Here is a 72089-nt window from a genome sequence, read left to right as displayed (position 1 = left end):
TCAGGGGGATGAAAGCAGCATAGCAATGCCAGGGGACCAGGGCTAGCTTGGGCCAAGTCAGGAGAAGCCTCACAGAAAAATCTCAGCCTCAGCTCAGGATTTGGGCACTGTGACCAGCATCCCATTGTCATAGCCCCTCTGCTCAATAGCAGTAGAATTCAGACATCAACTGCTGCCCTTTCTATTAGTGTATCATACTCCATCTTATTTTCTGCATTTTAAATGCACTGAGGAGAAAGACTTAGGATCCCTAACTCATATGTCTTCTATAGCAGAGCAGATTAGAGATTGGTGTGTCAGGATTTCACTTCTCCTCACAGAAAAGCAAGCTCTTCATGTTTGTGCCTTGTGTTCGCGTGGGAGTCTTTGGTAACATTAACTACAGGCTTTTTTTTCAGTTTTATCCAGTGGTTTTAGGTCTCAGGAGTACTGCTCAATTTCCCCATCAAGGGAATCCCTCCTCCACACATGAACTGGTCAGCTATTCATAAAAATACTGTTTATTCATCTGTTTTTGAATTATGCCTATTAAAGAATTTGCTTTGCTGCAAGAGTGGCGTTCCTGGGATTTGGAACTGGCTACATGCCACCATTTCCACATGCAAACCCTTGGAGCTGCTCTCAGCCTTTCCATCATGACTTTATGCTTCTACAACCTTCATGGGTATCATTACTTATTTCTTCTTTTTTTTTGATGTGCATCTGAAACTAGGCTTCTGACTGTGCCTTTCAGACTTTAAAACTAGTTTTAAAAACGAGTCATGCATTCAAAGAAGTCTGTTTTCACTCCATCCACAAGAAGCCTCCCATCTTTCACAGATAACCTCAGTATCCTCTCTCATGTAGCTGTTTATTTGGCTGGCGAACCATAGGTTGAGGCAATGCATTCAGTGTTTGTCAGTTTGGTGTGCCAACAGCCCATTAACAGCCAGCTTTCAGAAACGGTAAGGGGACACTGCTGTTTCCAGGTCTTTTGTCCCCATGTACCATTTTATGCCACCACAAACTGGGATAAATTTCAATATTTAAGAACTGTAGGCTGCTGTCATCTTTCAGAAGTTATTCAAGGCCACGGGCCAACTTGAAAAAATATATGATTGTGCAAATCTCTCTCCTGCTTTTTTTAACCATGTTTTGGTTTTTTGTTTTCTTTTTAGAAAGCCACAATAAAAGTTAAATCAGCAGTTCTTAAGCCTTTTTTCTGTGGTTGCCTTGGGCAAACAGTGGTGCCCAACCACATCGTAGCTGCCGCTTGATTTATATCTTCCCATGAAAATCCAGTCAGAATCACAGCTGAAAATAGAGATGGGGAGGAGATATCCCACGAGTAACATGCTAACAGTAAAGCCCATCGAAAGGATGTTGCTGCTGTTGCTGTTTATTATTATTGAACTACAAAGAATATCAGCCTGATATGACTGCTTTTTTTCTTGAAATACTACTTGGGTAACTGAAGGTAGACATCATATGTCACAGCCTTCCATGCCATGACTTGCAGAAGTCTTTCCTAGTTTTCCTCAAAGGAATACAAAGAATGTCATCAAGAAAAAAAAACAAGCAATTACAGTACACTTGCCCATGAAACACAGGCCTTGAACCAAAATAAGATTCAAAAAATTTCAACTGGGAAATTAGGGATATTTCTGTAATTTTGATGTTTAGAACTAGTAGTTGTCATTTTTTAAAAACAATAAGTGTTTGATCAGGAATCCTAATTTTATTTTATTAGACTTTCATACTTCTATATTTTCAATCATTTCATACTTTTTCTTCTTTTTTATTTTTCACAAATTTGAAAACAGTGGAGATGCATAAACAGGAGGCAAGGAAAAGTTCAGTGTTGAGAAAATTGCTCAAACAGCTGGTTTTGTTGATTGTTCTGTTAAAATAGCATTTGTGGGACATCACAAATTGCACAGCATCAAACTGTACTTCCTACTTGGTGTATACCTTTGGTTTTCTAGTTTGGTTTTTTACACTGCAAATAACTACCTTACATCTGGATTAATTTGTTTATTCACTTGCATCGCAAGAAAAAAAAACCCAGTTTTGCAATAGTTAAATAGAGCAATTGTGCCATCCAGTGGCTAGCTTGGCTAACACGTCTTCTTCCACATGATCACTTGGTAGTTCTTGTTTCTTATTAAAAAAATATGTAATTATTGTAATGCACGTTGTTCATTCCATTGCTGAATCTCATTAATCTATGTAATAAAAATTTTAATTCTATTCACACTTTTTTTACTAATATCCTACTCAAATTGAAAGCCCAGCAGGGAAGAAAGATGTGCCATACATCTTTCTGGATTCATTAAACTACAGATAGTAACTTACAGTTAACTTTTTTTTTTTAAAGAAAGAGTCAGAAATGGCAGACACTATGAGAAAATAATCCTACAGTATTGTTACATTCTAACATAATCAGTCTCACTTCACCACCATAATATCTAAACCAATTCTCCAGAGCACAAGGTGAGATCTCATCTGTGTTGCCTGAGTTTGTACTGAATAGAATGGCAAACATGGCCATGAGTCACGACTTGGAAACGTCTCCTCACTTGCAAACCAAAGTCTACTAAGATTGCTCTAAGGAAGAGGAACCTTCCTGATTGCAATTTTCTGTCGGTAAACCCCAAACCTCTTTGGGGGCAAAGCCCTATTGCACCAACTAACCTTCTGGCATCTATGTGAGACTTCCAATTTGGACAAAAACAATGTATGAGAAAGAAAAAAAAAAAAACCAAACAAAAAACCCAAGCAGCAGGTGCTTAGCGGCAGAGAAATTGAAGGGAAGAAGCTCAGACATGTATAACACTACACAGTTGCCACAGTGTTGAAGGGAAATTTATTCTGATGGACTATTCTGGTTCCTTTTCCTACTTTTGTATTTTGAGACCTTCCATGGCACTGAAACAATAACCTTGTGAAGACAAAGTTACACATCCCAGGGACTCTTACTTGGAGAGATAAATGGATCATTGAAATAGAGTGGGGGTCTCATACTCTGGGTACAGGTTAAGGAGAGAAATCTCACAGTTACTGCTTGGTTCTTGTACAAGAGCCTTACACTCTCATGACCCTGGCAGTGAAGGGGAGGGAACAAACAGACTGTCCACTTATTTTCACCTGGGTTTAATTGCAGCTCTTCAACTTTTTGTGTCCTACACTCAGTCCAGCTGTGGAATCCTTCCAGAAGTGGCATAAATGTGCATTCAGTCCCACACAAAGCACCCTGCTCGAAATACAATGTCCCAACATAGGTGTGACTCACTATATCTAAATGTGGTTCCTCAAGGATTAAGTATTTCCGGGCATATTTTCTTGAACACAGGTAGCAATTTCCTCTATGTCAAGAAGGACTTCCAGGGAAATCTCTTTGTAATGTTGTCCTGCCTTCTGGGGACATGAATTAGTGCCCATCGCTGCCTTACATACTCCAGCATACTGTGATATGAGGCTACTTAACACCTCAACAACCCTTGTGCTACATACACAAGAAAGCTCTCCCACAAGGACACTCTTTCATCTTAAGAAAAATGTATCATGGCCTGAAGTTTAGAAGGTGGCTACAGATTTAGAGAGTGTCTTGTTTTCTAGAGGACCAACCTGAGAGGGATTTAAAACAACTTTTCTCTTGGCAAGAATCTAGCATTTTCAAGGCTTCTTAACAATGAGGCAGCAAAATCACTCATCACTTTTGGAAACATTTGAGATACTTGTCCTCGATGTACACAGCTGACATTTGCAAAACAGCATTTGTTCACATCATACTTCCACATCTGGAAAGAACATTCATGCTACTGCTTTTGTCTTCATAAATGAGAAGGTATATTTAGATAGATAGATGGATGGATCGATTATTTTTATTATCTTATGCTGTTACATTGTACATAGTATTATATTATGTATCATGTATATAAATCTCTTCTCAGAGAAGAGTCTAGTAACAGCTAAATGAAGAAGTTCTCTACTAGTCTTTTTTTCTTTTCTAAATAGTATAAAAAACTAATACATCTTCAAAAAACCCCTTTAAAACAAAAAACAAAATCTATCATTGAGAGGTCAGGAGGGATGGAGAAGCACGAGCTTCCCAAGCCAAATTTTTCTCACCTCCTCTGCTGCAAAACCCTAAGGAGACCAAATGACAATTTTGAATATTTGGGAGTAAATAAATAAACAAACAACTCCTCCCTGAGACGAAGACTCAGCCTCCCAAGGCAGATGAAAAATTCCCTGCTCTGGTGTCCTTTGAAGAAGGAAAATGTTGACAGTCTTCACTATTTCACTCCCACTGAGTGTGTGTCTGCCAGGCAGACCTCTGCTGCCCTTCCTGCATAGATCCTATTGATCAAATCCAGTTGATGATGGGGCCAGGTGTGAATTTGTGGACGAGGTCAGTGTTGCTGCAAAAACCATGATTCAGATCAAAGGAGAAAAAAAGTCAATTCGTGCCCTCTCGGAGAAAAGGTATTAAATTTTTACTGGAGAATTTTTACTGGACGGATGACCTAATGTGGCCTGGGAAAGCTTAACTCTTTATTATAGCCTAAATCAGTATTTGACAGGTTTATAGTAAACTGCAGTCCTCATATTTAGCATTGAGAGAAGAAAGCAGTATTAGTGCATTAATCCGGCCATGTGGTTAATGAGCCAAATAAAGAGAAGCGCTGGTAGGGATATTTTTCCACTCTCACCATATTGCTAGAAGCATTGGCACAGCTTTTTGAGTCAAATCTCAGTAGGAAGGAGATACAACCATGATTGTTAACTAGAGTAAGTATCTCTCACAGAGGCTGTTACAGTAGCTTTCCAATTTGCATGAACTCCAGAGCATTAGGCTTGGTAGGGTAATTTTCTCAACGGCATCTAAAGTGTCCTGGTGTTTTTGAAATTTCTACATCGTATCTGTTAACCAGATGAAACTCAATGCTGGTTTCTCAGTCATACTTGGCCATTCTAAAAACCTTACTGCTCCATTCTGGAGTAGCTCATTCATCTAACTTCCCTTACTGTGGTGAAGCTTCAGTGGTTCCAAAGTAGTTATGGTAAGACTTCTGCTATGTTGCACAGCAACATGCCACCCAGACCTCGGTTGCTTTTCACTGCAAGACCCCAATATGTCCTGTCATGTTGCAGCCTCTGAGGAGGTTTGAGTTGACTACATCCATAGTAGGTGTCAGTTCAGATGGAAAGCATACATCTCCTCTGCTCCCAGCAGGCCCTCAACTTCCTATCCAAGAGCTCCTCCACTGCAGGTTGGCACCAGTGTATGTGTTAAGGAGTAACTGGCATTGATGAAGTGGGCTCTGAGCTGCACCTGGGTACCTGAGCTGGTATGGTCACTCATGGCTGTGCGTTATTAGCATACGGACCATGTGCCCAATGACAAGGAGTGGAAGGGGAAGAAGATATGCTAAACGTACTCCACCTGGTAAATCCACCCTGTTGGTGAAAAACTAGAGCCAGGCTGGACCTGCAAACAAGTCAGCAGTCACTGATCTGAGCTTTCCGCCCACTGGACTTCAGTTATCCCATTGCATTCAGATTCCCCTGTGCTGAGTTTTCGAAGTTCCATAATTAACTCCCTCTACTCCTTTCCTGTTCATTTTTTTCTTTCTAAGCCTGGCTGCCTACATCTCTTCTTCTCATGAAGTTCTCGGTGCTACAGGCAAGAACTCTGTTAAAGCTGATCTCCAATAGTTTTTATATACTTGGGCCACTTTCCAAGGTCAGCTCCATAAAAGCAGAAACACAATGATGGCTCAGACTGCATATTTACACCATCTAGGGCTTACCTATAGCAGAAGGTAACAGCAAAGTTCTTCTTAGGACACATTTATTAGCACAGTGTTAAACAGTCATTTTCATTTATCATAAAAAGCAATTGCCATGATACTAAATTTGTAAGGAAAACTGTTAAAAACGTTCATCAGAGAGGAGTGTCTGTCTTCTTCCAGCTATGAATTCTTCTACAGCAGTAGTATGTGTAAGCTACCTTGACACAAATTGCTCTCAATAATTAATTTCTCTCGCAGTCTGAGTGGTCATCACGAAAGAGAAGATGTCATACCTCTTTTTGTGCTGTCTCATTAGTCACAAGTAAGGAGTATGCACACAAATTGAAACTCCTAAAATTTCAGACAGGGAGGCAGCGTCAGGAATAAACTACTAGAACTCAGCAACAAGCTTACTTTTGGCCGTTTCATGTTCACATACAGATCTACATCTACTTGGTAACTTCTGTTCATTCATCCATTCTCATCATCTAATGTTACAGAAAACAGACTTTTTGCTCATTTGTAGTACTGTTATCCCGTATATCCTTTTCCTGCTCTATTTTCCCATGGACTTTTGTCATGGTTTGACATGACAGCCTTTTCTGGTAAGGGGGAAGGGGCTGTAAAGATGGCTCCTGTAAGAAGTTGCTCACAAATCTCCCCAGCTCTGAGCCAGATCCACTTCTGGGGCTGAGACAATTAGACGCCTCCACAATCACTTTTTAAGAAGAAGCCGGAAGAGGAGGTTTTCTTCCTCCATCTTCCTCCATCTTCTTCCTTCTTTCTGCCCTTCCTTTTCTTCTGGCTGATGGTGGTGCAAAGAGAAGGAACAGTGAGAGAAACAACCATGCGGACTCCAAGGTCGGTGATGAAAGAGAGGAGGTGTGCTGTAGCAGAGGCTCCCCTGCATTCTATGGAGAGAACTGGTGAAGCTGAGATTTATTTTCATTTCTTTAAAGACCCCACATCAGCGGTAGAGACTCATTTTGCTAAAGCTGGCCCCAGACCAGGGGCAGCGATTCACTTCATTAAAGGCCCTGAGCCAGGGGCAGTGATTTTGGCTGGAGGAGGCCATGTCCCGAGGGAGGGATCCAATATCCACAGCTGTAACTGTGGGGAGGAACCCACGAGAAAGCAGCTCATTAAACTTATGCCCAGAAGAGGCCTTGTCCCGAGAGAGGGACCCTGCAACTGCAGAAACTGCAACCGCGGTGAAGAATCCATGTCAGAGATATTCACCAAGGACTGTGTCCCGTGTGCGGGACCCTGTATTGGCAGAAGCCGCAGCTGTTGGGAACAACCCACACCAGAGAAGTTTGTTAAGGACTGTGTCCCGGGCGAGGAACCCCGTGTTGGAGCAGAGGAAGAATGACAGGAGTTGTCCTCATCTCAGAAGACAGAAGCAGCAGAGCCCATCTGTGAGAGACTGACCACATCCCCCACTCCCTGCCCCCTTGAGCCGTTGAGGGGGGAGGAGGTAGAGATATCAGGAGTAGTGAGCTGGGCCTGGGAAGAAAGGAAGGATGGGGGAGGGAGATCTTACAGTGCTGGTTGTATTTTTCTCATCATCCTACTCTCTTTTTGCTTTTATTCCGTTCTGTTTCTTGTAGAATAAACTTTCCTACTTTCCTCTCTAAGTCGAGTACTGGAGTCTGTTTTGCCCAGAACTGTAATTGGCAGTGAGCCCTCCCTGCCCTTGTCTCAATCCACAACAACCTTGCTTATCTTTTTACTCCCATTTCACTGGGGCCTCTGCCATCCTAACAAGGGTGGGGGTGAATGGGGGTACGGAGTAAGAGACTGTCATGGTGCTGCTGTGCTAGCTGGGCCGACAACTTTTCATGTCTAAAATTCTTTTGTCTGATGAATTCATATTTACTTTTAGAGAAATTATGGATTTACTTCAAAAATCTTCAGTAATATGTTGCATTGAAAGCTCAGGATCCAGGCAGCAGTTACTGTCCACTTTCAGTACTAGGATGGGTTCTTGTAGATTTTCCAAACTCTTTCTAATGTTCATTTTCTCCTGGAAGTATTTCTATAATTGCTGATTTATATAACATAACTGTGAAAAGAAACAGACTACTTGCAGGATAGTCCTGATAGTTCTGGTACTGGCCTTCTTGTGACAAGGGAAGGAGATTTTAAAGTGTGTTTCCTCAGAATTATTCCTCTGCCCCTGAGCCACTAGTGTGTAAAGTGTTCGTTCCAGGTCTGGTTTTTATATATGCCTAACCATGAAGAGTCATAAAAGCACCTTGTTTGGTTACAGGTGGAGTTACTAAATAGGTGAGTGGTTATAAACGGTTACAAGAGGCATAAACTCTAATTGAAAGAGATGATCCTCAGTCAATGCTACACTGCACATGATGTAGCTTATACAACAAAGTAGCTCCAGCACTGCTGTAGCTTTCATGACTTCTAAAAAATTTCTGCAGTTGAAAGCTTCCAAGCTTTATTTCTGCCTGAATTCAGTTGATTTTATAAACAGCCATTGATTTTGATGGCTTTAACTCTTCTTCTGTTCTTATGGATTTTGATATAGCTTTTATAGGAGAGCTTTATGGAAATATCTTTGTCCCATTTGGGGACGACGTGCTCAGATAAGCAAAGTTCAAGCAGGGCTTCTGTGGTCGTCACAGAAGAGCCCAGCTATGGGGCAGATGTGCACTAACACATGCCACCAAGTGTGCAGCCCAGTGGCAACTGTGCAAGCTTGACTGCAAGCAGGGAAAAGAGGCCCTGTACCCCATGGAGGCTGTCACACAGTGTACAGAGACATCACAGGGCTAAGGCTGTGTCAGAGTAGGGGCAGGGAGATGGGGAAACCAGGCCTTTTCCTGTAGGTACACTTTGAGTCACCAAAGTGCTTTAATTTGAGTTAGTCAAAAACACTGAGAGTACCAGCACCAAGAATATTCATCACTGTGAACAATATAATGTGAAGATCAAGGGCAAAAAGATGAAGATTTTCTGAGACCAGATTAAAAAGCAAGACCAAGCACAAAGAAACAAGATTTATACAAATTTTAGCTCACTTTACTGTAAGAATTCCTAGGTGAATTAATTTTTACCATGATTCAAAAGTTAATTAAGAAAAAAGTAATTAAGTAATGAATGAGGGTCAGACATCTGTTTACACAAACATGCAGATCTCTCTCTTGCAATTTCCTTCCAAATCACTGGGAGCTCCTCTGCCCAGACAGATGTTTTACCTCGATCCTGTACACACAGGTCACAGTTCATTTGCTAGAACTGACCATCAGGCCAGCATTGGCAGGAGAGAGCAAAGCTTAAGGGCAGAGTAGCATTATGGTCACAGTTTGCCTGTGATCACTTGTGGCTGCTATTGTGTCACTAGCACAAAATGCATGTGCAGAAACAGGTTGAAAGAAATTATGCTGAGAGTTCACTCCCTGCAAAAACTGACTGTGCAAGGTCTTTGACTGTGCAGAAGTTTTTAATTCCAAATTCCTTTTGTAAAATACAATGGGCACAGAACCAGTGCTAGCTTTTTCTGAGATGAAATCGCAGACTTAGGAACTTGTGGTGACTTAATCAGTTATTGGCTTACTTTTTTATTATTTTTAACAGGCTGCCTCAATTTCTTTTGAAAAACTAGAACAAAGGCTTTTGCTGAGGGTTTGCTCCAGGATACGGGAACTGGTGGCACCACATCGAATGCTGCTACTTAGCAATCTACTTGCCCTTTGCTGAGGACAATGGAATTACATTACTGTATTTGCTTTATTTCTATTGATGTGATTCAAAGATGCCATAATCAACATCCAGCCTTTTCACATCAGATATAGTACACAGAGCTGTGTGTCTTCAATAAATCTGTTAACACGGGACAGGAAAAAGAAGTGCTTAATTTTAGGGAGAAAAATAAGGAAATTGGGATAATAGAGCAATGAAGTTGTGACAGGAGATATCCAAGAACAAACACTTGTCTAAGGTCAGCTGCAGGGATGTGGCTTTGCTGGCCATGAGTAGATACGTTATTGTCTACATTGGGATGGATTAAATGCTGAGTGCAAGCAGATGTGGACTTTATTCCCTTATCATTGCTGCTTCTTATCGCAGACATTTCCAGAGCTGAAGGTAGTTTGTTTTATAGGACTGGAAGACCTGCAGTGCAAGAAGCCCTCCTCTCTTCCCCCACCGACATTGAATCTATGAGCTCTGAAGAAAAATACAGCCACTCATACTAGACAATAGAGTCTGTAGTGCCTGTACAAAAGGTACCACTTGAAGTTAACAGTGACAATGCTGACAAATAAGTCTGCTTCCAAGTACATGATGACTTTTTCACATGTTCACCACCCAGAAGCTGTTCGTCAAAGAGCGCTTGAAAAAACTCTAGACTTCAAATAGCATGGATACTTGTTCAATACAAAAGTGCAAATCACCAGAATGGGTGAAAAAAATAACTGTATTTTCTATTGGTCCTTTTCAAATGTAGTCATGGTTTCTAGTTATTGCAGTGGACTTAGTCATACAACACTAGATATTTTGACTGAAGATGTGTTTGTTTCTGAAACTTTCACCAATATGTGGGCTGCGCAATTTTCCCTTCTTAGAGCTTCCATTTCTTTTTTCCATTTTACTCATCCAACAAAATTATATTCCTGCATATACTTCATATGCTTTTTCAGTTAAGTCCTTGATAATTTTTTAAAGACCAAAATCCAATCAATGTGAAAAACTAGTTAATTCTCTTTTTTACATAATACTTAATCTTCATATCTGCAGTTCTTAACTGCACATGCAAAGATAAGCCTTCTATTATAGCAAAATTTCTTGTTCCATCTTTAGTTCTGGGCTTCTGTCAGAGGCCTTCCAGTTGGTACCTGACAAACTGATTTGATCAAATGATAGCTTCTTTCTTTAAATTTGTCAGTACTTTAATAAGTAGCCTGTACTTTTCACTTCTCATCAAGTGCTCTACCAGATCAGATAGTATGGAGTAAATATTATCTCAAGTTGAGCAAAGTATGAAAGACATCACATTGTAGTATTTTCTACTTTTTAGGTCAATGTAATGAGCTTTCAAAAATGTAATGAAAATCTACAAAGTGTGCATTTCGAGTGGTGCAAGTAATGCAAGCTAAGGTAAAGCATCCCAAGCAGTCTCTGCCTGCAATGGGAAATACATAATCTGACAAGATTACTTGTATTAAAAGGCAATCCCAACACAGCTGCCACATTCATCAACTGCTGCTGTTCTTGAAGCTACACAGCTCTCCTCTCTGCACACCAGCAATGTGTCTCCTTTTCGCTTCAGCTATAATGCCCACCTCTTCCTGTAGCTCCCTACATGCCTGTTTGATTACATGGTTTTCCTTTAAAAAGAGAAGCCAAAAAAAATCATTTACAGAAAGCATTGGTCCAAATATGACAAAGTACTTAAAATTTTTTCATATAAGTTCATTACTTAACAGAATGTTTTCCACAATATTAATAACCTCATCCTCTTTCATTAATCACATAGAGCACAGAACCCTTTAATAGCCTACTGCTGTCAGATGGACCACTCTGCAGGTGCAAGTATATCCAACAAATTTTTCTCTGGTAATGTAGGAGACATGGTATTTGGCTGAAATGTATTATGCAAAAGGAATTTGTTACTTTGATGCAACTTAAAAATTGTTTGTGTTTTGATCTGGAGCAACTTTAGAGGCAAGATTCCTAGACTGAGCTACCCAGGTGCTTTTAGTGAGGTGATTCCCAGACTGGCCTTTGCAGGGTTGGATTTCTCTCTCTTTCAGAAATACATTAATAGAAGGCCAACTGTGACTATATAGGTTTGGATCAATTATGAAGGAAAACCTTTTTTTTTTTTTAATCTAAGAATATTTTATATTATTGTTTCACTTTACCTAATATCAGCATAAAGAAAAATCCTTCTTGAATTAGTTAGGGAATTGTATCATGAACTGCAGTGCAAGATGCAAGGCGCTTCTAACTGGATATCCTGAGGTTGCAAATAAAGGCTACACTTTTCCAAAGAAATCTTCCTTTAGAGATTTAGCTGTGGTATCCAACTTAGAAATACTATAAATTTTTCTGACAGTATTTTGGCTTCTCTACTTGCAGTCCCAGATGTATCCTTCAATTTTGACATAAGTAGATATGAAAAATAAACTTTGCTCAGAAGAGAGGCAACTTGGGTAAACCTCCTAAAATGCTGGATATTAAGTTTGGATTAAAAACAAATGCATTCTTTTGTATTATCCAATCATATTATCTAATTTTTGAGTGGTACATCAGAAAGAGTTGAAGGTAGAAGCAGTAAGTAGTTAACTTACAGGTAAAGCACTATCTGTTTTAACATTTCTGGGCCATTGATTTTTATTTGTTTGAGGTTGGTTGGTTTTTTCCTCCCTTGACTATGACAGATTTTTTTTTAGTTTCCTGAAAGAGTGTGGTTTGTCTGCAAGTTCTCTGAATTGGCCATCTCCCCTTCATGCGACTTACATGATGGAGTGTTTTGCAAGGTTTTTATCTTCTTTCGGGTATTGACCATATAATAAACACAAGGTTAGAAAGTCCTATGATTTTTACAGTGCCAGTGACGTCTCATGTGATTAACCTGCCGAGTAGGCCGTGAAATGCTAAGTAACAAATGTTCCATGAAACAGGAACTGCATAGAGTAAATGGAGCAAACCATGTTTTAATGCTTTGTTTTTCCAAGGGTAAAGAATATTTTACTATTTTTGGTTGATATACTGAAACTGGTAAGTACATGAATGCCAATTACTCATAAAACTATTGACAAAAATTAAGAAAAGCATGTGTTGGAGACAAAAAGACATACAGTCCTGCTCTACTTGAAGTTAAATACATGAGTTTCAAGCTTAGCTATAAAGCCAAGCTGCTCTGTTTCATTTATTTATCAAGGCCACGCCCAGTAATATGGTAAACTGGATCAGAAGGTGATTGAACTTCTAAGTAACACTTATTTCTAAGTAGCGCTTTAGTTTTGATCTGTCACAGTGCCTCCAATAACTACATCTACTAGTTAATAGCTAAAGCTACAGTCATCTGTAAGGATTTTGCTTTGGAAACTAAAGAACTTCCTGGAAAAGAATCTTGAAGCATAGGAAAGTTTCTGAACAGCAGAGAAACATTCACCCAAACTTTGTATGACATAAAGTCAACTTTAAATGGAGTCAACTTGCAATTCAGGCATGGTTAGGGTAGGATAATCATTTTGGGGAATAACTGCCTCCACAAAGTGAAACAGGTCCTGGAGAAAATTTTCACACTGAATTTTTTGTCTTTGAAGAAGCTTCATACTGATCTACTTTGCTTGGACAGTTATTGCTTCACAATATTTGTGCAAATCTGGACCTGCACCGGTTTGATTTGCATTTCTTTATGTAGTGTGCAAATACATTAAGGAATGGCAGGTATTCTAGAATTAACACATCTTCCTCACTCAAGAAATCAGTGGTCTAATCAAGGAATGTCATTAGTTTTACTCTGTTTTCTTTTTGCCAAAGAATTTTTTGTATTCAAAGTTCATGTCATCCCAGAGTAAAAACTGGTTCAAACAATGTTTATCTGCAAGACAGGAACTGTGTAGATCTTGTCACAGCCTTCAGATGCCTTCCTCTTGTCATCATTACACATTCTATAAAAATCAAAATTTCAATATTAAATAAATATTTACAAGTAAATATTAAAGGACTGGTTCTTACATGCCTCTGAAGTAAGAACAAAATTGTATATAGAAGTATAATTGAAACATTAAAAAATTAATAAAGGAGATCTCAGTGACTTATAGAAAGTTTTTTACAGCCTTGAAAGTCTATCAGGTAAAAATAATAACTTTACTTCTGTTAAGATTTGATTTTTCAGGATGTAGCATGCACTTCAGAAATCCTCTGTCTAGAAACCCTGTCATTTTAAAGTTGTTTTGACACTAGGGTCAACCTTACTGTCTTACACGGAAGATTTTGCCAACCCAGACATTGGAAATAACAAGGAAATCAGCCACTAGGATAATTTGACAAAAGTATGCAAAAAATTTGAATGTCTTTTGGAAAACTCCAGCTAAAATGCCACACTGATAGGAAAAAATGTTTTAAGTGTTATACAGCAGATGTCAGATTTGGTTGGAATCTGGTTCAGTAAAGATAGTTCAGAAGGACAACTGGGACCTGATGCTTTTTTTAAGGAGGAGAACACATAGCTTTATGGATTACTTCCAGGGAAACAGGAAACAATTCCAATTTTTCTCAGCATAGTTTTCCCAAGTGCTGGAGAAAATGATGGAAAATTTGTCCTTTATATGTATTTCAGACTTCCATTTCTTCAGCACAGATGTGTTGGGATATATAGATTTGATCATGAAGAAGCAAATAATAATTCTTATCTTTATAGATATTATATTACAGAACAAAGACTTAACTTCTGTGGCAGGCCATTTTACTGGGCAGTAATTTATAATTTTTATTTTATTTCTATGAGACAAACATTCATACGCTATCACTACGGCTGAAAACGCTCCATATTTTATGGAAAATTAATCTTTTGGTATGAAATGGGTGTCAGTTTACCAATATTATGTAGGACCTCCCTGAAAACAATATGATCTTTGCAAAAAGATAAACCTAAGTTTTTACTGGTAGGTCTAGAGTTTTCACTGTATTTTTGAAAAATTATACCAATTTCCAAAATTTGAAACTGAAATGTTATCTCCCCACCTCCCACAGCACCTCCCAAAGCACATCCATGTGACAGCTGAAACTGTGGCCTACGATGCCTAAAATTTCTTTTGAGAAAGAAAATAACTAAATTACAGAAAATAACTAAGACTGTATTTTTTAGGTCGTTTTGTCACCTTTTACATCCTCCCGTCAGCTTTTTGTGATATTATAGACTCTTCTGCTTTCAAGACTGTAAATGTGCTTCCCGTGGGCTGACTTAGAAAACAGTGTAAACTGTCTTTGACTTCTCTGGCAATTATTTACTTCTAAATATTAGTCTTATAAACAAGGGTAACTCTAGTATCTTCTGCAGAGCTAAGTAGCTGTGCAGCTTGTCCAGCCCTTCTACCAGTGATGTTTGTTTGGATTAATTAGTTGACATTAGAAAGGGATGTGTCCTACTCATGACGATTGCTTGCTGTGACTGTTCATTACTATATGATGTGCATAACAAAAGGTGGCTTTTCTACACTGAAAGGTAAACTGAAATTAACTCCCTGTTTCTGTCACCTTTTATGAACTTCAGAAGCAGTTTCCTCTTTCGTAACCTTTTTATCTATTGAAAATATTGAACATAAACCACTCCCAGATAAGCAGCAATAGTGTATTTTGTAGGGAGTTGTAAAACAGATAAAAGAGTTAAGAAATTTGACTTAAAATTTTCTCTCTGGCTCAAGAGTAAGTTCCTGATCCATGCTCAGAAAATCAGTCCATAGGGGAGAGAATAACAGCAACCACATGAAGATGTGAAGTTACACCTCTTGGATAATAATTGGAAAATTTAAGTGTTAAGAAGAAACAGGAACTGTGGTTTTAATTTTTCATTTTCTAATTGCTCCAAGAAACCAGTAGTGCTCCCCCTGTCTATTTATGTCCCCCTTGGTAGAAAAAGGCATTTTGTATCTCTCTCTGTCAGCGTTTATATCCAGTTGTCTGCCTGCCACTTTATAAACTTCCAACCTATTTGCTAGTAATTTATTACCAAAAATGTTGTGTCATTTGACTCTGATAACTGTCACATTAAATGGAGATGAGATTTAGTGGTAAAATTTAGACTAAATATTGGTCAAACTGGTCACAAAATATATCTCATCTTCATATCCCACACCAGCTATAGCCCTCAAAGGGCTCTGCAGAGACAGACACACAGTATTCCAAAATTTAACTTGTCAAATTCAAATTATATTTTTACCATGACTTTCCAGATTTTAATGCCTGACTTTGTAACTGGAGCTCAATGCTAGGGTCCAGTATGTCTTGGTTAGATTTACTTTACTATGATTGACTTAACTGAATGTTCTTCAGTTTCTTGATCTAAAACAAGGGAGATAAAAGGGTTTACTGCTTCACTAGGAAGTTGAAACCAAGTCAATAATGTAATGCTTGTAAAAAAATCTTCAGTCTTAGATGACATTCATTATCAAAACTCAAGATACTAGTGATTCAGGGGTGTTAAGTGGTAACAGCTCCAAGAATAAAATCACTGCCGCTCTGACAGGATAATTTGGGAATACCAAGAGTAATCAGAGAGAGGAGGAAAACCTCTGGATTTTCCTCTGATGCCTAGGGATTTTTTGGTTTGCTCTAAAAATTCTTACAGAGCAAAGATTGATCCTCCAACTGCTTTCTCTTGCTGGTGGCACACAGAGCAGCAAGGGCATCTGTCTTCAGTGACCTTTGAGAGGCACGAGGCAGGGACACGCACAGTTGAGCTTTGCCAGTGGCTGCCCAAGAAGCCTGGTGAGGCCAGTGGTGGCAGAAAGGAGGAGTTATTTGAGGTTGAGGACAGAGGGGAGAAAGAATAGCCCCAGGAATTGTAGCAGGAGCTATCTTGGTTGCCACAGTGCCTTTCCATAGGGTTATTACTTTAGAGCATGCAACAGAGGCCATGCCTTTTATGGTGGGAAGTAAACAGGACTGACCTCAGTGCAGTGTTTCCAAGTTTTTTAATTAGATTACCCTTCACATATTAAACACGTGCTTCAGCAAGAGCCCAGACTGTAAAAGCTGCCTGCTGCAAAGTCAGGCTGAGCATGTTTGTACATGCACGTGCCCCTGCACACTGATAATTCACCAACTTGTTCGGCTTTTTCTTACAAGTTTCCATTGGTGTACTCCTACTGTTTGAACTGTCATGGCAGTTGTTACTGAGCTAAGAAACATTGCTGGCTTTAACTACTAAAACCTCTTTCAAATAAATCATTCAACACAGGGGAGAGCAAGGATATTGAGGTGACTTTTTCATAAAATGCATTAATAGCTCTTCCACAATCTACAGTATGCGCAATGCTTTGCAAAATGTCTGAGTTTTAAGCAGGAGATATCTCCTGCTGTAGCCTTACAGATTTGACAAGGTTTTCCTGACCTGCCTGATAGTATGGTTCTGTGCTTTCTTGAGAAAGATCACCAGCTTCTTTCACACTTCATAACGTTCAGCAAAATCTGAACAAGTGCATCTCATATTAATAAGCTCTTCTGCTTAATGGGAAAATTAACCTTGGTTTGAACGTGTCTGCTAACACAGACATGCTAGATTATCTATTGTGGGTAACTGACATTCCCAGTTCAAAACTTATATTTCAGAGCTTTAACCCACACATTTTGTCCTCACAGAAGAAAAGAAAAATTTACTGGACTTTTTGTTTTTTCATTTATTGCCTGATGTTAATATCAGGTACGACATCTGACTTTTCTGTAGAACCTAAGCATTTCACCCTCTCTATGTATTCTCCCAGCATTTCGATGGATTTAGAAAGGTATATTGCATAAATTCAATTTCATAAATAGATAAATATTTAATAATTTCAGTAACATCTCTTTTTCCAAAAAATAGGAGAAAAACTTCTAGCCAAGATCATACAGTTAGAAGAGCTTAAAAAAAAAAAAAAACCAACAAATGATTTTCTAGTAATATAATTGCAAGAATAATGGATAAAACATATTAAACTATCAGTTTAATTCCCCACATTTACTCCCCTGATTCGAGGTTGAATCAATCACTTCAGCAGCTGACTTGCCTCTCCCGTGAACCCTCTAATTTCTGGTGAAATAACTTCTATTTAGTTTAATTCAGAATACGAATATAAAAGCACATCCTGATAGTACAATAACACGAATTTTGATGTTCATATCTCATCTGTACTCAAAGTTTCAAACACTTTCTTAACAAAGCTACTGTGAATCTTCATTCTGCATTATTTTCAGGAAAGCTTTAAGAGTGTAGTATTTTGAAGAGTGTAAACATAGAGAGTATAAAAATAAACTAGCAATTTGGAGAATATTATTTAATAAAACTATATATGAAAAAGCCTTTTTATATATATATATATGAAATAGCCTTTTTGTAGCTATATAAAAATTAATTTACCCACAAAATAATTCTAAACACATTTTGAAAACTTCCCTGAATGCTGCATTTAGTGCAAAGTGAGCCTCCTACTGAAATCTGTGGGAAGAGATTCCTTCTTCACAAGACGACAACCATCAGGAAATAACTTGAACTCAATTCAATGCCATAGAAATATTGAGACTGTCATGACAGTAGTGTTTTAGAAATACTTCATGGTTTCTCACTCCTACTATATGGAATTTGAAAGTTAAAACATATGCTTTACACAGTCACTGTGATACTTAGAAATAAGACAAAGAAGATATACCTCTCTCCCTGACTCTCTACTCAAATTTTAACTCTTTCTTGCCAATTACAGTGGCAATATTATTCTACATTGGTGTAAATAAATGTAATTATTTTAGTCTCTTGTATAACATCTACCATAATGGGTAGGATAAGTCTTGCTTGTGACACTGCAGTCTTTCTTCTTCAGTGAAGTTATTTTAATGAAGACGCCACTTACCACAAATTTTATCCAACACAGCAACTTTCCCAGCTTTATATAAAATAGACCATCAGAGCAGGAAAAATTAATATATATAGTTTAAAAGCTGTGGATTTTAGCTAGTCTCTTTTAGTGTCTGTGACAACTGACACAAGCCACATGACCTTTCTGCACGTAAATACCCAAATCACTTGAGTGTAAGTCAATAGCATTTACCAATCTTACTTTACTCTTCTTCAGTGCTGTTGGTTTCTTTAAACCCGTAATATTTGGAAAACAAGTTAGTACATGAAATGAAAATTGTCAGAAAGAAAAACCGCAAGCATAACTTTTTATAAAACAAGGATTAACCAAGTCCAATAATCTTTTTTTGTCAGTGAGCTATGTACTGAGTCTCAAACAGCAGGAAGCATAGTTTTCCAAAACTCACCCTAATTTTTTGATCTCCATGAGAATGCCAACTAAGACTACTGAGATTCCTTCCATGCAGCATTTCAAGACGATGCTACAGGGGAATGGATTCTGGGTTTAGCTTAATTGAACAAATAGCGTGTTTAATGAAAGTTTTGACAGTCCTAAACCATCCTCTCTAAAGACTTTCACCTAGGAGCAAATGGGTTGACATTTGCAGAAATGTCATGATGTATCCCTTGCATTCTGTCATGGTTTAGGCCCATCAGGGAACAAAAGACCACAATTAGCCTCAAGTACCAAAGACCTGAGCTTTGCCTCTTAAGGTCCAGGACAAAACAGACCAGGCTACTCGCCTTGGGGAAGAAAACGGAAAATCATTTAATGCAACATCTACTAAAGCATAACCATAAAACACCAAAATATAACCAAAATGAAACAACACAGAGTGGTACAACGATGAAGAGTCTGACTAGCCCTTTAAGACCACCTACTCACCACTCCTCCCCTCTTCCTGGGCTCAGAGCCCTGATCTCCATGTTTTTACCTCCTTCCCCCATGAATGGCCCAGCGGGGCAGGGAGTGGGGGTTTCAGTCAGTCTATTCCTGATGGCTTCTGCTGTTTGTCTCTCCTCAGGGCAGGTGGGCTCTGCACAGAAAAGCAGAAGCACAGAAAAGTGGTCAGCTCTCCTTAAAGTACATATTTATATTATTGGCCAGTCTCCTGGTGACAATAATGGGAATTCAGATGTACAGCTCATACATAGGCATCAATATGTTATCACATAAATGTAGGTATCTCAGTCTGTCAGCTGAATCTCATTCCCAGCATAGGCTGCTGAAGAGCCAGCTGCAGGCCCATAATTTTCCAAACAGAATTTTAATCCTCTTTCACTATCAAGAATTTGCTAATCACCTGGTGTCTGATCTCAGCTGGAAAACTGCTTCATGCTGTCTAGATAACTCAGCAGTAATTGGACCAAATGAGGACTCAAGGGGCCCCGCCAGCTATTGGACATCCCACCAGCAAAACTGCATCTCCTTCCTCCTGCTGCACTGAGGCTTGTGTCCTGGCACTGGGAAGATCCAGATCCATGATCCACAACCAGCAGAGCAGGAATTTAAAAGTTTTGTGTCCCACACTGTTCTGAGCTTCTGGTGAAGAAGAGATTCTCACCTTGCCTCTTTATTGTTTTTAGCACTTCAGCAAATCTTGTCTTTGTCCTGTTCCATGGCTGGACATTTATATGCTTTTGTTGAGGAAAGGATAGTTCCCTGTTGGGCTCCGGTTAAAGCTATCATAAGATCAAGTTGGGGTCTGGGATTGGGAAAGAGACAATAATAGTTTTCTTGATTAAAAAATTAAACTAATCTCCAGGCCTTCACGAGAAATAACTGGGTTCTGAGCCTAGATCTATCTTTAACAGGCAGCAGAGTGGTGCAGAATGTTGCTATTCCACAGCATTCCAATACAACTGGCTTGGAGATGTAAAAAGAAATTATAAATGTTCAGACTGTGTCTTATTGCTTATGGGATAGCATCCAATACAAACAGGGAAAATAAAGGCAAAAGTGTCTAATCCTTAGTGATACTCTGAAAGCTCCTCTTGACTGCTGTCTTGGACATATGGTATGAATTTACTTGTAATTCATTGAAAGCTTTTGTGAATGACATCAAAAAGTGAAACACTCAGTGACATATATACTGACATCAAGGATATATAGTAATGAGCAGTGCAGCTGGGATATTCTAATTATTTCTGTAAGTATCAGTTCATCAGAATGGTACAACTGCATCCTTATGAAAAAACAACTTCTTTTTTTAATTATTGACATAAATAAATTTGCATACATTAATAAATCAAGGTAATATTTGAATAACAACCATTTAAATACTGAATTTCTTCTGTTTCTTTGAGCTTACTTTTGGTGAAACTGATCTCAGTTACTTTTCAGCATGTCTATTTCACTATCATTCTTCAGTGAAGCTAAAGGTTCCTTAAAATGAAGTATTGCTTCTATGAACGTGGTTTTTTTATGGACCTGTTAATAAACTGACATGCTACCTGAATTAATTGTGTACTTAATCTTTCACTGGGCAATTGAGAGACCATCCAGGAGCTTCAGATAGACTTTGTAATGTAATAAAGATAATTTTACAACCTTCTGAAAAGACTAAAGAAGAATTTAAAAATACATGGCAGCCAGCAGTTACAGTTATTTTTCAGTGTTCCTACCCTTTCTCTCATAATCACAGGCACATAAAGGAAGATCAACAAATTTCAAAAGTTAGCCTCTGATAGTCTAATCTTTTTTGGCAGGCTACTGCTAACTAGAAAAGCCTAATCATTTCCTGGATTTTTAAGAGCTATTCATGTATGTTCTTGTACATACCTTGAAAGCATCAAATCCTCCTTAAAAGGAAATATCCTTTGTCAGACCTCTTTGATGCCTATGTTAGTTTAACTCCAACCAGAAGTTCATTAGATTTCTTCTAATCTATTTAGAAAGCAGTAAAACAGCAGGAGTTTGGTGAAAGCCTGACTGTGCAGTGATGCATACAGAAATGTAAACTTACATAACTAGTTTAAAATTGCAAACACAGAACTAAAAGTACATATGTCCTTGTACGCGGAAGTTGATTATAACTAATGGTAACTAGCCCACAAAGACTGTAAGACCTACAATCTCAATGTGCCACTTCAGTCTGATTTCTGACAAATGAGAAAGCAAGTTTTTTTCTGAGTGGATCACAGGTACAATACAGACATAAAATTCAAAAAGCAACTAACTCCAGAGAGGAGCAAGTAAAGATAAAGGTCTTTTACAGCTTTAGCTTCTTAATTACAAACCAGCTGCATGGAAAAGGTAGATATGGTTAAGGTAGTGGGTCAAATACTAGCCCTGACACCCCACAAGTTATTTGAGGGTGCAGGCTGGATCTCTTGCTGATGTTTTTCTGCTCTCTTTCAGCAATCAAAAAGCAGTAAGCAGCTATGGCACTTTTAGAATGCAATATACCTTTGTATCTGGCTGATATTTTCAGGAAAAGTTCCAGTAAAGCTGGATGTCTATTGCTTTTGTGTACTGTATGTTGAATTCTTTTCAGTGTTATGCTTTGCTAGGGAAATGAGTTTTCATTTCCAGCTTACATTTTGGGGGTTTTTGGTGGGGTTTTTTGTTTGTTTTTAATATCTTTGTACTTATGGTTAATAGTTCTTCAAAGCAGATATCTTTTCTAGTTCAGTCAGTTATGGCTGGTGTTAATTAGTGATACTTGACTATGATTAATTTTGCTTTTCCTGTTGCTGACCACTTTTGGACTGATGAACCAAACACATGGAGGCATGGGTGGTACATTGGCTGTTGGTAATAGAATCATTTTCCAAAGTTACAGAAACATTTTGGGGTAAAAGAAGAAAAAGTATTTTCCCTGCAAATCAATTTATGATATTTTATCATAATGTCTCTTCCCACCTCAATTCAAATTACAAGAGCATTACTATGAGCTACTATTTCTTGTTTTGCTTCTCTGATTTCTTTTATTGATGGGAGTCTTCCCTGCCTGACATATGTGGTTTAGGCCAGAATTCTGCTTCTGCAAAAACATCAGATTGAGCTAACTTCTTTTTCATTTAAGCACAGCTTTCCTCTTCACTATCAGTTGCTTGCCCCTCTCATCCCACACTCAGTCTTTGGACTGACTTTTTTTATGCAAGGGAACTCTGAGATTTTTTTTTCTTACCAGCCATGTAGTGTGTAAAGCAAAGAATGTGAAATGTAATTGACACTTTATTGCTACTATGTGTGAATAGTTGATAAGGAACAGCTGAAAAGTGGAAGCATCTGTATTTCAATGGTACCAAATACTCCCTAGTTGCCAGTGATCCTGAGTAAAATGATTGATTAGCAGCTCTGAAAACTGATCAAAGAGAGGTTTTTCGGTTCATACTACTTCCATTCTTCTACATGTTGCATTTGCTTTACAGGTGGCATGTCTCTGTTTTTAATATGATGATAGCTTCTTTTGAAAATAAGTTAATCACCTGTTTTAACAAGCTGAGACATGGTTAAGAGTTGGTTTTGCTCCCATCGAGACAAGCAAGACAAATTGTGTTGCTGTCAGTGAAGGAAATACTGCGTAGAGGTGTGAACTTTGGAGCTGGGATAGTGAATTGCCTCAGTTTGCTGTTTTGACTCTTCTAAAAAAGAGATTTAAAATAATCTATAAACTCAGATTCTTTAAGGCAGCAGAAGCTTTTAACTAATTTTCTGGAATGGAGAACATAGCTGTGTATTAGGTAGGCTTAGTGCTGAGTTGGTAATATAAACCCTGGAGAATGCTCATGAGACAAGAAAGTACTAAAGCAATTGGTCTTGAATGTAAGGGTTTGAATCTAACAAAAAATATAAGGTGCCAGTGAGCAGGAGGTAATGATGCCTAATAACATCTTTTCTGAGGTTCTTTCAGGACATCATAACCAATGTGTGGAATGTAATCTGAATCTTGTGGGGAAAGTAAGAAAGGGAAACTTGAATTAGGCTGAGTCCTGCATTTGTTACTTGAGAATCACTTAAGTTAAATAACTAGTTTAATTTTCTGGGGTTTGGCTTTGGGATAATGGCATTTGAGTGGAGTTTATTTTTTGTAAACACTAAAGGCATTATTGGAAGCAAATGATACAGATTCCAATATGTGTGGGGGAAAGCTGGTGAACAGTTATTTTTTACAGTTGTGCAAAAAATCTAATTTGTTTACCTGATTTCTTCAGAGGAAAACCAAAACCAACCAAATAAAAAAAACCCCAGACCCCCAACATTCTAAACTCAAAGCAAGAAACTAAAACAAAACCCCACAAAAATTGTACAGAAGAGGTGGGAACTAAACAAGCAAAATGTGATGCTTAGCTTCTCTAAAAACAGTGATGAGTTTAGCTAACTTTGATCTTCATCTCATTTAGAAGTGGGAAATGAAAGCACTTCTCTTAACAACACTTCCTAGTTCAAATTCACCAGCTTATCTTTGCTCTTAGTTGAAATTCAACAAATGCAGGGAAGCAATTCCCCACATTCAGCATAACCCCGCAGATTGCTTTCAGAAGCCTTATATCACCGGGAGAGTGACTCTTCTGTAAATATCACCTCAAGTCCTCTTATACCCAGAGTTTTCCAAAGTACAATTGGCTTCTTTTAGTCATGGTGAGATTGAAGGTGGAAAGCAGTACCCCGAAGAGGGATCCAAGGGGCTTGCCATGGGCAGCTTGTAGGGCCGGGAACCTGGGGGCTGGTTTAAAGGGGATGCTTTGGGGGCAGGACCCCTCTGGCCAGAACCATTCCCCGAAATCCCTCGGCCGGCCCCTAGACCACAGCATCTCCTGCTTGGCTGCAGCATCGACCTTCACCTGAAACCCGAGCCGAGGGAGGGACGGAGGGAGAGAAGGGCGGGCGGCACCGCCGGTATAAAGGCCGCGGTCGGGGCGCGGCGTCCGGCTCGCAGGGACACGGATGGTTTCCTCGGCGTCGAGGCCACCGCACCGCTTCCCCGCCTCTCCCCATGTGCCGGGGCGGCAGTGAGGGGCTGGGGGCACCCACTCATGTGGGCACAGCTGGGATTGTGAAGGTAAGCTGAAATGCCACGAGAAAAACAAAAAAAGTCATGCATGTTAAAGGATTTTTAAAAATTAGATATGTTTTTAGTGTGAGGTTGATTATGTATTTTGTTAGCATTATTATTTTAGCCTACATCAAATTCGTGTTTCTTTCCTCTTTTTTGGGTTTTTTTTTTTTGTTCGTTTCTGTTAGTTTGTTTAATGTATATGTGATATGTGGAGAAGAAAAGCCTGTGGAAAATTTGGAGCATCGGTCACCCACTTACCACCTGAAATCATGCTTACCTGATACATGGCAAAATGCATTGGAGTATCTTTAGTTGTTATTTTGATGGTGGTGTGACTGTTCAATAAGCTTTAATCAGATAAGACAGGGAAGGGTTCTATTCTACAAAGGGTCATTCACAGTAATTTGTATATGAATGATCTAGGGATTTAGCATAAAAGAATACTAAAACAGGCTACTGTTGTAATAGTTTGCACAGTTCTTAATATCTCATTAAAATTAGCTCTTTATCACACCTTTATCTATTTTTTTAGTTATTACATTACAGCAAGACAATGAGACCAAAATGTAATAGAACAAAACCACACATATTTTAATATTAACTCTTTAAATATCTCTTATTTCTAAATGTTTTGTCGCTTTTTTAATGCAGGTTTTAATTAGTGTGATTTAATCTCACACACATACAAGAAAGAACAACAATGGCAGAGTGTTTTGTAAATTCCACAAAAAAGGGTCTCTCTGATGCAGGTAAGCCCCAGGCATGAGTACAGGTTTGTGTGTTTTCAAGAAATATATTTCACAGCTCCAAACATAGTGACATAAGCCTTTCCTGATTGCCAGAGTGGTTTTACAGGAGATAACACAGTGAGTTTCCAGTGAACTAAAGCTACTACCTAGAAAACATTTATGCATGAATCATTCACCTATGTAAATAAATTCTGTTGAACTTGTTGAAAACTATTTAGGTGGGTCCTAGCCTGGGCATGAAAATGCTTATAAGGTAAGCTCAGTAAAGTGAAAACATGTCATTGCCCTCAAAAGGCTGTCTAAACCAGTCTTTATAGACTAACTGACATTAAAAACAGTATGTGGAAGATTCTATTTCTAGTGAGGCAGCAGTTAACTTAAGGTAAATGTAAATTGGGAGTGGTTGCTGTGTGGAGCCCTTTTCTCCCCATGTGATTTGCAACTGGCTCCCTACTGTGATTAGTCATCAGCTTCTTTATCCATTTATTGCATTTCATTTTATGCATTTAGAACCATAAGTTTTCTAGGGTTGGATTCCTCTTTTCTGTGGATTTCTAAAGCCTCTAGCACAAAAAGAGTGGGACATGTGGCAACTGCTGATATAGAAAGAAAGAAATAATGAAGACAGTTATTACAGGCAGAGACGTTACTCTTCAGTTAACTTGCATCTATTCCGTGATGCCTATAGCAATTAAAGCATTTACTGTAAGCAATTCCAGTTATTTCAGTAGAGCTCCTTGTCATTTCCATTCAGTTGCATATGTGTTTGCAGATAATTCTTGCTGTTAGTCTTTGATAGCCTTCCAGTATAAGCATATTTCAATTGTAAAAATGAAGTTTGTTTCTATCTCAGAAATGGAGCTGGAAGCTTTTTTTCTGAAGGACAGGAGATGAGCTGAAGAGAAAGGAAGTTTCAAGAGAAATTCACCAGCCTACCCCAAGAACATGAGGAAAAACTAGTCTTTAAGTGATAAATGCAAAAGAATCAGCAGGAAAAGTTGCAAGAAACTAGTAAAAAAGATCAGTAGTTAATGTTTAAAAGTCTGCTTTTTACTTCACAGAATCTGCAGGCAAGGGATATGACAACCCTTCTTTCCAACGTGATGAAAATCTTGAACAAAGTGACCGGATAAAAAACAAGAAAAAAAAGTAGGTATTTTTTGAACTTAACACATTGGCTGCTGGTCTATCATAGAATGGTAGGAGTTGGAAGGGACCTTTAGAGATCATCTAGTCCAAAGCAGGTCCACCTAGATCAGGTCACATAAGAATGTGTCCAGGTGGGTCTTGAAGACCTCCAGGGAAGGAGACTCCACAACCCCTCTGGGCAGCCTGTGCCAGGGCTCCCTCACCTGAACAGTGAAACAGTTTTTTATTATATTTAAATGGAACTCTTTGTGTTCCAGCTTGTGTACTGGGGAGTTTAATATGGTTTTCCTATTAAAAAACCCTCATTTTAATTAGTCTTTTCTATTTTCCTCTAGGAAGGAAAATGAGAAGCCAGAGAGACGGGTGGTTGGCGTTTTTGAATTGGTTAGTGTCCAGTTTAGTGGTCTACTCTGTATCATCTTTTCTTGTCATTGTGAGTTGTCCATGAGTTGTAGTTAATAGGCAACCAAAAACTGGAGGAGAAGCCTGAGACCTATTGATGCTTTGAGATCTCACCTGCTAGGTCGGATTCTTCCCTTGGTGTATTCGTAGCACCGTCAGCAGTTCAACCTTTGTGCTGTTGGAGTCTGAAGCTCACCTGCGCTGAGGCTGCATGTATACTGCACAGGCTCTTGTCTTCACTGTTTATAAAGCATATATCCTGTGTTTGACATGTAAGGAATCTGGTCTCTGAGAGAACCAGTGCTATGGGTTTGTGTCAGTTTTCCATACAACAACTATTCCAAAGTAACTCTTGCACATGGACTTGCTTATTCTGGAACACAAGAAGTTTTCTTTTTCTCTGGTTTATTCTGTGTTCATTTACACTTTGTATGAGGGTTAAGACAGTCAGGAATAAAATATTCTGATTTCAGATTAACCACATCCAGGAATAGCTATTTCAGCTTAAATTCACATCCTTCTTTAAACCAAACAAACGTTCAAGGATAGACAAGCTGGAAGATACAATCTGTGCTGCAAATATTTTCTAACAGTAGCTATAACCCAGGTGCTGGTCAATAACTCACTCTTGTTTCCATTTCAAAGGCATTATCTTAGTAATTTTGTATTATAATTATTATAATAAATATATAATATATAATTATCTGTAATTTTTTTGGAACACAAAATGCAATATATTATACAGAGAAGGTCCCTTTGAAAGATGTAGGACATACACTTCGGATTTTTTTTCCTGCTGAGTTGGGGAAGAATGATTTGTCCTGCCACTACTCCCTTAGCAGCCTTACTGAGTACTAATTTAAAGATCTGTGGGAGCTACTACAAAATTTTTACGTTCTGAGTTTACCTGTGGTTGGAGTGTTGTTGCTGCTTAGAATATGTAGGTAGGAAAAAAAAAAAGCATGCTCTGTAAGTCTGCTGTACTGTAACAAATATGTAAACTGTCAGGCATAATTTCACTGGTGTTTTGTTTTTTTTTTTTTTTTAATGCTCACATAGTTTTGCTATGCTGACTGGGTGGATGTCCTTTTGATGGTAGTTGGTTTGGTCGCAGCTGTTGCAAATGGTACTGGATTGCCGCTTATGATCATTGTCTTTGGAGAGATGACAAACAGCTTTGTGCTAACTGGTGTGAAATCAAATGTGTCAGAAGGTAAAATGAGTTTTCTCTGCATACCACTGTAACTGGTATGGTTTTGCTACAGGAGCTAAGATTCCCCCCCCCCCCCCCCCTCCCCCCAGCCTTTGCACTGGTGCACATCTAAAGAAATATACAATAAGAAAAAATCATACTGATGGAAATTACTCAATTGTTTTAATCAAATTTTAAATGCTAGACCAGGGCAAAAGCAGTGTATTAGATGTGTTCTTTATTCATAAATTTCAGCTTTGGCAAGATGGTGAAGAGCATGACCATCTTTTTTATCATCAGTTATCAGGCACTAATTACTAGATATTCCTTTAGCAAATACACAGTTATTTTTAAAAAATATTTCATGTGTTTGCAAAACTCCACCTGAAAAATGCAGAACATTCCCAAACTGACAACCCTAGATTCTCATGATTTAGATTCTACATATAATATATTAGTACTTTTTTTTTATTCCCCACAGATAATTCAGTGAACAGTTCCAGCTGTCCATCAATCCCAGGTGTAGATATAGAAGGTGAAATGACAAAGTAAGAGTCTTTGCGGTTGTTCTGTTAACAAATTATTTTTTTGCTGTGTTATCCCTTTGAGCAGAGGACAAATATTTGCCTTTTCAAAAAGTCTTCCCAATCATGTATCTCAGGCTCCAGTATTTACTCTGATGGGGTAAGTGAAGACTAATTGTTTTGTGTGTCTAACTTTCCTCACAAGATTCAGTGGGGTCATATAGAGTTTTGTTCCCTCATCACAGGTTTGCTTACTACTATGTGGGAATTGGCTGTGCTGTATTGATCCTGAGCACCATCCAAGTATGGACGTTTTTGATTGCTGCTGCAAGGCAGACGTCAAGGATTCGGCAGAAGTTCTTTTTTGCAGTGCTCCATCAGGAGATGGCTTGGTTTGATACTACCCAGATAGGAACGCTGAACACCAGGCTGACAGAGTGAGGGCTCTGTTCATTTTTTACCCCTCTAAGTATGATATTTAAAAGAAAACTGCCATTTATCTCCTATGGAATGGCCTATAAAGAGTTTAAAACATCAACAACAAAAAACCACTAGACCTAAAGTGTGAAATATTACATCTCTGAGGGAGAAATTAATTATCCTTTTCAACTCCATTTGTGCAGTTCCTGTGATATATCCATTGAAAAGTTTTTTGCTGTGAAATACCTGTTACTGGCTTTCTGTGTCCATGAAGAATGTATCAGGCAATACTAGATAAACAGCTCAGCTATCTCCAGCCAGTTTACAAACACTGAAAGCTCTGACACTTCATTGAATCGAAAGGAGTTTGCATTTACATGCAGACAGATCTCAGTCTGGACTCTGTCTGATCAGCTAAAGTCTTTGGAGTTTTTCCATAGGTTGAAATAGACTTAGGAATGAGGTCTGCATGCCCTGTGATGCAGTGGGACTATATGCATGAACACAGATTTCTTTTTTTTTTTTTTTTTTTTTTTCTGGGTTTTAAGGTAGCTTTGGACAGAGCTGTGTCCTGAAAGGTGTAAGAGAAGCTTAAATGAAACCAGTCCTCACTCTAATATTCATATGTGCTGGGAAAAGAAAATGGGGATGGAAATTTGTATGAAAAAGAGAAACGATTATAAATAATAGTTGTCCTGACATGATGGAGATCACCTTGATCTGAGTCTGTAGCCAAATATAAGAACATAAAATGCATCAGAGAGCTGAGCAGAAGGAATAATTTGGAGATAGTCACGGGTGGTGAGGAGAGGTTATTTGTCTGTTTACTAGTATTGCATTGTTTGGATGATGGATAAGGGCACCAGGTCATTTGTGACCTTGTGATAGGGTATAGAAACAGCAGAGAATAATGGAAAATACAGGAGATGAGTCCTAAAAACTAGGAAGTTTCTGTTCTCTTTGGCCACATAAGAGACTAATGGTACCGTTCAGTAGCTGTGGTTAGAAATTTCATAGTGCCGGTTAGGAAGTGGCAAAGCTTCTGACATTAGGCCACACAGCACGAAGCAGAGTGGAGAGGGAGTTAGAATGAAAGTCATTCAGAGCTAACAAACCTTTCTTTATTATTATTTAAAGTGACATCAACACCATCCATGGAGGCATCGGAGACAAGATCTGTATATTTGTACAGTTTTTTGCCACATTTCTGACCGGGATTATTATAGGATTCATCTACGGGTGGAAACTGACACTGGTGATTTTGTCAATCAGCCCTCTGCTTGCTGCATCAGCAGCTGTTTGGTCAGCTGTAAGTGTGTGGAAATTAATAAACAAAGGAAACCAGATAAACATTAAAAGTCTTATGCACAGGAAGGGGGGAGAGAATGGGAGAAAACTGCTATGGTTTCTAAGTTGGGAGGTTATCTTCATGCTGACTTAATGATTTCAGCTCCTTCTGTAATTTTTCTCTCAGTTCCTAAGCATGTACTTGTCATATTCCTTCTGTCCACATGCTCTCTTCTTGCACCATATGGCAGGATGGTATCTGCATCAGAGCATCTTCCTTGCAGAGTGATTTCATCAGGCAGAGCACCAGGGAAGCCCAGCACAAGCTCCTGACCCTCCCTCTTCCCTCTTAACACAACTGCCTTGCAGGCTTTTTCAATCTGCACACATTTCATGCAAATTCTTTACTAAGTTTCATGCCGTGTAGACCCTAGGACATACAGAGCTGCTGTAGACTGGAGTGATATAAACTAGGGAAATATCTGGAGAGGTTTTCTTTTCAGATACAAAACCATTTTCCCCTTGTGATCCATTGTCACTACATTAATGGATATATCTTGTATTCCTGAGTGGTTACTTGCATATAATACTCAGGGTTTTTTTTCCTACTTAAAGTATTTCAAATAAGCTAGGAAGGAGAACATTAGAGGCTATAATGTGACTACCTTGCTTATTTCAATGTCTACTGGTGGTCTAGATTCTGAACATGTCAAGACACACCACTAGAGAAGCTATAGCACACCTCCCTGGCCCTACACCCAGCATAGTGTAGTCTCAGATTGTCCTCAGCTTGGGAGGAAAGTGGGTTAGTCATGAGGCTCATCTGATGCTCACATAGTCTTTCACTGTAATGAGGAAACAATGAGATTTGGGGGAAATTCAACCCACAGATGAGTTGATCGCCTCTTTCCTAAAATCTCATCTTGTGCCTTGAACATTGATCATTCTTTTTCACTGATAAAGTGTGCATACTCATTCAGTAGTCTGCAATAACATCTGTTTTTCAACTTCCCAGCTCCTGGCATCCCTTACTGCAAAAGAGCTGTCTGCTTATGCCAAAGCAGGAGCTGTGGCAGAAGAAATTTTGGCAGCAATCAGGACTGTTGTGGCTTTCAATGGACAGCAGAAGGCATTAGCAAAGTAAGGTTTTTGAAATAAGAATTATGTTTCAAATATGAAGAAGGAGTTTAGCTGTGGGTTGGGGGGCTCTGTTTGGAGAGGCATGAAAATTAGACTCTCCTTAGTATCCTTTTATTCTTCTATAAGTGGACACCCCACCTGAAAATAAAGATGTGCAAGTAGACCTAGTTAGTTACTACGGGTGACTTGGTGTTATCACTGCAGCAAAGACTCAAATTTCTCCTCTGACTGAGATGTGAAGTTGAATTTAAAGTGAAAGTGGTAGAAAGGTTATCTTTACCTGGTAGTCAAATGCAGCAAAGCATGTGATTAATTGCTGAAGTTCAGAACAGCAGGGCACATGTTCTAGATCTTTGATTAATGCGCTTATATTTAAGCTTCACTGGATAGCAGCCTTAAGTAAAATCGCATCACTGGCTTTTATCGCTCTAATGATTTGCAAAGAACACTTGTACTTGACCTAATACAGAGTTGGCCCCAGTCACATGTAAAAGGTGAAAGGGATATGTCTGACCACAAATTCATTCACATATGTGTTGGATAACTCAATAAGCATAAACAATACCACTCAGTATACAAGTACAGGGCATCGCCAGTACTGTGCATTTGGGAAAGGCAAACCAGAAGACCTAATCCATACACTCCATAAATTTCTTCTGTCTTTTTCAACTCTCATGTTTGCCTTGTTCTTGTGCTAAATTTTTAAGATGATGATAGCCCTTATTCAGGGGCCTACAGCCTGCCTCTGCATTTGTCTTCGTCTGAGGACTGAGCTCTGACTAGCTTATAACCACTATATTCCACTTACTGGGATTTGTCCTTAAGTTGCAACAATATTAAGACTTCTTTCTGCTTACATAGTAAAGGCAAAAAAGCCCTCATTTGACCTAGATCAGTTGCCCCCCTCCTCTTCAAATACCAATATCTGAAAAACAAATGGTAGGAGCTTCTTCAAACTACTTCTTATTCCTTATTTCTTATTTTATCTCTAGATGTCAAAAAAAATCCCCAAACCGAACAAACTGATATCCAGGCAACTCCATGCCAGTAAGGCCTCTTTCATATATGGTTGACTAGTCAGCCTCTTCCACAGTTCCTCTTCCATTTAGTACAAAAAAACCCCTATTGAACAGATGGCTCTCCTAGAAACACCTACTAGTGACAAACTCTTAACTAGGGACTGACTACAGAATTTGCAAATCCTGGATTGTGACTTCTTTGTTCAAGAGCTGTTAAAGCCTCAGAGTTAGGAAAAGTAGCCTTTTACTGCACAATGCCTCCACTGACTGCAAATGTTTGTTTGCAAGGGACCTTCAGTCTTCTTCTTTTGCTAGCTGTTTCTTAGGTCTTCATCTGTAGTCGAGTGATCATTAAAGTTCTTATGTTACTGAAATCCAGTTGTCATTTTCCTGGAGGACCTATGATGCTGCAAACTCAAAAGCAGGGCTTGGTTTTAAGACCACAAGCAAGCCAAAACATTTAAATATATTTGAGTAACAGACACAACATTGGTTGCATGTGAGAAATTTACATTAACAAATTAATGTACATTGTTTTAAGATTCCTTCTTGTCTGACTAAATTTCATGTCTTCCTACCATGGGGATGTTTTCTGTAGAAAATATGTGTTAGGAAAAAAAATATAAGTTGCTGAGCATGTCACTGACAAGTAAAAAGATGCACTATTCCTAAGCTATACTTTCCATAATAAACTTGAGTAAGTGAAAGTTATCAGCTGGAAACTATAGATGAATGAATGATTATGTACTGTACTTAGAAGAAATCATTCTTGCATTGAACCTATTGGTCTTTAAATTGCTCTTCTGTGTCTACTTGTTTGCTGGTTTGCTATATTGCCATATTAGTCAGTAAAATAAACTAAGGAAACATTCCTGACTTCCCAGAATGGCCAATAGGAAGAAAGTGCTGGTGTCAGTGGGAACTCTGACTTCTATTTGTTTACTTGCCTCCATCCATAGTGCTTGATGTGGATTCTTTTGTCTTTTAAATGTGGAAAACTAAACCTTAGTTTTGATAGATAATGTTGATAAAACTTTTTCAAGGTTTCCTGTCAGGACTAGTGCAAACAGATGGCTCAAGAGTGATATTGGGTCTCCCATCATGACAAAGTCTCATTTGAGACAAAACTCAATTGTTTTCTAAATATGTCACAAAACAAACAAAAAACCAAACAAACAAACTCAGAAACCCCCTATTCTCTTTGTGAGACTTTAATTGCTTTATGGTAGAAATCCTTTGATTTTAAAAGAAGAGTACTGGGAAATATCACTCAGAATGATATGTGGTACCTGTCAAATTAATGGTTTCCTTATCCACTTTCAGATATGATGCTAACTTAGAGACGGCTAGAAGTGTTGGAGTGAAAAAATCCATTACCACCAACACATCTCTAGGTGTTTCTCAATTTATTATCTTTGGATCATATGCACTTGCATTTTGGTATGGAACCAAGCTCACTACTGAGGAAGAAAATTATGACATCGGACGTGTGTTAATTGTAAGCACAACAATGCAGCTTTCAAAAATACTAAGCTGAAGAAAAGTTATGTATGTGGTGTATATAATTGTCTCTATTTTCTGCCAAATGCTTGCTAAATTAGTCGTTAGAAAATTGCTTGGAATAAAAGAACTGGAAAGAAGGCATTCACCTTACCTAGATTTTGATAAACCAAGTTTGAACAGGGCACCTTGATTTTTTTCCCACTCTAATCAGTGTAGAGGCAAAAGTATCTGTGCTTTTTTCACTTGTCTTAAACCATATTGTAGGGGAGGATGAGCAACCTAGAGCTGGTTGTTCAGGAGCAAAGACATAACCTGGACGGCCAATAAAATTCTGGCTAGACACTAAGATTAAATGAATCCCACTGGTGTGCTAAATGTGTACTGGGAAGTCTTCGGTATCTGATTTAGCCACAATGTCTTCTCTTCATTTTGTTGTTATTTATTTGCAAGCATTTACTGTGTATGACTTACTCTTCTAAGTTGGTATTAGTTTGAGGATATTAAACTATCTTCTTGCCATCAAAAGTTTAATTAAATGCTTAACTTCCACACTCAAGTGACTTCTGATGTCCTGACTCTTCAGTATGATTCCTCACTGCATGTCAAGTTAATTGTGTGTTGATCCTGCAGTTGGAGTTTCTGTTAAGAAAATCTGGACTAAGTTTTGCAAGCATTTTAATTTTGGAAACATCACAGAGAGATATTTGTTTTATTTGTAGATGATAGAACATGCAGTAGCATTAAAAAGATCTAAACAAACATTCATGCCCCAAAGGCGTGTGTCAGTACTTACCAGGAAAATGGAGAGTGGATGGAAGCAATTGTGAAACACACCTTTCACTAGCGTATTTAATTTTCCTGGAAAGGCTGCACTAGAAAGACTTAAACATTTAACAAGCAGACACTAGTGACTCTGTAATTGCTGTTAACTGTGGTGCTTCCCTCCATCTCCTGCAGGTGTTCTTCTCTGTGCTTGTTGGAGCCTTCTCCCTGGGCCAGGCAGCTCCCAACCTGGAAAGTGTGGCTAACGCACGTGGGGCTGCCTATGAAGTATATCGGGTTATCAATAAGGTAAGTATCTAAGTACAAAAGAAGCTTTTCAACCAGACCTTTTTTTTCCCTGTTTTTTTTTTCTCTCAAGATGTAACAAAAACTCTCAAAAGTCCCTGAAACCATAAACTTCGTAGATTCCTTCATAGATGTGTATCTGAGATTTATAGATGAGGTCTTTAATATTTCTTTGTATTAGACTTGTAACTCCAGAGGGAAACTAGTAAAACACTATACTTTTCTTTTTAAAATGCATGAACACACAATTTCAGCTGAGCTGGATTTTCTGGGGGAGAGGGGAGTTGGTGAGGAGGGGATTAATACTGTTATCAAAAGCTATAATAATATAAAGCCTTAGTGCTGATACTACTATGAAAAAGGTTTTCCGCATTGCTATTATCTTGTTTTTGCTGTGTTCTGCAGCAAATGGATATCTGTATATATAAAATATTAAAAATAAGTAAGACTAGAAAACTCATGCAGAAAAGGCTATATCGTTCTTGATATGAATATGAAACCCTCCTGAATGGATAAATGAGGGCCAAGTTTTGGCTGCAAGATATATACTTAAGTTCTGCAATTACAGATTTTATACTGTAGTGCACAGTATTTGTCAAAGCAGAATTCACTGTTAGATGTCCCCCTGCATTCAGCATCTTGCAAGTAAAACACAGCAGGTATATTGCATTGTAAACAGCAGCTAAGAAAGTAAACAAGAGAACAATGTATCCTGCTGAAATAACAGCTCCAAAAGTGTAATAACCAGCAATATATTTCAAAAACTTCTCTCCAGAAACGGCTTATAGACAGCAGTTCTAATGAAGGCTACAAACCAAACAAGCTCGTGGGAGAAATTGAATTCACAAACATCTATTTCAGTTACCCATCCAGACCTGATGTTACAGTAAGTGTTCAGATTAATCTACTGTACTGAAATTCTGGAGCCTATGTCAGTATTATTTCTCTACTTTTGTTGCTGCTAAATGCAAATTATATTTAGAGATTGTGTGCTACCAGGGGAAAAAAAATGGAATGTCTGAAGACAGAGTTCTAGTCTACTGCCGCTGGCTACCTGCTCACCATTCTTCTCTGCTGGACAAAGCTAAGAAGAATGTGTTATACCTAGAGTGAATTTGTGTGATGAGGAGCTCTGGTGAAATAAATAAGGCTTTTCAAGATGTCTCATTAAAACTTCCAGACCTTACAGAGTTAAAGCAGGAAGTTATTCTTTCTAGTCATAGAATCATAGAATGGTAGGGTTGTTGCTTGTATGGAGTTTCTGTGATACCTCACAAGAAAAACCAACTGTGAGATGGGCTTTGCAACAATATGCCATCAAATGGATTGAAACATATCCTAAATACACATTTGGAAGCTAAATGTTATTTTGGACAGATATTAAAATTGCTGTTTGATAAACAGGTGTCCCTATTCTTTGCCAGTGTGACTTTGCCTGGTAAGTGTATTGTGCAGTGTTATGTACATGATGCCATGGTGAAGTTGTGGTGAAGTTGGTTTGACTTGTCTAACATGTGCAAGAGTTTATAATCTTTTAAAGACATTGGCAAAGGTGAAAAGAAAGGGTATTTGTTGCTGTTGTTACTTGAAGAAAAAGAAAGAGATTTCGAATGCCAACAATTAAAAGCTGGACATCCCAATTAAGGGGTAAGAATGGGGAAGTTCATATCACTGTGACTATTTGTTCAGCTGACTCTTCCCACCTTAGTCATCTGAGATCTATCCCATCGGGTATCAAATCTGTTTCCAGAAGACTGGAACTGCTGAAGTATAGACCCAGAATAAGGCTTTCTGCCTAGCTGAAGGCAATGCAATGCATCTCTTTTCACTCTTGTCTCAGAAATCAGAAGTGACAGGGCAAACTCTTCATCCTTCGTAAAAAATAATTTTCAGATGAGCTACATTATATGTCTGCAATCCAAATGGGAGGGAAATAGCAAATAATCTGTCCTCCTTCCCAAATCTACTGAGTCAGCAGCTGTTCCAACTAAGAGTATCAATGTTATTTAATAGAGCCAAAAGGAATCGGCAAAAATGTGTATAAGTTTTCCACAACCTCTCAAGCAATAGATGCAACATAGTGTGATCTCCTCTGTCCAGACCAAACCAAATGAAAGATCTAAGGAGTCTAGTTACTGTCAGTTTTAATCTTGAAAAGACTTTACCTAACAAAAGTGAGTTAGAAGTAGTCTATTAGGTGGTTGTGACTACTTGCACCTGGCAAAAGTATGGTGTCTGGAATATACTTCTTGCTTGATATTGCAGGCACCAGTATATCAGCTTCTTGATGATAGAAACCCCACTGAATGTAAAACAGGGAGAGAAGAGCAATATTGCAACTATTTTAATCTCTCATTACAAAAACATGTATAGGCAAAATTATAAATCAGCCTGGTATAAACAAAAATGAGAGTTCCCATAGCAGCCAAATATTTTGGCAACTACACAGCATTACTCATATATGAGATGGACATCTTTGAACTAAAATATTTCTAAACGTGAAAAGGGCAATAAAGATATCATTAATCTGTAACTACTCCACAGGCTGCTGAGGCTGTTAATGGTAAGCATTGGGATTTTTTAAGAGCTTTCCAGTAATTACCTTGTCAAAATAGCTATTTATAGTCTAAAAATAGAAGAAAACTGGCTTGTTTCTAAGCAATAATTTTTAGCACCTTTAGAAATATTTTTCTGTTATTCTCAGAATGTGTTATGTCATTATCTAAGCACTGGAAAACAGAAGACAGCAGGAGAACCTAAGATGTCGAGCCTGCTGCCACATCACACAAATTGAGAGAACTGTGGCTGTGTCTGTATAGTTGATTTGAGTCTGCTGGGGAATTTTCCCAGGCACTGGAATGCAATGGTCTTTGCAAGGGAACTCTTAAAATGTTTTTTGGCATGTACTTGGCCTGTTCCAGTTATTCATCTTTTCAAATAATTCCCAGGCTTGGTTTGGTAGCCAGAAGGAACCAGGGACCATTCTCAAAAGGCAGGTTGCATGTAGCCATCCTGTAGCGTAGGTGCAAGCTCTTTTGTATCAAGGCCCCCAGGATTTTCCCGGATACAAATAACTTAGTAATATTGCCATGCCTTCAGACTATACCTTTTACTGCTGCCTTGATTATTGCCATAGTTAACTTGACAGGCTGTTTTCTAACCAAACGTATCAAACTAAGGGGTTTGGTGGGGTTTTTTTTATTGTTTTTTTGTTTGGGTTTTGTGTTTTCTTTCAGATCCTTAAAGGTCTAAACTTGAAAGTTCAAACTGGGAAAACCATTGCTTTAGTTGGTGCCAGTGGCTGTGGAAAAAGCACTACTGTTCAGTTGCTGCAGAGATTCTACGATCCTGTCCAGGGACAAGTGAGTGTTTGCAGGTGAACTGTAAAAAATGAGAGCTATTAGGATAAACACGAGTTTCCCATATTGACTGAATATTGATTTTTTTTTCTATTTTTACAAATTTGAGGCTATCTCTGCCTAGTTCAACATTTCCACAATTTAAATTTCAAATTAACTATCATATTCTGTTGGACTGACTTCATTATTCTCCTCCTCCTTTCAGTACTACGCCAGAAATAGTAAATATCACAAGTCTTTGAATAGATGCAAGATCTGAATTTAAAACTATTTTCATCAACAATTGGCTTTTAAGGTTCTGTATACTTTTTTAAACAAACAGTGCTCTACTCTATTTTGCTTCCTTTTCGTTGAATGTAAACTAAAACCTGGACAGAATTTTCCTGTTAAATTGGTGTTTTCTTGGCTCATTTTTGTCCATCTGCTAACTCACAACAACAATTTCCGTAATTATACACTTTATGCTTTATGTCTGCTCTACCACTAAACACTAGATTTGGTAAGTATAAGGTAAATGCTTCTCATAAACTTCCAAAGGAAAAAAAAAAGGAGAAAAAAAACCCAAAGATATTTTTAAGGGAAATGATATTTTTATACTTAATATTTGAAGAATGTTATTTAGTTGTTACTGCTAGTTGCAACTAGGTAAGCATTTCTAATAATAAGTGCTAAATTATCACTGCATAGTGTATCAAGGTGGCTATCTATTAACAACACATTGTTTCTGTGACTGTTCATTCCTGTTCCCATTTCTCAGTTTTTTGTTCCTCCCCTGTACTAAAGTCAATGTTCATAGGACCACATTGCAAATTATCTAGGTTAAAAATAACTTTCCCTTCCTGTCAACTTGGAATATTTCTTTGATCTGAGGTGAAAGACAGTTACAGAGGCAATTTTGTAGCCACAACTATAAGGGCAGCAAACCAGCACAGGGGTATGAGAAAAAGGTAAAAAAGTATGCAGGGAAGCTGGAAAACTCTTTAAGCCAGCTTGTACAGTATGACTTGGGGTTGGGTGAACGCTGTCTTCTCTATTTATGCTGCTCATCACCAATTTCTTATTTGTGCGGTGTGTGGAAAAGCTACAGTTGTTACTTCTCCCTCAATATAGTTTTCTGCTAAATACAATTTTTTTACTTGTTTGTCCTTACCTTGTAGCTAGTATTTAAGTAGATTAATAGTAATTAATTGATTTATTATGACCAGGATGCTTTTCCTCAATTTTTGACACATTTTTCCTCTCAGATTACCTTAGATGGTCGAGATATTCGGACACTTAATGTAAAATGGCTAAGAGAAAATATTGGTATTGTGAGCCAGGAGCCTGTCTTGTTTGCAACAACAATAGCTGAGAATATTCGCTATGGCCGAGAAGATATTTCTGATGCTGAAATTGAGCAAGCAGCCAAAGAAGCCAATGCTTTTGACTTTATATCTAGACTGCCTGATGTGAGTTCATGAATTTCTTTTGAGAATAAGAACAAAAGATCCAGTTAAGCTGGTGTCCTGTTTCTAAGAGTGAGAACATGGGAATTCAACTTGTAGTACAACTTCCAAAAATACTCTTACAGCCTCCAGTATCTTTCTATTCAGGGACTTTCTGGACTAGATATTGTGCCTTTGCATGATTGCCTTCAAAGAATTTGTGCCTAAGTCTCGAAAAAGTGCTGGTGCCTTGACTCAGAAGGGAAGCTTCACAACTGTATTACCATTACTCATCTCACAAAACATGGGAAGAGTTGGACTTTTAAACAGAAGATCCTGAAAATTAATCCTTTGTCAGGAGCTCTCTGAACATTCAATAGGAAATGAAGGGCAGAAGTAAATAAGTATGCACTTAACCAAGGCTAATTTTAGCAGCTGGGAGCTTGAGCTCTCCTTCTGCCTGAGATTCACAGCTTTGAGCCCTTACCTGGCAGTAGGTGACTTCTTTCAGGATGGGAGCAGGAAGTGACATCAGTCATTCAAAACAGATAGTCAGGAATGGGCAATGGTAAGTCCTTCCTTTTGGTCCTGCAGTTTAAAAGATCTGGAAAAAGCACCCACCTGAGATTTTATTTCAAATTCTTTTACTACCTGAGAGCTTTGAGCCCCATCTCTCAAGCATGTGCCATTTCTATCATGTCAGTCGGTTCCCATGTTCCTTCTCAGGAAGAGTTATTTGATCTTATTTACTCTTAAAGAGCTATATAATGAAAGACTGCAGTGGACTTTGAGACTTGTCACTTTGGAGCAAGTGCCACCATTGGTAGGCACTGAGAGGTAGCTCCAAGGGGGTGTTTTGGGTTCAATGTTTTAGGCCCTAGTAGGTACCTGTGATCCCAACCCTGTCAGAAAGATAGGCGGTCATCAGCAAATGCAGAGATGCATTTTACAGGCTTGTCTTGAGGAGATCTGGGGTTTGGAGCACTTTCTGAGAAAGTAGTAAAGAGCAAGACTTTAATGAACCCTAAGTTCAAAGTTAGGTATCTAAAATATGTAATGGGTGTAGGAGGGCTTAGTAAAGGGCTAGAAGGATGGATATTGTTGCATGTTTTCTCTACCCATGTTTAAGTTGGCCAGATAAAGGTACCTCTCATCTAGAAGCTGAATATTTATGTTTGCATAGAGAGGCAAGGAGTTCAATGGAGACCTGTAAATTCTGCCTTTTTTTTTTTTTTTTTTTTACTTTTTCAGAAATTTAACACCATAGTAGGGGAAAGAGGAGCTCAGCTGAGTGGAGGACAGAAGCAGCGAATAGCTATTGCCCGTGCCCTGGCAAGAAATCCCAAGATTCTTCTTCTGGATGAAGCTACATCTGCACTAGATGCTCAGAGTGAATCCATAGTACAAGCAGCTCTCGATAAGGTAGGAGTCATATTATTGAAGCTAGCACGAAAATATGCAGCAGCACTGAAGAAGAATTAACACAACACCACAGGTTTCCATTGGAATAAATAACAATGGAAAATAAGATTTAGATGTTTTAATTTGAGTGTTGACAGGGAGTTTAAATGACCAAAATTTTACTTGGGAACCATGTCTTTTTGTGGGGGGTTTTAACATTATAACTAATTACCACGATACTTACAATTGTGTGTAACTAACTTAAGTCTCCTGCACTCTGTTCCTCAAATCACAGTTGTTCATTTGCTAATGAAGTATGGATGGTGTTTTTTTCAAAACAAGGCATGAGGACTGAATGGCTTTCAAGTAGATTAAGAAAAATCTATACTGTAATACTAATACTACTCATTCTTCATTGAATAGTTGCTTCATAATTTTTCAAAAGGCTCTTGGGATTTAACAGTCTTTTTTATTTACAGACAGTGAGTGAGGATCAGATTCTATACAGAACAAAAAGCTGAGCTGGTTACCAGTACTGAGTGTCTGCCTCTGGTGTTTCAGCCCCAAATCCACAGCTCTAGGACAGGTGTTACTGCAGAGCAGAGCTGTCGGAGCTTGTACCTATGCCTCTGTCCCACCAGCTCACAGTCTGTTTGTTGCAGCCCTCCTTCGTCAGCAGTCTTTGCCAAGATATCATGAAGCCTAGAGGCTTTGATTAAAAAAGATTTTCATGGTTGGGCTAGAATGTTGTTTCATTTATCTTATATTTATTTCAAAGTGTTTTTAAAAGCTAAGTGAAAAATTCTGCCTTTCATTTCAGTAGTTATGAACAGAGAGATGAGGTACAAGTATGGTTCAAGGAAAATACAGAATTTACCACCTTCATTGCCAGTCAGTTTAAATCTGAGGTAAAATGCAGCTGTTGGATATATTCACATGACTATACTGATAGTAATGATACTGAAGTAACATATGGATGCAGAAATAATATTCATCTGATCTAATTTGTACATGATTGTTGTTATTGCTGTGAAGTTAAATGCTAAAAGATTGCTGCTTCAGCCATAATTTAGGTTTCTTCTGCATATTATTTAATTCCAAAATCAAATACTAACCTTTTCTAGAAGCTTGTTGCTTCATTTAGTGTGTAACAGAGAGAGATCACTCAGTTAAGGAGACTTTTCTATATACATTATTATTCATCCTTCAGCATGTTCCCAGAACACATCAAAATGTGCTCTGAATCATAACTTATGTGTCTTTTCACAGCTTTTTGATGTCCATCAAACTAGTCCCTAATGGAATTTGCAAATTTCTTCTCAACATCCCTGACTGGAAAATATGGTGATAATATCATTCATTATTTTTACAGCTGAGGAGCTGTGTTAACTATATTAGTATATTAACCTCACAAATGTGCACTGTTTCTGAGTAGTCATATGCAGATGCTTGTAGTGTTCTGTTTTTCATTTAACTTTGCATCATTTAGAGCATTTTTCTTGTTCTGATTGCAGCTCTGAGCTGCAGTGGTGAGAGCTCTGCACCTCTGTGCATTAGGGCACAGGCATAAAAAACTGCACCAGGACAAGAGTTCCTGTGACAGGCTTTGAGTGATTCACATCAGATCCATGAGAACTTGGTGGCAGGTATAGGAGAAGAATCCAAATCTCCATGGAAGCATTCATCTACTGAAACTGTCTTAAACTTCTCCATACCTCGGTTCCTGTGCCCATATGATGGGCAAATCCTTTTGTAACAAGTAACTTCCAGCAGGCTCCTTGACTGTAGAACATACTAAAAGCCACCATTTGCTCCAGGCATCAATGAGGAGGGAAGCTGTTCTCTGGCAGCTGCGAGCTGGTGTATGAGGACTAAACATGTTCCTGGTCTGTGCGTGGAAGCTGGAAATGGATGGAGATTGTAACCTCAGACTGAGGCTTCAGCAGCTTTCCTTGCCAAATCCCAGCAAGCCCCTGATTTGAGATGTAGTATTTCAAAAGTCTGGGAGAAAGTTTTAGGGAGTGTCTGAAACACTTTTATCCTAGATGTGCTCCACTCCTCTACATTTTCCTGCTAAGTTTTGTCAGAGGTCATGCTAATGTTATACTTCCAAAAGTATGCATTGACAGTATGTAAAGAAAATATCATCTTTTTATATACTAGCTATCTGAGCTTTATTTTGAGAGAGATCTAACTATTCTGACAGCATTTCCCTCCTATGTGTGTGGAAACATTTTAGCTCAAACAGTTCAAGTTTGGTAAAAAGTCAAATAACCTTCAATATAACCTTTACTACCTGCATTGTCTGTCTAATAAGATTAATGTGATTTTTCTCTACCTGAATTAGGCAAATGAAAATATCTTTACTGTTAAACAGGAGACGTGAAACCAGGAAAAAGAACCCAAACTTGGCTTTTAGAAGAAAGAATTCTGTTTAATGTTTGGATATATTTTACATTATAAATATTTAAAATAATGTTTTATTTCTGTGCTGATTTCTTGCACATTTTAATGGAAATATCTTTTGTTGGTTTTTTTGCAAGGCTCGGGCTGGACGTACCACCATTGTGATTGCTCACAGGCTGTCTACCATCAGGACTGCTGACACTATTGCTGGATTTGAGAACGGCATTGTGGTTGAACAGGGAACACACAGTGAACTCATGTTGCAGAAGGGAGTCTACTATTCTCTTGTAATGCAGCAGGTAAGGGCAAACTCACTTATTCTCTATCTCACAACGTTGTGAAATTATGGTACATGGAGTAATTCTTTAGTTCCTGCATGTTGTCCAGTTGGCAGCTGCTTGGTCACTCTAGTCTGGGCATGGACATAGGCTTGGAATTCTTGTTTTACTCATAAAAATGTTTCACTTTTTACACAATCCAATATGTCAAAAATACGAGTTGTAGGCACAGACTACATAACTATGGCATAACCCCTGAATTGTTAGAAACTAGATGGATTCTGTAGACTGTTTAAATTTTAAAAAGGGAAATCAGGACCAAATAGTCCACTGTTTCACTATCACAGGCTGAAATATATGTGGCCTATAGGCAACATTGATCCCATAATTAAAAAAGCAGAGCTCATGAGAAAAACAAAACAAAACAAAATCCTGCTTCATCCTGCTCAAAGCATCCTGTGACTGAATACCCTGAATTCTCACTAGGGCTGTAGCAATGCAGATGAAGATGATAGGACAGGAGAAGAAAGTGAAGACATGGGGACTGAGGAATACGAGGAAAATGATGGAAGTGGTGTTTTGGAAGAACTGACTCTTCAAGATCATTTTGAAGAATCGGTGGTTTCTGGGAGAGGCAGCATTCGAAGAAGATCCAGCAGATACAGGAGCAAGAGACATTCCTCCAAGGAAAAGTCCCCTGGAAAAAAGAAAAAAGAGTTGGAGGTTGGTATTAAAACTTTCATTTAGAATTTTAGCGATAACAAGTAAGCAAAAACATGAAAAACATAATTTTCATTACTTTTAGATAACTGTCTGCCATGTTCAGGTTTTAGCAACAGAACTTTGCTTGTCAAAGACGAGTAAAACTTGTTCATAGCAGTCAATAGGAGTAGATGCTAATGGACTCTGGATCAGACTTTGGGTAGACAGCCCAAGAGAAACTTTATTTTGTTTTTTACTGATTTGTATTTGAACTGCCACTTTTTTTTGCATGGCATGTAGGAAGATTAGTTTGGTTTTATTTTTTTGTTTGTTTGTTTCAGCTTGTTTAGTTTTTCTTTTACCAGACTTCAGGACCCTTGAAGTGAAGAAGATTTAAATTCTGAAGTAAAACCATGGATTCTTTCAAATCTATGGAAGTTAGAATCTCATCTGTAATATAGCATCTGATTATTTTAAATACTTATGGAAGCCTTGGTGTAATTTGTATCTATCAATATTCCGTTTCACTAAAATAAGGCTTACAGCTAGCTAATACATATTTCAAATCATATGAAGGAACTGGATCCATTCTCATTATCACAAAAGTGTTATGCAACTTGAAAAGATATCTTTGTCTCTGTATTAAGACTGCTTAAGACCCCAGAGGACATAGTGGACGTCCATTGTCTAGACTTCAATATTCGTCATTTTCATAAGAAATTAAGAAATCAAACATCCAGTGGTTGTTTCAGAAAGCTCAGCCCACCATAATGATTTAGGTTTAGCCACTCTCATTCAGCATCTGAAACATGGGATAAAATAACCAGGATGCAAGAGAAACTTGTAATCCCACCTGACATTTTTGGTTTTGTTATTTTATTTCAGTGTTTTCATTTTCTGCTTTTCCAGAACTCATCCTGTAGAGGCATAGACACTTGAAAAAGTTAGAAAAGCAGAATAGGGCATTTTGTACTTTCAAAGGAGATGGAAGCTAATTGGCTGTTACATATACTTCCATCATGATTTTGGTAATGATGCATAAGCCATAGTTTTTAAAAGAGAAAGATGACCTCTCTATCCAGTTGTATTACTGCCAGCCCACTAGCATTTAGCTGCCATAGGGATCTTTTCAGTCCTCTGAACAATGAGACTTTTAGTTCTTGATAAAGATTCAAGCATTAGTTGCTATTCATGGTGACGAGTCCTATCTGACTTTCAGTGAACTGTCCTGGCAGCTTTTCCTTCATGAGTTAGCCTTTTGTTAAGTCTTTTGCCTTCAAACCTTTACAGTGCAGTTGAAATTCTAGGAAACAGCAAAGCTGCAGACATTCAGCGAGTTTCACTCTGGGTGCACAGAGAGGACTTTCAGTAATTTACCAAGATAGTTCACTATTCAAAGCATAATGAACACCCACTGTCTGGGGAATTTAATGTTCTGCAGCTTTCCAAGGAAAACTTGCAGCTTTCTCTTTCCTGTAGGAAGAAAATCTGCCTTCTGTGCCTTACTCAAGAATACTGGCTCTGAACAAACCTGAGTGGCTGTATATACTGCTGGGAGTGATTGCTGCTGCCATCTCGGGTGCAGTCCATCCTGCGTTTGCTGTTATATTTGGCAAAATAATTGGGGTAAGGTCTGGGGTTTGATTTTATTGGAGGGGAAGGGGCAGAGGATGGGGAGTGGGTTTGATTTTTTTTTTTTTTTTTTTTTAGTTTAGCAAATGGATATTGCAATCTGAGCCTCCCTCATGCTCAGACATTTCTCCAGTTCCCCCTGTGTGAGACCTTAGTTGGGATTTACTAGTACAAATGGATGCCATGAAAAATGGATAAATGTTGAAGTGACCCTCTAGGGTCAAAGCCTGGTGGAACTGTATCTAATTAACAGGGAGAATGAGGAACAATACATAATTGGAGCTGGGGGAACAAATTAGCAAGATACAGGCTAAATGGAAAGATGGACTGTCTTCTGGCCCTCAACAGAATGTTGACTAAGACTGATTTCAGAAGACTTACTAAGAGAAATTGAAGCAGACAAGCTTCTTGAGATGAAGGCTAGTTTATGTAACTGGCACTCATTATCTACATATTCATTTTTGTGGTTTTCTTCTTGCATAGGCTTTTCAAGAAACAGATCCAGAAAAGAGGAATAAAAACACTTTGGTGCTTTCTCTAATGTTTCTTTTACTTGGAGTGATTATCTTAGCAGCATACATAATCCAAGTAAGTGTCACTGCTGAAATGTGGTAAGTTTTTGAGCTGTCTAGCAGGCTGCAGGTGTAACTCATATCAATGCCATCTGAGAAGCAAAACACCAAGTAAAGCTTACAAAAATACGTGGAAGTGCCAGAGTTCTTCCTGAGATATGTGAGGTTTATGGATATGTTTACTTTAAGATATATATCCATGATGTTGACTGAAGTAAACCACTTGAAGGCAATGTGGATTCAGCATGATTTAAATCAAACTTGAGGGTCTGGACTTAAAAGTTAGAGTGACATTTCTCATTGACAAGCTATAGGCTCTTGCCAAAGTAACTTTAAAATAGACTCTTCTCATAGGAGACACTGTTTTTCATCACATGAAGCAAACTCTATCATTTGTTGTCCTCTTATGACTACCCCATAGCTTGCAAGAAATAGTTACTACCACTTTATACCATAAAATTCATTGGTGTGACTGCTGTAAATGTCTCTGGTAGTAGTCAGAGTAGGGTGGCTGAAGACTAGATAGGCCAATTTATCTTTAGTGCTGCTGGGGCATTACAAGAAAGTTTCTGCCTTCTTTGCTGTGTTCCTTCCTTCTGTGAGAAAATAGAGTGAATGTGAATGACATTTTTCCCAAGACATATATATGCACAGGGGGTTGTAGGTGACTTTTTAGTGTCATTGCTTTTGTTGTGCAGCTTTATAAACGCAGTTAAAGCATCAAATAAGAAAATGTGACTTTTCCTCCCCCAGGGATTCATGTTTGGGAAGTCTGGGGAAATACTAACAATGCGACTGCGTTCTTTGTCCTTCAGAGCATTACTTCAGCAGGTAAGAATTATGCAGCCACGGTATCACGAGAAGCAGATGGCTTTTGCAGACTGTGTCAAGGTACACATTGGGTTTTAATTGTGAGATCTGGAGAAAAGAAAACAAAAACACATCTCTTTCACCACTAGTTTAGGCAAAAGTACAACTTTTCTGAAAGTTTCTTAATCTATGTGCAATTTGACTGCAAATAGTCTAATGACATAGGAGTGTCATTGCAAATGTCCATATTTTGACATGCCAGTATGCACACAGTTTGCCACTGTCTGTGCGTGCAAGGATGATGAAAAAGTTCTTCTGTAGTTAACAGCATGGCCACTTGGTAAGAACTCCTCAGGCCCGTGGAATGACTGAGTAAAAGGAAGTTATAATAAAAGTTTTCAAATAAGCATGTTAAGAGGAACATCACAGTTAGTAATTCTACCTTGACAGTGAACCATTAGGTGTTCATGATAGAATAATGCTTCTTAAGCTTTTTGGTTTAGTTTACTTGAAAGATTCTGACTACAGAGGAAGACTATTACAGCCAGCCATGACGACACGTACTTCCATTTCCCTATATCCTACCTGAGCTGGAAATGTTTATTAGTAATCCTAATAAATTTGAACCATGATAAGAACATGTAATTCTTTGAAACAAAAATTAGTGTCTTTTGCAGGATATTGGATGGTACGATGATCAGAAAAATTCTGTTGGTGTTCTACTAACTCGACTTGCTACAGATGCTTCCCAAGTCAAAGGGGTATGCTGATTCTTTTTTGTGTGTTTTGAATATTCTTTCCTTAAAAATATTAATTGCAATTGACAAGGGACATGGTTTATTTGAGAAGAGAAAGTAGTAAATCTATCTTACAGACTGGCAGTTGCATTTACGTAGCAAGCTGCTGACACCTTGAGAATGGCTTCCCAACTTATTATTTATGAGAGTTATAAAAAAATCCAGCAGATGTTCATGTACCTTTCATTTTCCTCACTGCAAGTCTTTAAGCTATCATACCTGTAGACCACTTCACCTTGCAAAGTGCTGAGGACCAGAATCAGAAGACCCCAGGTTTCTACACCTTATGATGGGTGTCACCTGAGTGTCATGAAGAGGTTGCATCTGCTAATGGTAAAAATCCTTACTGACCTTGGTGAAGAGAACTCTTCTTCCCATTCCTCAGCAAATGTTCTTCACACACAAGGAGACCAAATAGTAGGAAACAGTCCAACATTAATCAAGAGCACAGGGAGTCAATGATCAAAGAGGGAACAGTGGTATGCTCAGCAGTGTTAGGTTAGTGGTTGGACTCCATGATCCTTTGGTCTTTTCCAACTGAAATAATTCTATAATTCTATGACTCAAGGCAATAGTATGGGAGAAGTGGTCACTGTCCACTAGCAAGAGAATATGCCAGATTCTGCATAGTTCCTCCTACTGCTCACCTCATCAGCAGTCCCTGACAATCTGCCAAATGTCTCTGCTTCTTCCCTTCTCCTTGGGGAAAAAAAATCATTACAGGATTTGTGAGGGGTGAAATTTTACTGGTTTATTTTAAGAAAGTTTTGTTTCCTTCAAGTTTATACATCAAAACCCCTTTAATCCCTATATTTTTCAGTGTCTCTAAACTCCAGTTTCTCTCTCCTGTCCTTTCTTGTGGGCTTGTAGTGAAAAAATAGTCTTTGACAAAACTTGGTCATATTAGTCTTTTAAAATTCCGGTTTGCTTCAACAGCACTAACTATATCACCCTGTCAGTGTTGTAGAAAGGAGGGGTACACAGAGTCCTCTAAATACAAAGTCAACTCGTTTACAAAGCTGTTGTATTCTCTGGAGAGCTACAGAATATCAGTTAAGTACGTACTGTGCCTCATGCCGTGCTGGCTGAAGTTTCCAAATCCATCTTTATGTGCAGCTCCTAGAACATATGGCAACAATTCACCTTGGCATTGGTTTAATTATTACTATTTTAAATTTGATTGAACAAGAAAAGTCTTTCAGGGCAGGAAAGTCTTTGGCATAAGGGAAGAATTTTTGCTTTCCACTTAAGGATTTTTGTTTTTTCGATCAAGCCAAATTTTGGAAGATTAACTCTTTCCACAGGGCTGTTTTCAGATCTTTTTTGATGCAGATCAGAATGTACCCAGATGCTAGATGCTAATAATTTTTAAAGCTCTTGATGAAAATGTCACAGACTAGGAGGAGACAGGAGTTCTTTGGTATGAGTTTCTTTCCCACTCACCATCCCATTGAGATAAAGCATTTGCACAGGGTGGCCAAATCCTTTTTTTTTTTTTCCCCTGAGAACCCAACCACCAGGTGCAGCTGTGTGAAAATCTGAGGCTGAATAGTTTCCACCACCATTGGTGAGATGGGTCAATGAACACCTGTTGTTAGAATGAAGGCTCTTTTGGCTGCTGCTGATCACACGACCGCCAGTCTGCCCTGCTCTAATGGTGGCTACAGTCCTCTGTGCTTCAGGTGGTGCAGGAGGTCCTGGGTATATATTTCTTTTAAAAACAACTATATAATCATCACCAACTGTTTAGGCTACTTTTACCACACTTGAAGGCCTGAATGCTGGCAGGTATGGGAAATTTCTAGGAACAGTTACTTAAGTAAGTAGATAATATCCATGCATGTGACCACACATGGTTTTGTTTTCCAGATGATTTATAGCCTTGACTATAAAGCAATTTGCAGTGGTGACAAGTAACAAAAGAAAATCTAATAACAGATATCTGGGGATTCTGGGGTTTTCTCAGGCAACCGGGAGTCGACTTGGACTGATGACGATGACTGTCTTCACCCTTCTGACTGCCATCGTTATTGCTTTTGCATACAGCTGGCAGTTAACTTTGCTTATCCTGGCCTGCCTTCCTTTCCTTATTGCTACGAATGCTGTGAGCCTTAGCTCTGTGTCTGGTCATGCCGCAAAAGATCAAAAAGCTTTGGAAGAGGCTGGAAGAGTAAGTTCTCCAATTTTAACTACAGGGTTATGGTGTGAGATCACTTTTAAGGACAACATTGTAGCTATATTACAGCTGACTCAATTATCCAAGATAAATGAAAGGGGAAGAAGAGAGGACAGGACAGGGTGGGGGATGAAGGGAATGTTTATATATCCCCAAGAAAAGTAAAACATTGATAACACAAAACATCTGTAAATTAGGCTATAAAAATGCATTTGAAAGCCTCCATAGAACATTTCTGCTCAGGGACAGCTGTAGTGGCAGCAGCCCCAGCACTGGTGCATCTTGTGCCCAGGACGAACAGCATAGCTCTGCACTGCTCTGTGCTTTGGCCAGCAGCATTACAGGGCTGACCCATCAGCTCCTAACATTGCTGTTTTATTCTATCATAAAATACAAACCATTTACATGCTCAAGAGTTTCAAGGTACTGTCTTCACCTGATAATGCTTTTCCAGGAGACAATAGTAGTCCAGGCAAAAGTGGAAGCTGTGTTTAGATGACTGAGGTTTGTTTTATTGAGCAATCTTTAAATCATCAGCATCACAATGCACAGGTTAGAGCAGGGGCTGCTGATGCTACCTGCCTGCTGGCTCAAGGTCCTGAATTCAAATATGCTGCTGGCTTCAGCCCCACACCATTGACTTTGTAGCTGTGGGATGAATCTCATTGTTCTGGGCTTTACTTCACCTAGTAATAGACCTCAGTCTCCTCTCTTAAGCAAGTGTTTTCCGATCTAAAATAATAAATGCTAGAGAAAAGATCAAGGTTTTAGGAGATACGTTGTAGATTGCAATTGTAACAGTTTACCTGTCATTTGTCTTATTTCCCAATTTAGATTTCCACAGAATCAGTGGAAAACATAAGAACTGTAGCTTCACTGACCAGGGAAGAAGCATTTTATGAAAGATACGTTACTAGTTTGAATGGTCCATATAGGTGGGTTTTTTTTCTTTAAGTCTTTCTTTCTACATTTCAGACTTCTTATAAATACATTTCTTGCAAACTCTCCCATACACAAAAGATTGGGAAGCATATCAATGGCTGTTTACATAGTTTTGAAATTTGTTCACTCAGTATATTTTAATACACATTATTAAACGCACAATGAAAAATCATTTGCAGGATTTACTTTTTCATTAAGCAAACACTTTCTAAACTGCATTCTTTGCAATTGTGTTACAGAATATTATGTATGTCTATAATACAGGACCTACATTCACTCCATTTCTGTGTATTGCATGATACTGGTTAATTCTGGAACTGGCATTTAACTCCCATACTGCACTCTTTATTAATATAAACCAGTTTTATTCTACTTAAATTACTTTGAAACTGTAAAATAATTTTTTAGATTTCCCTTGCTTGACCTGTTATATCTCACCAACTTGTCTTTATTGAAATGTGTTTGAATCATCGGGGGGGCAAATTTTTCTAGATCCATTTCATTAAAAAAAAATAAAGTAGCCCAGAGTCTAATTTGTTTATTTACTCCTTTGAGGTAACTGATGTAAAAGAAGGAATTTTAAATGCTGCATTGTGTGATCTGTTCTCAACAAAAACAGTGTTAAAATTTAGTGTCTAAGGATCTGGTGATACCCCCAAAACAGGCAGGATGCTTGCCTAGACTTTCAAGGTCTCTGATTTATAGCTTGGACTAGAAAGGAGACTTTCATTTCCTCAGAGAGCATCCTAAACCATGAGGGCAGAGAGTCCTCCAGACCCCAGTTCAGTGTGTGTTTAATTATCTACACAAAACAAAGCTTCTCTGGAAGGAAAGATTGAGAAATAGATCCTTGGTCTGAATCCCTGCAGGGATACCTGGCAATATGGCCTTGCTCCAAATTGGAATAAGTCTCTGCTCAGATGGGAAGACCAGGCAGAAGTCTGCAGACCTTCTTCTGGAGACCACTTATTTTATTAATAAAATGGATAGTTTTGGTAGTTGTTTTTAACTGATTTGATGACCTGCCCTGCTGCACAAAAACAAATTAAGACATTACAAATAGCATAACTGAGGAGGAAGGATCTCATTGCTCTTTCTGTTCATGTCACAATGCAAGTTGCTTTTAGGGTCTGGCAGTGTTTTTTTCCTGAGGGTGCACACATTCTGAACTGATTTATTGTGTTTTCAGGGGATGAACTGTTTTCCTTGAAAGCAGTAACTCAAAAATAAGGCCACTCCACACTAATGTCTCCTATTTCTGTTTTACAAGTTAGTTACGGAAAGTCTGTTTCTTTATCAGAGATTCTCTGAGAAAAGCTCCTTTCTATGGAATTAACTACGGAGTAGCTCAGTCTGCAGAATACTTTATTAATGCAGCAGTCTTCAGATTTGGGGCATGGCTCATTGTCCATTGTCTGAGCAACTTTGAAAATGTATTTATGTAAGTATAAATTATAAAATGGAAAAAATCATGGTAGTGATTTCAGTGCACACAAATTACTTTAATTACATAAGTGTTAGGGGGTTACAGATTCAGGAATTCAGTCCAGTTGGGAGTGCAGATGGGGTAGAACAACAGTTTTGGGGAAAGGTGCATATTTAGGCATTGAGGTGGAAAGCATATGGCTGTGCCCAGCACACTTTCTCTGGAGAAGTCTTTGCTGTTTGATGTTACTTCCAGGCAGAGGATACTGCATAGAGAACTGGTGTGATATATCACTGCTCGATTATAAAGTACATAACAGAAGAAACAGAACTTCCTAATACTGGATGACATTTGGGAGAAAGAGGGGACTTCATAATCTAAGGATGTTAAAACACAAGAAAAACAATACATTGTTCTAGCTGCAATGAATGATGCTTTGCCTCTTGTTTTTTAGAGTCTTCTCTTCCATCGTATTTGCAGCTATGAATGTTGGTCAGTCTGCTTCCCTAGCACCAGACTATGGCAAAGCTAGAAAGTCAGCTCAACGAATCTTTCAACTTTTGGATAGAAAACCTCTAATTGACAGTTATAGTGAAGAAGGTAGAAAATTGGTAAGTTGTTTTTTTTTTAAAAAACCTTGAAGCAAATTAAATTACTGTTTTTTTTGTCTTAAAACTGTACTCAGAGTTGTGGGGTTTTTTAGGGCATCACAGAAGTTGGACAATACAAATAGTGGTACTGCCTTGTTATTTTTAATGGACCATATTATTTTTGTTTTTTGGTCAGAAGCGTGTACCCCTGAGTGAAGTTTTGCTCTGAATTACATTTTAAAAAATTACTCATCATTCTGCTGAGCCTCATCTAAATGATCTCAGGAAAACACTGACAATGTCAGCTCCACTCACAGTTCCATAGCCTTTGTAAGAGTTTACAAGAGAAATAAAATAGAAGTGCACTTTTGTACTCTTTAGGTAGATAAGAAAGACTGATTCCTTCACAGACAGAATGGTTTTGCCAGAATCTGTTCTCTCAAAACTGTGGAAACTCTTACAAGTAAAAACATGCTCCTGTGAAGTCAAAACTCCCTTAATGAATCATGTGTTTTTCTCTAAAGCTGAGAGGAATGGGGAGGGGAAGGAAAAACAGAGAAAAAGATATTTTTTTTTAAAAAAAAAAAAAAGCAGCACCCTAAAACCTCACCTGTAAAGCAAGGAAACTTGTCAAATTGCTGCATTAAATGCTTTCAGTATATATTGTTTAGAAGGATTACATTTGCACATCCATGTAAGTTTAAAATTAACTTTCTGTATAGGTTTTAGATGGTAGGCTCTACTCAGGAAGCCATAATCCAGTGTCTATAACTTTAAGCTTACATACAAGAATTCTCAGCCTTTAAAGTTACGTATCTTCTTGAACTAGAGTACTCTGGCACAAACACTGAAAGATTTGGCAGAAGGTCTTTGATAAAATAAAACTTTCATGAAAATATTTCTAGTGTAAACTGGACTTGGGTACTAGTGATGCCTATGACTTCACCAAAGCAAAGCTTTGAACCAATTAAATTAGATCAGCTGCTGTGAGAGCATTGTACTAGCAGTGCCACTGGTGTGCACATGGGGCTGGGTCCTAACCCTAATGATAGGAGAGGCAATAGCCTTAATGTATGCCTTCTATCTGACATTTGTGCTTAGAAACTGGCCTGGCTAGAATAGCTGATTAACAGTTACCATTGCTTTTAAAACACAACTTCTTCTACATGCCTGTAAATCACAAAGAATTTATTTCTGCATTAATAATAGTTGATCTTCACCTTGTGTTGAAGTCATTTGAGTTGTGTTACCTGCAGCATGCGATCATCAGGAAAGCAAATACTGTAGCTGATATCAAGAAAAGTGCTTCAATTACATGTGTCAGAAATGAAAAATATTAACATTGTTTATTTGTCTAATGTGAAAGTGAAAAATAGATGAGATCTGGAAAACTGTTTCTCATGAAGGATTTAGAGACTTACATCTGCAGATAATCCCATAAATAATGATACTGCCCTCAATCCCATATGTTATTTAAAATGGGAACTTCAAAAGCGGTCTTGAAAACATCCTCCCAGACTTTCTGGTCAGTTCTCTCACTTTAATAACCAAGTTCTACAAGTGTTCTTAAAGCTAATAAATGCTTATATGAACATGTGAACTCTCTATTGCTTTTCAGAGCAATTTTGAAGGCAACATTGAATTCAGAAATGTCCATTTCGTATATCCAACAAGGCCAGAAGTTCAAGTTTTGCGAGGACTCAACGTGAAGGTTAACAAAGGACAAACATTGGCATTTGTAGGAAGCAGTGGCTGTGGCAAGAGCACATCCATTCAGCTCTTGGAGAGATTTTATGACCCAGTGGAAGGACAAGTGGTAACAATGGACTTGTGTGGCTATTAAGAACAATTAAATCTACAGAACTCTTTTGTCTTCCAAGATAATAATCTAACGAAAGGAAATATTTCATCTAGCCTACCAATTCTTTTCCATTGTACATGCAAAATTTACTTGATCTCAGATGGGAATCTAACACATAACAAGCTTCCTCTTATAATTTGTGTTTCTTGTTTACAATGTGTGTCTGAGGATGAGCTCTGTAGTCAACTTGGCATCATTTTTCTGTTGCTTTTTCTAGTTAGCAGATGGAATTGATACCAGATCTTTACATTTACAATGGCTGAGGTCCAGGCTGGGCCTGGTGTCACAGGAGCCCATTTTATTTGACTGCAGCATTGCTGAAAATATTCAATATGGAGACAACAGTACGGTGGTTAGTCAAGAGGATATTGAAGAAGCAGCTAAAGCAGCAAATATTCATTCCTTCATTGAAAAATTGCCAGAGGTAAGAGATAGTGATCTTCTAAAAGTGAGATTAGATATTTGGAATTATATGGAGACATCTAGATAATGCCTATTTACATAGATAAAATTAAAAGTAAACATTTTTACTTCCCTTAATTTAAAAAAGTATAGAATTTCTGGTTTAAAATTTCAGTGTATTTCAAGCTTAACATCCTTCTTAATTTATTTGAAAAAAGCCAATATTCCAATTAATATAGTAGTAGACAAAGCAGACTGAGAGAGAAAATATGAGGACACTATAAATAAGTCTTTTTTTTTTTTTTCCCCTTTGCCAGCTGAAGTTTCTGAGAGATTTTTCTCTTAAAATAATTCAGTAAAACTAAATTCTATTCCTTATTGGATGGGCACACATAGGAAGTGTTTCTTAACAAATATGAAGGGGCAATAAATCAAAAGTGAATGGCATGGCATTTGACCATCATGCCTGCCAAGAGTTTGATTGTAACAAGGAAAAATGCTTTGACAATTTGTTTTCACTGTAGTTCTGTACAACTTCAAAACTATACCATGATGCTGAAAAATATTTAATCTTCATTATTACTAATGACATTCAGGATTCTTTATTCACAAGTAACCCAGGATCAAGTTCGTCATATATATGTGTCTAGTTACTCTTAGTAATCATATGCTTATAGACAGATATCTGTGGACACTTTATTGCTGTGTCACTGGTGGTACCATTCAAGATCTACTCCAGTCTTTGAGGAAGTACATCAGACCAGATATAAATATGTGTGACTCTATAGATAACTGTTTACACTAAAGATGTTTTTAAAACTTTAGTTTCTTTAAAACCACTTGCACTAATCTTTTCTTTTAAGATGGGAATACCTAATGATTTTTATAGTCACACATAAACCTTTACTTTTCTAATCTTCCTTCTTTAAGGGTACTCACGAGCCTTCTTTTTAAAATTTTAACATCCAGAAATATAATACCCAGGTGGGTGAGAAAGGAACACAACTCTCTGGAGGTCAAAAACAAAGAATAGCAATTGCCCGTGCTCTGGTTCGTAATCCTGCCATTCTACTTCTGGATGAAGCTACCTCTGCTCTTGATACAGAAAGTGAAAAGGTAAGCAATGATTATAACATGTGATATATACATCTATGTATATGGTTAACTGCTTTCTGTAGAATAAAATAAATGCAAACACGTTGCAAATGCTCAGCTTTGAAATAACAGGGCAGGTGTATCATGGTATCTTTTCTAGATGCAAACTGTGAATTGAGTGATACTAAATAAACAAGTAGAAAAGCCCAAAACTTAAGTAGAAAACAGTATGGGGAGCTGATACTCTTAATCTGTTTTGCTATTAGCTGTATTTGATGGTAAATACTGACTTGCGTTCTGCCCTGAACTAGATGCCCACTTCCCAATGTCTCATGCTCATTTGATCAATCTCACTGACCTCAGTAAGAAACCCTCACTGAGTTGAGGTAAAGTCTCAGTTTACATGAGTAAAGGTCTCATGTATGCACTGACCTATATATCTGGGAGATATATTCAGGTGATAACAAAGGGTAAGAAATCAAATGTGGTTCTTATGACAACTGAAGTCTTTCCTAGTGCTAAAAGCATTTTCACATCTGTGTGCAGATTGTCCAGAAAGCTCTGGATAACGCCCGGCAAGGTCGAACCTGCATCATCATTGCTCACCGTTTAACGACCATACAGACTGCAGACATCATCGCAGTGATCCACAATGGCAGGGTGGTTGAGCAGGGCACCCACAGCCAGTTACTGGCAAAGGAAGGACACTACTATGCCCTTGTAAATGCACAAGTCTCTAATTAGTAGTGTTTGCAGACTTTTTTTTTATTATTATTATTTTCTGGGAAGACTTGGAAAACTTACAGAGAATTAATGTTGGCTGTGTCTGTGCTGATGGAGCAGGGACTGTGTGTTGCAGCCTTGTTTCTGTACCCAGTGCTTATCCCGTGGGGATAAGCAGTTCATGCCCTCCCGTGGGTAACAGAAGGTGCACAGGGGAGTGTCAATAATGAATCTGCTGGGCGGTTGTGTAGAACGGTATCTGGAGAGAGCCAGACCTGGCCTAATCATAGCTTAAGTGGGCTGTCTTGCTCTCACTGTGCCCCTAAACCCTGGCCCATACTAAGTGCTACAGACCAAGGCAGTACCAAAGTACAGCAGTGGTCAAGCATCATGCATAAGGAGTGAGCTGGTGTCTGCACTTGTCTCTTGGGTTTCTTCACCAGCCAGATGCAGCCATAGAGTCTTCTTAATTAAAGATGACTGTCAATTCTTATTGACCATTGAGATTCTGAGTAAAGGCACTTGTATTAAATTTAGAGAGAAGGGCATTGGATGGGTGAGTTTGAGTGGTTGGTTTTTTTCCCACTCTATGCCACATTTCTAATATTACTGTGCTTCGTACATTTCTTGGAGATTCAATATTCTATTTCAGACAATGATTGTAATAGGTACTAGCTTTCCATATAGAGATAAACTGACATAAAATATACCATTGTTGTGTTTAGTATTTTTCAATTGTAGATTTAACAGAGTTTAGTGGTTCTTTGCATTCATTAGGGAAAATTTCAGAATCTTGTGAGCAAGTTAGGATGGCTTCTTTAGGATTGGACTCATGTCAGCCATGTAAATAGCTTCACTTTAAAAAAAAATGTAAAGGATCTTATACTGAAAAACACTTTCTTTTGAATAGACATGGTGTTTAGGAACTTGATTTAGTGGCAGACTTTTGGTAATGCTAGATTACAAGTTGGACTTTATCTTGAGGGTCTTTTCAAACCTAAATGATTCTCTGATTCTGTGAATAATTTTAAAAATTGCTTGAAGTGTTCAAAGTCACAGAATGGTAGGAGTTTGGAGGGGACCTCTAGAGATCATTTAGTCCAACCACGATGCTCAAGCAGGTCCACCTAGATCAGGTCATACAGGAACACATTCAGGCCAGTTTTGAAAGCCTGCAGAGAAGGATACTCCATAACCTCCCTGGGCAGCCTGTATTTGTGTGGACACAAATACAATAATGGCCTCTTTTAGCTTTGTCAACATTAGCAAATAGTCCAGCTGCAAACTTTGGAAATGAGAAATAATGTGATATAATTTCTTAAAGGACTGAAAAAGATGCTTGGGCTGTTGTTGTTTGTCCAAGTCAGTACAATACCAGACACCAGTGTTGTTATTTCACTCACAGGTTTGATTATAAATTCAATTTCCAGGCCATCGAAGTACAAAGGTTTCATTTTTATTTGACCACGACCCTTTAAACCCTTTGTTGCGCCCAGTTTTATCAAGCCATATCCATTTTTAAACATCTCTCTCTTCATTAATTAGTTTGTATGTGACTGTCCATTGACACTTGCTTTTCCCCACATCAGCTCCTCCCTTCTGAGTGAGATTTCAGCAACATTTTCCTACAGTGGGAAATTAGACTGTCCATGTTTCACTGTCATCCCAGATAATGTTGTCAGTTTCACTGTAATTACTTCCAATTTGTGCTGGGGTAAAGGGTATGGAGGTCCATGGCCAGCTCAACGACTTTAGGGGTCCTCCACAAACCCAGCAGTGGCTCAGGTTAAAGGTTTGGCTTACAGCTCTTGCTAACAAAACAAATTCATTGTCTTGAAAAGGATCATATGAGTAGGGGAAACGGGAGAAGATTGTTTTTTCTTCACTCTTATAAAGAAATCCCCAAAACACTATAATCAAAAATAACATATGCATTTTAACCAAATTATATTAAAATCCACACCTGCTTTGCTCCTTCTGTGGGCACATCTGGATAGCTTGTTTACTCCTGAAAATAAAACAAAACAATTTTGCTTCTCAGTTTAAAAAGAGGGAACAATCCATTGACTGTTGTGAAGCATCCTTAGTCTTCCAGGCATGTTAATTAAGGGATTCAGCAAGTGAGAGGGGAAGTTCCAATGGCTGGCATTTCTACCAACACTGGCCATCCACGGGAGAATGTTCACTTTCCAGGAGTGCTAGGAGTTTGAGTTCTTGAAATTAAAGCTGTGAGTTTGGGATAGAAGGCATTTAATAGGGGATATCCATTTATTCCCTTTATGATGTTTTAAAGATCATTTTAAGAACCCATTAATTTTTAAAATGAATTTTTGCCCTGACCATTTCTGTACAAGTTTTTCCAATTTTTGGGTCAGGAGTCCATCCATCAGGTCTTGGGGAATGCCTTTCTGAAGTCCTAAGTGCCACAACTCATGTTGAGTTAAGAGTTTCTGCCTCCCAGGATTATTTCTACAAGGTGTCCTTAAATCCTGGCCTTTCACAATTGATGACTGCCGATTGTTAACTTGCTCTACAACCCATACAATCTTAATTTCATTTTTTTGGCTACCAACAGGGCCATATTTTCTCTCAAAATTAATTAATTCTTGTGCTACCTCCCCTCATGTCCATAATTTTCTCCCTATCCACTGATGGTCAGGGGTCACTATCCCCTCCAAAGCACCTCGAATTTGTTCTCCATCAGGGATGTTTTGAATCCTCTCTTTTAATTGAATCCCAATGGGTTTCAGGAAGTCAGGAAGTCCCAAGATTAGAGGAGTCATCTTCTCTGGGTCCATCAAGCATCATCACTGGGGAGCCCTGGTTGGGCTTGAACTCCCGATCATGCATCATCTGGAGACAGGCTGCCTTTAGCACACTTTCTATTAACTGATCCACCATACCTGTTATGGCAAGGGGATGTCCCCTTTCCAAGCGGTTAAGTCCTCCAGCCCAATATGTAGCTCTCTGAGTTAAGGACCATGAGGTGGTCACAGGTAGTTAGAAACACACCTGGACCCCAATATCCTTCTGCTTCTTTCTCTGACAACAAAATTCCATCTCCTTCTGACAAAGATATTCTCCACGCATACTTAATTTCCCATTCCTTTGCAGTCCTTGCAAAATCTTTTCTCGGTTTTGCTAATTCAGTTGCTGTAAATAGGACTTGTTTGGTGATAACCTGAGAACGGTTATCACCAACATCCTCATACATATACTCTGTTTAACCAACGGATACATGTTCAGTGGCCTTTCTGTGCCTTCTTTTGCCCTTTGCCATTCCTTCTGGGGATAGATGTGCCATATCCCCTTCTCTGCAAACTTCGCTTCTATCTCTGACTGTATCCACTTCCATCAAAAGTTGATTTCTTAGTTCCTCCATTAATATCATATATTGATTCTTTTCCTCTTCCAACAATTATTTACTTTCCTTTAATTGTTCCTCAAGATTTTTATTACCATCTGCAAGGAGTAGAAGATGGTACTTCAGTAGAAGTCTCATTTTTACACAAGTCCTGTTTTCTCTCTCATACTGCAGCTGCCAGTCTTGCTCCCAACACTGCAAAAATTAAAGCTTTTCCTTTCCCCCTCTTAACTTTAGCTTCCTTCTGCAACACTTTTATCCTGTACACCACACTCTGAGGTCGAAACCAGTGGATTTTTGCCCAATCTTGTCCCTGGAGTGAGGGACAGGATCCATGTGCTTCTAAAAAGGTCAAACAATTTGTCTACTCCTTCAACCCATGAGGGCACATAATCACAGGAACTGGCTGCCTTCTGGGCAGCCATAATCCTACAAAGGGGCTATCATCCTGAGCAGGCTACACCTTAATGTCCAAATTCCCCCTATAGGCTCCCAGGTGGTTACACCTTATAATAAAAATAGTCCTAAAAAAAGGAGGGTGACACCTTAATATCCAAATTTCCCCTATAACTCCCAGAAGACCACATCCTTATAATAAAGCAAGAGTTCCACAACAAGGTAAGAGCCCCACAAAAAGGAGTTATCGTCCCAGGAGGATCAAACCTTAATATGCAAATTTCCTCTATGCACTCCCAGGAGGTCACCTCTTAACTGCACTTTCTGTTCTCTGAGAATGCTATCCATGAAACCAATTTAATGTCACGATCCCCTGTTGGGTTTAATTTGGCAGAAGTTAAACCGCCTTGCTTTCCAACTGATCTCAATCAATTCTGGATGGCTGGAGGCAGCTGGGCTTAAGTCCTGAGTGATGTCCAATCAAACAGATTATCGTGATCAGGTTTTGTATATTCTTGGGAACAGAGTTAAGACTAAAAATGGAGTCAAGTGCTAAACTACTTTATTTTACCCACAACAACCAACAATGAAAAGAGAAAGGGAAGAAGAAAAGGAGAGAGGGAAAAGGTACAACACTCAATGCTGCGAGTCCACGTCGTTTGTCTGAAAGCTCCAAGAATCCATCCAGCCCAGTGGGTGAGGAAAAAAAAAAAAAAAAAGAGCTCTTATATGCACTCCTCTCGCTGGCACATGCCCAGTGCCATCTCTGGAGGGTCCTGGAAAATTCTGAAGGGTCCAGGAGGGTCTTGGAAAGCCCCTAAAAATCAGGCACAGTCACAGCCCCTTGACCCAAGGCCCAGGCGTATGCAGAGAGGTGGTGTATCCTGAGACAGCAGGGCGCGCATTGCAAGGCATCAGCACCTCTAACAGACAGAGTCCTTGGTGGCCGTAGTAATGTGGTTTCGGTGGTCATCTATGCTGCCAGCAATGTTGAGGCATATTGCTAGTACCTTACAGACCTTAACAATCATCTTCTCATTTTACTATTTATTGCCTACCTGTTTCAGTAGTAGTTATGTCCAGAAACTACTTTCTGAAGCGTGACTTTCCATCTGGAAATAATAATTTGCTGTGCCCTTAGGGAAGCTCACACATCCGCTGGAGTGATCCCCAGCCTGCCTGATGACATCGGTATCAGATGCTCCAAAACAAACTCGCTAAGCCTTCTTGTAATTGTCCCGAAGTTGCTAATCTTTATTTTACTGAACGCTTTCACAGGAAGATATTTTAAAGTTGTGTTAGCTCAACAGATAGATTTTGTGGACTTCTTTGAATTGACCATTATGTATTTCCTTACTCTGCTGTTTTCATAGGAGTAACATACTTATCTTTCTAATCAATATGTACATCATCTGTGACTACTGCCCTCTCCTGTGTTGTCCAAAGAAAAACGCTTTTCATTTAGTCACCGCTACAATAGCTTCTTTTATTATGGTCCTTGAGGTTTGAAAGAATGACCTGTATATGGGAGAGTTTGTGGAAATAACTGTTGAAGTTCAACCCTGGTTGCAATAGGATATCCTCAGCATTTGATCTACCACAGACAGCATTGCCACAGAATTGCGACCACGAGATGGTGGAGTTCAGGATCTTGTGCTGTAGGAACAGAATACCAAGTAGGATCACAACCCTGGACTTCAGCAGAGACAGCTTTGGCCTTTTTAAGCAGTTACTAGGGGACATCTCATGGGACAGGGTATTGGAGGATAAAGAGGCCCAAGATAGTTGGTCTCTATTCAAAGATCACTGTCTCCAAGCTCAGGATCAGAGCATCCCAGCAGGTAAGAAATCAAAAAAAGGGAGTCAGGAGACCCACACAGCTAAACAGGGAACTGTAGGGCAAACTCAAGTGGAAGAAGAAAGTCTATAGATCATGGAAAGAAGGGACGGCTACTTGGGATGAATATAATACTGTCAGAGGATGTAGGGAGGCAACTAGGAAAGCTAAAGCCTCATTGGAGTTGTACGTTGCAAGGGAGGTCAATGACAAGAAGGGCTTCTTCAAATACATTGCAGACAAAATAAACACCAGGAGCAATGTAGGGCCACTGTTGAATGAGGCGAGTGCCCTGGTGACAGAGGATACAGAGAAGGCAGAGTTACTGAATGCCTTCTTTGCTTCTGTCTGTACTGCTGGAGACTGTCCTCAGGTGCCTCAGACTCCAGAGGAAGTCAGGTTAAAGGAGGAGTTTGGTTGATGAGGATTGAGTTAAGGATCAGTTGAGCAATTTGGATGTACATAAATCCATGGGCCCCAATGGGATGCACCCGTGGGTGCTGAGGGAGCTGGCAGAAGTCATTGCTAAACCACTCTCCATCATCTTCAGTAAGTTGTGGAGAACAGGAGAGGTGCCTGAGGAAACCAAGTGTCACTCCAGTCTTCAAAAAGTGCAAGAAGGAGGAGCCAGGTAACTACTTCACCTCCATCCCTGGAAAGGTGATGGAATGACTTATCCTGAGTGCTGTCTCCAGGCATTTAAAGGACAAGAGGGTCATTAGGAGCAGTCAACATGGCTTTACCAACAGGAAGTCATGTTTGACCAACCTGAATGCCTTTTTTGAAGACGTAGCCGGGTGGAGAGATGGTGGTAGTGCAGTGGATGTGGTTCATCCTGATTTCAGTAAAGCATTTGATACCATCTCCCACAGCATCCTCACAGCAAAATTGAGAAGGTGTGGGCTGGATGATCAGGTAGTGAGGTAGATTGTTAACTGGTTGAAGGGAAAAAGGCAGAGCTGTATCAATGGAGCAGGGTCTAGTTGGAGGCCTGTATCTAGTGGAGTCCCTCAGGGGTTGGTGCTGGGACCAGTACTGTTCAACAGATTCATTAATGACCTTGATGAGGGAACAGTAGGCACTGTTAGCAAGTTTGCTGCTGATACTAAGCTGGAGGGAGTGGCTGACACACCAGAAGACTGTGCTGCCATTCAACGAGACCTGGACAGTCTGGAGAGTTGGGCGGGAAGAAATCTAATGAAATTCAACAAGGGCAACTGCAGAGTCTTGCATCTGGGAAAGAATAACCCCATGTACCAGTACAGGTTGGGGAATGAACTCTTAGACAGTAGTGCAGGGGAAAGGGACCTGGGGGTCCTGGTGGACAGTAGGATGACCATGAGCCAGCAATGTGCCCTCGTGGCCAAGAAGGCCAATGGCATCCTGAGGTGTATTAGAAGGCCTGTGGTTAGTAGGTCAAGAGAGAGTCTCCTCTCCCTCTACTCTGCCCTCATGAGAACACATCTGGAATATTATGTCCCGTTCCGGGCCCCTCAGTTCAAGAAAGACAGGGAGCTGCTGGAGAGAGTTCAGCACAGGGCCACTGTCATGGTTTAGCAAGGAGCTGTTTTTGCTTGGTAACAGGGGGTTGTAGTGAAGACCCGGTAAAGAGTTTTTTGACTCTCCCCCGGCTCCTGGATTCAGACTCACCTCTGGTCTGGCTGGGCCAATCTGGCGCCTCTGTTATCACTATTTAGGGACAGGAATTTGAAGTGCTGGCAGAAGGTGTAAGAGTGATACAAGATGGAGGTGACCACGTGAACACCACAGTCAAAGGAGGAAGGAAGGAGGTGCACCAGACCAGAGACCCCTCTGCAAGCTATGGTGAGAATGCAAGTTGTACCCCTGCAACCCATGCAGGGCCATGGCAGGACTCAGAGCTATCAGCCGCTCCATGTGGATGCACCCAGACAGACAAGTGACTGTGTGAGGAGGCAGCCATGGCGCGGGCCGTGTTGGAGAGCCTGCGTGCCTCAGAGCAGCCCCACACAAGAGGCAGAGAGGAGCTGCAGCGTTTAGGATAAATACATGTGGGAGCGGCCCATGCAGGGTTGCCGTGTGTGAGGTACCCCACGGACATGCAGGGAGGACTAGTGTGGATCCCACCTGCCCTGAGGAGAGACAAACAGCAGAAGCTATCAGAAATAGACTGACTGAAACCCCCACTCCCTGCCCCGCTGGGCCGTTCAGAGAGGTGAAGGTAAAAACACCAGGATCAGGGCTCTGAGCCTGGGAAGAGGGGAGGAGTGGGGAGGAGATCGTCTTAAAGGGCTGGTCAGACTCTTCTTTGTTGTACCACTCTGTGTTGTTTTATTTTGGTTATGTTTTGGGATTTTATGGTTATGCTTTAGTTGATGTTGCATTAAATTATTTTGTTTTCTTCCCCAAGCCGAGTAGCCTGGTCTGTTTTGTCCTGGACCTTAAGCAGCCATTAAGCCCTTTGGCAATCCTCAGGTCTTTGGTACTTGAGGCTAATCCTGGTCTTTTGTCCCCTGATGGACTCTCTCTTAAAGAGATTGCTGGGCCATGTTATCAGCCCTGCAAACAATCTTTAGAAGTCCTGGTCAGAAAGGCACTTGGAAGCATAATCTTGCAGACAAGGAGTGCTTTGAGAAAGAAGAAGGGCCTCTACAGCACAGGAGAGCGAAGTTTCTTTCCCTAGATATTAGCAGTGCAAGAAGGTTGGAGTGAAGGACAAACTTCAGGAAACAGGATTATTTGTTCTGAATGCTTGAAATGGAAGATAAATTTACAGATATCAGAGTCATCCAAAATGTATTAAACAATGAGTCAATTAATAGAATCTGGATTTTTTTACTTTCCTGAGTGCCGTGAGAGAATTTCAAACAAGGAGTAGACACTTTCAGGGATCAGAATAAATCATATCTCTGACAATCCCACACATTGCCCTTTTTTTTATGAACCCACACTAAAAATGGTAACTGGAGTTCACATTTCCACATGTGCTATTCACATGAACATACACCTGGCAACGTAGAGTGTGTCTTGTTTCAGAGGAAAGTCAACCACGGAATTATTACTTTATACAGCACTAGTGATCTTGTTTATAAATCCAGTACATGTGTTTTATTTACTGTAAATTAAGTTTATATCAATAATACTGAATATTAAAATGAAATTTTAATGGGCCACTTTTATGATGGTAGAACAATGTGAAGAGCCATCTGTAATGTCAGTTACCTTTTAATAGTCAGTAATGTACTTCTAACTGGAATAAATAAGCTTCTCAATAAAGGCTCATATTACTGTTTCCTTCAATTTCTTATTTTACTCATATTTGAGACATGAAGAAATTTTGTCCTTGAATTTATGCCAATGCTTTTGGGACTCTTTCAGTGTTATATTTTAATGGGTTTTTTTCTCTCTATTTTTTTTTTTAATATATCTTACTACCTTATAGTTATTTTAGACTTACACATTTGGTTGGACAGTGTGGTGATGTATATTGGTTCTGATAAATTTGTCTGCATTCACCAGCATTAAGTAAACTTTGTGCTTATCACGTCTTAATATTTCTCACCAATAAAGAGTTATGGATGTTCTTTTTCTGAGACCATATGTCTAATCTGCCCTATTTATGAAAGAGAGGAAAGCAAATGCTTTGCAATATATATGAGTATACCTAACTGGATATATAGTTTTATATTTCTGAAATACATATTTTTATGTATTTAAAAACATTAGAGACTACTTCATGGTAAGAAGTTAGGAAAGAATCCAAGCAAAAAATCAAATGGCTCCTGGAAAAATTTAATTTGCTTTCATCATTTTGGTTTGTTCTTGCAGAGACTAAAGTAGTTTTTTCTCTGATAGCTTCGGTGATGAAATGTCTCTTCAGCTTAGTCAGACAAGCCATCACTCTTGACTCACATACTGCACTTGCCCACATGATGTAGTTACTCATGCACATCTATTCCATTTTTAGTGGCCTTGTAGCCATATAGCCTGGGAAAAAAAAACTTCTTGCACTTGAAAAGCTGCTATGAAAGCAGCAGTAGGTCTATCTAGTCCCCGGAAGCTGCCCTCTGGCTTTCATGAGAGATGGTATTATGAAAAACCATACAACTCAAAGCAGATGCTCTGAAAACACTTCTTACAGCAAATTAAACCTCTCACCTTACTGCTATGCCAGATACTTGCTTCCTTCCAGAAAGTATCGCTTTCCTGTGAAGGCTTCCTACTTTCGTTCTCCCCACCTCTGGCGTGCTCAACCAGGGAGGTTCATCTCAGACTCCTTAACAATCTGGCATAGTCTTTGGCCACCTGGGCCATTGCATGTGTGGGAGCCACCCTGGCTTTGCTCATGTGGCCATCTTGACTAAACATTGCTGGCTGACTGCCTCCTGGACCTTGGCTTCACATTTATCTCTTTTCCTTTTCTTCACTTTTTTCTCTTTTCTCTGTTCTCCATTCTTTTCCCTATTTTTTTTTACTATTCTCATTTTCTCCTCCTGTTCTTCTGCTTCGTCTTCTTCTTGTTCTTCTTCAGCAGCAGAAGGATGATGAGGGGGAATGTGGTCCCACTGCTAAACATAGAGGCTGCCCTAGTGACCGAGGATGCAGAGAAGGCTGAAGTAATGAATGCCTTCTTTGCTTCAGTCTTTACAGCCAAGTCCGGCTCTGAGGAAGCCCAGTCCAGCAAGGATGATTGGATGGCCAGGACAGCAGAGGACTTGCCCTGGGTGGAAGAGGAAGAGGTTAAAGACTTGTTGGCCAAGCTTAAGGCTCATAAGTCAATCGGTCCTGATGGGATGCATCCTAGAGTGCTGAGGAAGCTGGCTGATGTGATTGCAAAGCCTTTCTCCATCATTTTTGAACAATCAGGGAGGATAGGAGAGGTGCCTGAGGACTGGAAAAAGGCCAATGTCACTCCAGTCTTCAGAAAGGGCAGGAAGAACAACCCAGGAAACTACAGGCCAGTCAGCCTCATCCCCATCCCTGGAAAGCTGATGGAACAACTCATCCTGAATGTTATCACTGAACATATGAAGGAAAAGATGGTTATCAGGGGGAGTCAACATGGATTCACCAAGGGGAAATCCTATTTGACCAACCTGATAGCCTTCTATGAGTGCATAACCAGCTGGATAGACAAAGGGAGAGCAGCAGAGCCTTGACTTCAGCAAGGCTTTTGACACCGTTTCCCATAACATCCTCATCAGAAAGCTCAAGCAGTGTGGCTTGGATGAGTGGACAGTGAGGTGGATCAAGAGCTGGCTGAATGACAGAGCCCAGAGGGTGGTGATCAATGGCACAGAATCGAGTTGGAGGCCTGTGGCCAGTGGAGTTCCACAGGGATCAGTTCGGGGCCAGTCTTGTTCAACATTTTTGTCAGCAACCTGGACGAGGGGACAGAATGTACCCTCAGCAAGTTGGCTGATGACATCCAACTAGGAGGACTGGCTGATTCCCCAGAGGCTGTGCTGCCATTCAGCAGGATCTCGACCGGCTTGAGAATTGGGCAGAGAGGAACCTCATGAGGTTCAACGAGGAAAAGTGCAGAGTCCTGCATCTGGGGAGGAACAACCCCATGCGCCAGTACAGGCTGGGGATCCAACTGCTGAAGAGCAGCTCTGCAGAGAGAGACCTGGGAGTCCTGATTGATAATAAGCTAGACATGAGCCAGCAATGTGCCCTCGTGGCCAAGAAGGCCAATGGCATCTTGGGATGCATCAAGAAGAGTGTGGCCAGCAGGTCAAGGGAGATTCTGCTCCCCCTCTACTCTGCCCTGGTGAGGCCTCATTTGGAGTCCTGTGTCCAGTTCTGGGCTCCTCAGCTCAAGAGGGACAGGGAAGTGCTGGAGAGAGTCCAGCGCAGGGCCACCAAGATGATCAGAGGAATGGAATATCTTTCATATGAGGAAAGGCTGCGGGAACTGGGGCTGTTTAGTCTGGAGAAGAGGAGATTGAGGGGAGATCTTAATAATATTTACAAGTATCTAAAGGGTTTGTGTCAGGAGGTTGGGACATCCCTTTTTTCTATAGAAGCTAGCAACAGGACAAGGGGTAATGGGATGAAGCTGGAACACAAAAAGTTCCATAAGAAAAAAGAAGAACATAAGAAAAAACTATTTCACTGTTCAGGTGAGGGAGCCCTGGCACAGGCTGCCCAGAGGGGTTGTGGAGGCTCCTTCCTTGGAGGTCTTCAAGACCTGCCTGGACATGTTCCTATGCGACCTGATGTAGCTGCACCCGCTTCTGCAGGGAGGTTGGACTAGATGATCTCTAAAGGTCCCTTCCAATCCCTACCTTTCTATGATTCTATGATTCTATGATTCTTCCGCCACTTCTGCTTATTCTTCTTTGTCCTCCCCTTTTTCTTTTTCTTTTTCTTTTTCTTTTTCTTTTTCTTTTTCTTTTTCTTTTTCTTTTTCTTTTTCTTTTTCTTTTTCTTTTTCTTTTTCTTTTTCTTTTTCTTTTTTTTCTTTTTCTTTTTCTTTTTCTTTTTCTTTTTTTCTTTTTCTTCCAGAACTTCTTTAAAAAAAAAAAATTCCTTTTTCTCAGCCTACTTGCCCCAGAGGTTGCATCACATCATCTGACCAACCTGAGGGCTTTTGGGTCCACTTCCTGCCTCTATGGCCAAGTGCGAGTGCTCAGCTGGGAAGGTTCATCTTGGACTCCTCGATAATCTAGCACAGTCTTTGACCACCTGGGCCATCATATGTGTGGGGGCCACCCTGGGCTCCTCGCTCAGCCACCCCAACCAAACCTAGCTGATTGATTGCTGCCTGGACCTCTCCTCTCCTCTCCTCTCCTCTCCTCTCCTCTCCTCTCCTCTCCTCTCCTCTCCTCTCCTCTCCTCTCCTCTCCTCTCCTCCCCTCCCCTCCCCTCCCCTCCCCTCCCCTCCCCTCCCCTTCCCTTCCCTAAGATTAAATGGCAAACCTGTCAAGAGAGTGGGAGGTATTTCCCCAAGTTGTATAGGAAATGACTAGCATCATTCACCTCCGGTCCTGCCCAAATATTTTTCAGCACATGAAACAAAATAAAAATGAGGTGTCTCAAACAAAGAAGTCCTACACATGAAAAGGATAAACAAGCTCCTGAAGTGGTCACTAATGATGCTACAGGAAGCTAACAAAAGGCAAACGATTTGCGTGGGGTATGGTTGCTCTCCAGGTGATTAGTAGTAGAGATTTCAAGAGGTCATATTTTTCTAAGAAGCTTTGTTCCACTCTGATTACAAAATGGGATTTTCTCCATCCAGTGACAGCGGAGATAAGCAATCTGTCCAGTCTGTTCCAGGTTCTGAAGCATGAGGGTCTGTCACAGCGTCCCAAGACCATACCGAGAGCCTTGAGGAGACAACAGGGATTTGAGCTATGTCTGTGGGACCAGTTTCTTCACTAGATACAGCAGGATCAGTGCAGAAATGTCTATCAGAATGTTTCCAAAATTGGCTCAGGATCTTAGCTGACACCATTAATTCTGCCACAGCAAGTTCTTCTCTAGCAAATTGCAACTATAAAGCCACTGCAAAGACATTCTCCCTCAAACTGTTTTAGGGGAGGCCAGAATGACAATTCATTCACTAAAAATTTATTTCAACTAAGCCAAATAATTTGGACATTTTGTTCAAGCAGTGAATGGAGATATATGTGTGGAAGAGAAAAGAGAGGACAATGACAGGAAGCCACAGCTTATAGCCCCCCTTGCTTTGTGCAGTGCTACCCTGACCTCAGGCCACTGACTCTCCTCACGATGCCTTTCCCAGCATTCTCAGCACAAATACTTGTTTCAGTGTGATGAGGAGATGGCTGGGGTCCAGGACTGCTGGAGTGCCCTGTATAAGCCTTCTGAGCAAGCCTTGCTTCCTCTGACGTCATCACTTGTAGGACAAAATGGGTCTGTAGGAGAAAGGAGAGCTATCACCTAAGTTTTCGTCCATATTCAGTTTGATTTTTACTATTTAAAAAAATTCAATACCCAACTTGCTAGAGTTCTCACTCTTCCTCCTTTCTCAATACATACCTACAAAACTCTCAGTGCTTTTTAATTCTTCAATAGACAGTCAAATATTTTTAAGTTGCCTTAAATCAAGATTTTTTTTTAGGCAAAATAGGTCTTGAGCAATGTTTTCATGAGAAATTCTCTGGATCCCAAATTCAGGAAATGTCCGAGATTCCTGAAGAAGAGTAAGGTGATGATAGTCTGTACCTCCATCTTTTGTTACTGGAATGACAAAGCTTTTAAGGCAGTTTAAGTTTGAGATATTCTGCTTTTGATGTAAGATTAGCAGTTCACATGCTCCAAGAATTAAATTCTAATAATCTATCAGAATTTATTTTTTAATTAAGACAGAGTAAAGGGGAATTGGAAATAACAACCTTGACTTCAAGCCTCATATATTTTTCACTTTTTTAAAATATATATAGCTTGCAAGTTACACGCGATATGATTATGTGGGGAAATGAAAAAAAAAGTAGAAGGACAAACCAAAGCCTCCTCACCTCATTTGATCTTTCCGTGTAATTTACAAGGCAAATTCCTCAGGTCAGAGTCTCATCTGTGGGGATTTTCCACTTTCCCACTCTTGAGGGGCACAGAGGTTATTGCACACTGATACCCACAGAGAACTGAACTGTCTGATAAGAGATTGCTTTTGTTTGCCTCAAGCTCCATCAAAGGTACTCAATGCACCGATCAGTATTTGTATTATGCTGTGAAGAGAAAGATTTAAGCCAAAAGAAGCTGGCAATCATGGCTTTTCAATGAGCCATGTGCTGAAGGCCTGATGGTGAGCTGTTACAGATGTGTGCTGGACATGAGAGATGCAGGAAATGCAAGATGCCAAAAAACCTCTTTGGATTTTCTAGTTACGCAAGTAAAATCAAAACCACTTGTGTTCTACCTGGAATCGCTGAGCAAGAGATACATCTCGATTTCCTCAACAAAAACGTTACCATTTGGGGTAAAGGCACTGAAACATGTTGATTGCCATAAGGAGGAATAAAAGAGCGGCTGAGTCATTAGCCAAGAATGAAAGCACAGGCAGGACAGGATCCTGCAGTGACGAATTAATTATAGTAACATTCTCTGTGATTCCCCTGCTACGTAACCAGAGAT

The 72089-nt window shown here is 39.3% G+C and overlaps 1 protein-coding gene and 1 pseudogene across 1 annotated transcript; one reads left to right on the top strand and one right to left on the bottom strand.

Moving 5' to 3' along the window:
* Positions 1–25059: 25059 nt before the first annotated feature.
* ABCB5 (ATP binding cassette subfamily B member 5) lies at positions 25060–57429 on the top strand. Its single transcript, XM_061997403.1, has 28 exons — positions 25060–25108; positions 26170–26257; positions 26593–26641; positions 27719–27872; positions 28333–28399; positions 28621–28812; positions 29933–30104; positions 31098–31222; positions 33565–33739; positions 34702–34815; positions 35588–35698; positions 38049–38174; positions 39416–39619; positions 40847–41017; positions 43540–43701; positions 44167–44403; positions 45862–46008; positions 46498–46602; positions 47340–47417; positions 48074–48157; positions 50160–50363; positions 51204–51304; positions 52612–52752; positions 53192–53348; positions 54946–55143; positions 55406–55612; positions 56560–56706; positions 57232–57429. The coding sequence occupies exons 1-28, from the start codon at positions 25060–25062 to the stop codon at positions 57427–57429; spliced, it is 3963 nt and encodes a 1320-aa protein (XP_061853387.1).
* A 2273-nt stretch (positions 57430–59702) lies between these two features.
* On the bottom strand, positions 59703–60648 carry LOC104561876 (uncharacterized; annotated as a pseudogene).
* Between the last annotated feature and the right edge of the window lie 11441 nt (positions 60649–72089).

This window comes from Colius striatus, chromosome 5 (assembly GCF_028858725.1).
Source record: "Colius striatus isolate bColStr4 chromosome 5, bColStr4.1.hap1, whole genome shotgun sequence".
NCBI lineage: Eukaryota > Metazoa > Chordata > Aves > Coliiformes > Coliidae > Colius > Colius striatus.
This window is presented reverse-complemented; position numbering and strand designations above follow the sequence as displayed.

Excerpts from the sequence above, each read along its gene's own strand:
- ABCB5 (XM_061997403.1), top strand. The coding sequence starts at position 25,060 with ATGGCAGAGTGTTTTGTAAATTCCACAAAAAAGGGTCTCTCTGATGCA. Across the intron at positions 46,009-46,497 it reads TATTTGGCAAAATAATTGGG|GCTTTTCAAGAAACAGATCC; the intron begins GTAAGGTCTGGG and ends CTTCTTGCATAG. Across the intron at positions 52,753-53,191 it reads AACTTTGAAAATGTATTTAT|AGTCTTCTCTTCCATCGTAT; the intron begins GTAAGTATAAAT and ends CTTGTTTTTTAG.